This window comes from Phacochoerus africanus, chromosome 6 (genome assembly GCF_016906955.1).
Source record: "Phacochoerus africanus isolate WHEZ1 chromosome 6, ROS_Pafr_v1, whole genome shotgun sequence".
Classification (NCBI taxonomy): Eukaryota; Metazoa; Chordata; class Mammalia; order Artiodactyla; family Suidae; genus Phacochoerus; species Phacochoerus africanus.
Genome location: NC_062549.1, coordinates 90,109,119 through 90,181,207, shown reverse-complemented (window position 1 = coordinate 90,181,207; position 72,089 = coordinate 90,109,119). Strand labels below are relative to the sequence as shown.

The 72,089-nt window shown below is 41.9% G+C and overlaps 2 protein-coding genes and 1 pseudogene across 7 annotated transcripts in view; all 3 read right to left on the bottom strand.

Annotated features, from left to right (window-relative positions):
* LOC125129451 (SLAM family member 5-like) overlaps positions 1-730 on the bottom strand; it is a 32,702-nt gene extending 31,972 nt beyond the window's left edge. For 2 of the 6 annotated variants that reach the window (XR_007135478.1, XM_047784148.1), the window contains exon 1: positions 373-725. Coding sequence is in view for 3 of the 6 variants with exons in the window: in XM_047784148.1 (XP_047640104.1) it covers positions 373-418 (46 nt within the window). In the remaining 3 variants the exon portion in view is untranslated. Of the gene's footprint in view, positions 1-372 lie in introns of all 6 variants that reach the window. The other 4 variants (XR_007135476.1, XM_047784149.1, XR_007135477.1 and 1 more) reach the window with 3 other exon arrangements.
* Positions 731-21,295: 20,565 nt separating this feature from the next.
* Positions 21,296-22,672, bottom strand: LOC125128840 (elongation factor 1-alpha 1-like; annotated as a pseudogene).
* A 3,615-nt stretch (positions 22,673-26,287) lies between these two features.
* Positions 26,288-63,023, bottom strand: SLAMF1 (signaling lymphocytic activation molecule family member 1). Its single transcript, XM_047784147.1, has 7 exons — positions 62,556-63,023; positions 52,942-53,280; positions 50,236-50,520; positions 38,833-38,931; positions 34,772-34,845; positions 29,402-29,494; positions 26,288-26,974 (listed from the first exon to the last, which is right to left on the bottom strand). Exons 1-7 carry the CDS (start codon positions 62,752-62,754, stop codon positions 26,924-26,926), a joined length of 1,140 nt encoding a protein of 379 aa, XP_047640103.1. The 5' UTR covers positions 62,755-63,023; the 3' UTR covers positions 26,288-26,923.
* Positions 63,024-72,089: the final 9,066 nt, after the last annotated feature.

Sequence of the window (72,089 nt, the reverse complement as noted above, 5' to 3'; positions counted from 1 at the left end):
AAGGGTGTATCTCTGTTAAAATGTATAGAACACATTCTAATGCCAAAAAGAAACTGCTTTTAAGTTTTTCAAGGTTTTGGATTACCTATTTATTTGTTGGTTTTCTGGGCAGGTCTACTGTGTGCCGACTCTTCTGAGCAGTAGTGTTTATCTCAGACCTTTAGAGACTGAGTCCAGTCAAAATTCAGAAATATAAACTCTAAAGCCTGAGACATAGGTTTGAACCATAAGTCTTCCCAGGCAGCTGGATTCCTTTTGAGACCCAGGGTGTTTCTGTTAAGCCATCAAAAGGGCATTTCAATGTCTTCCTTAACAACAATTTCTAAAACTTCACAGAAAATTAAGAGGGGACCAGCAAGGGTCAGAACTCACGGGTTTGAAGGCAAAGAAGCAAGATCCATGTGTGGCGATGAGCCATCTTCTTCCAGGGTATAAGTTGCTGAAGATAAGTATAGCACTCTTCCAGCAGAAAACGTCTGTTTCAGTTCAATTTTCTTGTGGGTTTTAAACCCACGACGAAGAAAGGAAGTATGACTTAACTGGTGAAGGGTGCGTTAACTTATTCTTCCCTATTGCATAAAGTGCCCAGCATTAATTAATTATTCAACAAATATTTATTGAAAGCCTACTCGGTGCCAGGCACTCTTCTGGGCACAGGCGTTATAAAGAGTGACAAAGCAATTGATCTCCCTCCTTTCATGGAACTCATATTCTTGTTGGGGAGATCAGTAGTTCCAGGTAATGGGTGTGATGGGTGTTGCAAAAGAGAAAGTAAGGGGAACTGGGAGGGCAGTGTGGACATCTAACCCAGGCTAGGATGATGTGGGGAGGCTTTCTGAAAGAAATGACAACAGAACTGAGCCAGTCTGAAGTGTAGGTCTGCCTTATTAGGAGAAACGTGGTAGAGACTAGGGAATAGGAATAATGTGTTAACACTATAGAAGCTTAATAAGTGGTAGCAACTAATATTCAATAATTATAGTCATATGTAATAATAATTACATATAATTTTATTACATAATTATATATAGTTGTATAATTATTCATATTATGTAATATCATATTATGTATAGTAACATGATGCATATGATCAGATAATATATGGTTATTTATGTATATTTATATAAATTATGTATATAATATAATTAATATAGTTATATTATGTTTGAGCTAGATGTAACACAGAACTGTTCTATAATAGAGGCCCCCCCAATCCCTTTTTTTTTTTCTTTTAGGGCTGTACCTGTGGCATACGGAGGTTCCCAGCCTAGGGGTCGAATCGGAGCTGCAGCTGCCTATGCCACAGCCACAGCAACGCAAGATCCAAGACACATACGGAACCTATGCTTCAGCTCACTGTAATGCCAGATCCTTAACCCACTGAGCAAGGCCAGGGATTGAACCTGCAACCTCATGGATACAGGCTGGGTTTGTTAATGCTGAGTCACAATTAGAACTCACCCCCCCCCCAATCCTTCTTAGAAGAATAGCGAGGGCCTTGTGTGCAGTGTTGGGGAATGGGAATGGGAATAAATATTTGGGCCCAGATGCTAAGCTGTTAGAACTTGTACCAGCTGTTTGGGGGAGTGCTGGGAAAGCTGAGGACATAGGCCCTGGGACCTGGGGAAGCAGGACTGTGTGTAGCCTTTCCCACTGAGAGGCATACTCAGCCAACTAGTTCATTTCTAGGTAGCCTGGATTTCTGGAGTCATTCACTGAACAATCCTGCTCATTATTTTCTATATATGCTTATTCAATGTTGAAGATTTGAGTGCCTTTATGTAGATATAGTGAACCTGGAAGCTGAGACCAAAGGAGGATTAAAATAAAAATAAAAATTTCCAAAGTAATGATTTCTTTTCACAAGATTAAATGATATTTTCACATTTTTTAGCAAGCATATCTTTCTGAACTATGTACTTAATACATCTCCCAAACCACACATTTGTCTTGTCTTAGTAGTACAGAGAAGGAAGATAGAAGAAAGAATATCAAGTTGCCAAGAGCTGCTGAAAACCTGACTTTGTTCTTCTCTTTCTCTTCTTCATTCTCTGTAGGAATGTACCTTCTTCTCTTGCATTTAAAACTCTTACGAGACTGAGCAGGATCAAGATGGCAGAGGAGTAAGACATGGGGCTCACCTTCTCCCACAATTGCATTTGGAGTGGATAAGCAATGAGATCCTGCTGTATAGACTGGGAACTATATCTAGTCACTTGTGATGGAAAGTGATGGAGGATAATGTGAGGAAAAGAATATATATATATATATTCTGTATATATAAATATAAAGATATAAATATACAGAATATATATATATATATACATATGGGTCACTTTACTGTACAACAGAAATTGACAGAACATTGTAAATCAACTATAACAGAAAAAAATAAAAATCATAAAAAAACACAAAACCATCTATATGTAGAATCATTCACACGGAACATCTACTGAACACTGGCAGAAGATCTTAGACCTCTAAAAAGTGCAAGAAACCCTCTGCATAACTGGATAGAACAAAAGGAAAAAACAAGAGAAAGGAGAGAGAGAGAAAAGGAATTAGAATAGAACGAGCACTCCTGAACAGGAAGTGTAAAAGAGGAAAGGAATCTGCACCCTGGGAGACCACCTAACTGAGAAGATCAGCCCGGAGGGAGGGGGAACCTCAGAGCCTCCGAGAAAAGCCTAGCAGCTGGACTGAGGAGGGCAAAACAGAGAGAGAGAGCCGCATAGACTGTCAGTACCATTGTCTGGGACACCACATCCTGAGTGGGGACTGGGTGCTGAGACTCAGGCTTCAGAAAATAAGAAAAATATAAGCAGGAGTTCTTGCTCAACTGGATGGGCGCACCCTTGGGAGCACTGGGGATGCAGGTTCAATTCCTGGCATTAACAGTTGGTTAAGGATCTGGTGTTGCCACAGCTGAGGCTTGGGTTGTGACTGTGGCTTGAATCTGATCCCTGGCCTGGAATTCTATATGCCTTGGGGCGGCAAATGAAAAAATACACACACACACACACACACACACACACACACACATAAATGTAAGCAAAATGAAGAAGCACAAGAACCATTCCCGATGAAAAAAACAGGAGAATTCCTCTGAAGGAGCAAACAATGAAACATACTTTTGCAGTCTAACAGACTCCAAGCTCAAAAAGGAGGTAATGAAAATTTTGAAGGAAGTAAGAGCAGTATGAACAGTAATGCAGATTACTTTAGAAAGAAACTAGAGGAGTTCCGTCGTGGCGCAGTGGTTAACGAATCCAACTAGGAACCAGGAGGTTGCAGGTTCGATCCCTGGCCTTGCTCAGTGGGTTAAGGATCCGGCGTTGCTGTGAGCTGTGGTGTAGGTCGCAGAGGGGGCTCGGATCCCCCAATGCTGTGGCTCTGGTGTAGGCCGGCAGCTACGACTCTGATTGGATCCCCAGCCTGGGAACCTCCATATGCTGGGAGCGGCCCAAGAAATGGCAAAAAGACAAACAAAACAAAAAAACGAAAAAACGTGAAAGCAATACGAAAGAGCTATGGCATAATATAAAGCAGGCCAATTCTCAAGATGACAAAAGCTATTCAAACTGAAGCAGAAAGATCAAAAATATGAAATCTTTATGGATCTGACGAAAAGACCTTTGAAACTAGAAATAAATGGAAAGGAATACCTAGTGTTGTGTTGGAAGATTCAATATTGTTAAAATATCAGTTCTCTCCAGGTTGATCTATAAATTCAACCCAATCCCACTCAAATACCAGCAGGCTTTTTTTTTTTTTTTTTAACATTACAAGTCACTTGTTTTATTTAGTATACAGGTTTCTCCATGTACATGTAATAAAAAAAATCCCATAATTATATTAACAAATAAGAATTACAGACATGTAGACTCTGCAATAGCCTGGTTCTTCGTAATCACTCTGATGACTACCATACAATCCAAGAAAACCTGTGGCAAAAACTAAAGTTGAACAGTCCTTCAGTGAGCACAGCCATCCCTCCCCCAATCAAATTCAAGAGTTTACTGGAGTTCCCGTCGTGGCGCAGTGGTTAACGAATCCGACTAGGAACCATGAGGTTGCGGGTTCGATCCCTGCCCTTGCTCAGTGGGTTAAGGATCCGGCGTTGCCGTGAGCTGTGGTGTAGGTTGCAGACGCGGCTCGGATCCTGCGTTGCTGTGGCTCTGGCGTAGGTCGCTGGCTACAGCTCCGATTGGACCCCTAGCCTGGGAATCTGCATATGCCACGGGAGCGGCCCAAGAAATAGCAAAGACCGAAAAAAAAAAAAAAAAGAGTTTACTGAGCTATGGCGAATATAAAAGGGGTGCTTAGTAATTTTGAGAGTAGCAGTTATCAATGCTTCAGCTAATTTAGATAAAGCAGCTCATTCTCTACTGCTATCTTTACCGAATGTATCATGCAATATTAGAAGTTGGAGGAAAAAGAAGTTTCAAGCTCCTCCTATCCCCACTAAATAACGTGATTGCTGATGGGTGTAAGTTTCTTGAAAATGGTGAACATTATTTTTCTGTTTGATAGTGGAGAACGTGTAGAATTTTGTCCTTTGGCACAGAATCTGGCTTAGATGATTTGATAAAAGTTGAGGACTGGGCATGCGATGCAAGTTTTAAACGTGGTCCAGATGTGTCCTACTTGTTCTTTCCATGTATTGATAAAGACACAGCATTCCTTCTCTGGTGGGACTTGAGCTCAGCCAAAACTCAGATTGGGACTCGAACCCATGAGTTGGGACTTGAACCCACCTGCACCTCAGACTGGGACTTGAACCCAAGATCCCTGACTTGGGGGGGGGGGACTGAAACCCACTGTCTTTTAATTAAAACTGCTCACTGATATCAAGCTTTACTGAAGCTCAGTTTCTTTTGTCTCCTAGCAGAACGAATTCAGCAGGAGGCAAAGTGGCAGGCAGAAAGTGAGTTTATTAGTATACTATAATAATGTTGTGAGAGATACAAGCAGGCTGGCAAAGGAATAGCAGCCCAGAGAACAAAGAGTGCTACCCTTTTATAATCAAAGAAAAGATGGGGAGGGGAGAAGCCCACCTTCTTCCTCATTTTTGGGTAAATGTCAAAGCTTATAACATTAGTTCCTCCTTGGACCCTCCATGCTATTTAAATCATATGTATACTAGCAAAGGGGTGGTAAATTATACTCAAATACACTAATTCATCTCAGGTTTCTTTTACCTAGTTTCCTCCCCGTTACACCTATAATTCTGTCTGGGCTACATGCAGAAATGCTATTCTTCAAGGACTGTTAACCCCCTGACTTCGTATAACAATTTTCAGATCCCGTATCTATTGTCTTGTGTTCTAACGATCAGGGTTTGTGGCTTCAGTGTATCTGGCACTTAGATGCACCTGGTCTTCTTTCAAGGTAGTGTAGATTGTTGCTAGGTTACTGGATTCTTTTCTTGCAAAGTCTTAATGACAGTCTCAGACTCCCTCAAATTTCTTTTCTGTCTTTAATCCCCTAGTGGGTTTTTAAACTAACTGTTTAATTATCCTGCTCTGTCCCTATCAATAAGAAACAACAGCATCCCTCCTCTGTTTGTTTTACTCCCAGGGAAATCTGAAGAGTTTCATAGATTTTTTTTTTTTTCCACATCATAAAGAACATACAGGAGTTCCCATCATGGTGCACCGGTAAAAGAATCTGACTAGGAACTATGAGGTTGCGGGTTTGATCCCTGGTCTTGCGCAGTGGGTTAAAGATCTGGTGTTGCCGTGAGCTGTGGTGTAGGTCGCAGACATGGTTTGGATCCTGCATTGCTGTGGCTGTGGTGTAGGCTGGCAGCTGTAGCTCCTATTCAAGCCCTAGCCTGGGAAACTCCATGTGCCATATGTGAGTGTGGTCCTAAAAAGCAAAAGCAAAACAAAAACAAAAACAAAAACAAAACATACAACCAACATTAGATACTGAATTAATTTTTAAAAAAATTTTTGTTTTGTATTGGAATATAGTGGATTTATAATGTGTTAGTTTCAGGTGTACAGCAAACTGGATCAGTTATACATAGACACATATCCATTCTTTTTCAGATTCTTTTCCCATTTAGATTATTATAGAGTATTGAGTAGAGTTCCCTGTGCTATACAGTAGGTTCTTGTTGATTATATATTTTATATATAGTACTGTGTATATATTAATCCAAAACTCCTAATTTATTTCCCCCCCCCCCCCGACAAGACCTCTCCCCTTTGGTAACCATAAGTTTGTTTTTGAAGACTGAGTCTGTTTCTGTTTTATTTTATTTTATTTTATTTTAATTTTTGCCTTTTAGGGCCACACCTGCAGCATATGGAAGTTCCCAGGCTGGGGGTCTAATCAAAGCTGTAGCCTCCAGCCTACACCACAGCCACAGCCACATCAGATCGGAGCCGTGTTTGTGATCTACATCACAGCTCACAGCAATGCCAGAGCCTTAGCCCACTGAGTGAGGCCAGGGATCGAACCCGCAACCTCATGGTTACTAGTTGGATTAATTTCCACTGCCCCATAATGGGAACTCCCTGTTTCTGTTTTATAAATAAATTCTGTCTTATAAATAAGTTCATTTGTATCATTTTTTAGATTCCACATATAAGTGATATATGATTTTTTTTCTCTGACTTACTTCATTTAGTCTAAGAATCTCTAGGCCCATCCATGTTGCTGCAAATAGCATTATTTCATTCTTTTTAAAGGCTGAGTAATATTCCATGTTGTGTGTGTGTGTGTGTGTGTGTGTGTGTGTGTATCACATCTTCTTTATCCATTCCTCTGTCAATGAACATTAATGTTGCTTCCATGTCTTGGCTGACATAGATAGTGCTGCTATGCACATTGGATGCACATATCTTTTTAAAAAATGTTTAATGTTGGCTCAGGCCACATTAACTTCATTTTAAGCATGTTTCCTTTTTTAATTTTTAGAAATTTAAAATTTTTTATTTTTTTATTTTTTATTTTTATTGAAGTATAGTCATGTACAATGTTGTGATGGATCCTGACTTCTTAATGATTGACTTTGAGATAGGAAGTACCATTGCCTGCTCTAAGAATGCCCAAATATAGCTACTACACACACTTTAAAATATTTTCAAATATTTTTGTTATTTTTATTTTTCACAATCAAATCTTTAAAATTTTTGTTAGTAATTTTCATGATTCATTATGTCTCTTTTAATGTCTGATTCTTATTTTATTTTATTTTCGTTATTTTCTTTTATGGCAAAATTGCCTTACTGCCAATTAGTTGGCAGTGAAACTTCTTGTGATGAAATTGCTTGAGGCAAAAGAAAGAAAAGAAAGAGAAAAAAGAACAAAAATCCCCAAAAAGATAAGAAAAGAGAAAAAGAGCTCTAATTCATGTCTTATACAATTTTTTTAAAAAACCCACTCAAAATGGACCATGACATAAAGGTAAAACCTAAAATTATAAAACAACTAGAAGAATACATGAGAGAAAATATTTGTCAAATGTTTGTAATTTTGTGGTAGATGAAGGTTTTTTTAGACCCACCATCAAAATCATAATCCATACAAGAATAAATAGACAAATTAGGCCTCACAAAAATTAAGTACATCTGCTTTTCAAAAGATGCTGTTAGGAGAATGAAAAGAAAAGCCACAAATTGGGAGAAAATTTTTGCAAATTTTATAACTGATAGAGGACTAACATCCAGAATATACAGAGAGCTTTCAAAACTCAATAATAAGAAAACAAACAGTCCAATAAACAAATGGACAAAGGTTTAAGCAGACATTTCACCAAAGAAGATATAAATTGGACAACTAGGCAAATGAAAAGATGCTCAATATCATTAATCATTCAGGAAATCAAATTAAAACTGCAATGAGATGACTTTACACATTCTTTAAGATGGCTAAGATTAAAAAGACTCACTGTGATGGTTAATTTCATGTTATTTTAAGTTATTTTATCAACTTGACTGGGCCACAGGATGCACAGATATTTGGTTGCACATCATTTCTGTGTATTGTGAGGATGTTTCCAGAAGAGATTAGCACTTGAATTGGTAGGCTAGGGAGTTCCCATTGTGGCACTGCAGAAACAAATCCAACTAGTACCCATGAATATGTGGGTTTGATCTCTAGCCTTGCTCAGTGGGTTGGTGATCTGGCATCGCTGTGAGCTGTGGTATAGTTCGCAGACATGGCTCAGACCCCATGTTGCTGTGGCTGTGGACAGCTACAGCTCCAATTCGACCCCTAGCCTGGGAACTTCCATATGCCATGATTGCAGCCCTAAAAAGCAAAATAGTAGTAGTAGTAGTAGTAATAATAATAATAATAATAAAATGAATTGGTAGGCTGAGTAAAGGAGATTGCTCTCCCCAGTGTGGGTGGGTATCACCCAATCTGTTGAGGGCCTAAATGGAACAAAAAGGCAGAGGCAGGGTGGATCTCTCAGCAGAGACTGCTTGAGCTGAGACTGGTCTGCCCCTGGAGTAGGATTTACACCATCAGTGTTCTGGGTTCTTAGGCCTTTAGACTCGGACTGGAATTTACATCAGCAACTTTCCTGGTTCTCCAGCTTGCAGACAACAGACTGTGGGACTTTTCAGTTTCCATACTCATGTGAGTCAATTTCCTATAAATCTAAATCTAAACCTCATTCTAGTTATATAGATATGTATCCATTGATTCCCTTTCTCTGGAGAATCTTGACGAATACACTCACCGTAACAAATGTTGGCAAGGATATGGAGGAATGAGAACTTTTATACACAGCTGGTGTGTGTGGATGTAAAATGATGGCTATAAATTGAGTGCTCGTGTCCCCTAAAATTCATATGTTGAAACTTAACCCCCAGTGTGATGCTATTAGAGGGTGGAAGCTATAGAAAGTGATTTGAGGAGTTCCCTTGGTGGCGCTGTGGTTAAGAAATCTGACGAGGAACCACGAGGTTGCAGGTTTGATCCCTGGCCTTGCCCAGTGGGTTAAGGATCCGGCATTGCTGTGAGCTGTGGTGTAGGTCGCAGACGTGGCTCGGATCCCATGTTGCTGTGGCCCTGGCGTAGGCCGGTGGCTACAGCTCCAATTCGACCCCTAGCCTGGGAACCTCCATATGCCTAGGGAGCAGTCCTAGAAAAGACAAAAAGACAAAAATAAATAAATAAATAAATAAATAAATAAAAAATGATTTGATTCTGAGGCTAGAGCCCTCATGAAAGGGATTAGTGCCCTTATAAAAGAGGTCAGAGAGGTCTTCCTCCACCTCTCTTTTATGTGAGAACATGGCAAAAAGACAGCCATTTATGACACAGTAATCTTGCCCTCACCAGACACCGAATCTGTTGGCTCCTTGATCTTGGACTTCCCAGCTTCCAAAACTGTGAGATATAAATTTCTATTGCTTATAAGTGACTTTGTTTATGGTATTTTGTTATAACAGCCTGAATAGACTTAAGACAATGGTAAAATGAAGAGAACAGTGACAAGTTCTTAAAAAGTTACACTACATCTACCATAAAACTCAGCTATTTCACTTCTAGGTATTTACTAAAGAAAATGAAAATATATGTCTGTACAAAGACTTGTACATGAATGTTCATTACAATTTTATCTGTAATAGCCAAAAACTGGAAACAACCCAAATGTCTATCAATAGGTGAATGAATAAACAACTTGTTTATAGTCGGAATAGAATACTACTCAGCAGTAAAAAGAAATCAACCATTTGTACAAATGAAATATGACAACATAGATGAATCTTAGCATAATTATGCCAAGTGAAGGAAGTCAGATACAAAATATTCTGTAAGTTTCAGTTATAAAATTTTTTAGAAAATGCAAACCTTTTTATTCTCCTCCACGCAAAACTCTGCCTCTGCATTTCTATTTGGCATCTGTGGATAGAGGCCAAGTTTCAGCAACAAGAGCAGGGCTTTTTTTTTTTTTTTTCTCTAGGGCCGCTTCTCTTGGCATATGGAGGTTCCCAGGCTAGGAGTCGAATCAGAGCTGTAGCCACCAGCCTACGCCAGAGCCACAGCAACGCGGGATCCGAGCTGCGTCTGCGACCTACACCACAGCTCACGGTAACGTCAGATCCTTAGCCCACTGAGCAAGGCCAAGGATCGAACCCACAGCATCATGGTTCCTAGTCGGATTTGTTAACCACTGCGCCACCACGGGAACTCCAATGCAAACTTATCTATAGGGATAGAAAGCAGATCAGTGGACCTGCTTGTGGGGATGGGTATAGGACAGGTGAGTGGGATCACAAAGGGCACAAAAAATCTTTTGGCAGTGATAGATCGGTTCATTATCCTGAGCGTAGTGATTGGTTCATGATGTATACATGTGATAAAACATATATTCACATATTTAAGCAAAGAAGTTTTGGAGTCTCCTACAAACTGTTCCCTTGAGTATAGAGTCATTTGAGTATCTGAAACTCAATTCAGATTATTTTTAATTTTTGGTTTAAGTGTGCAGGGTTTTGTTTGTTTGTTTGTTTGCTTTTCAGGGCCATACCTGTGGCATATGGAAGTTCTCAGAAGTTCTCAGGCTAGGGATCGAATCCGAGTGGCAGTTGCCAGTCTACACCACAGCCACAACCACGCAGGATCTGACCTGTGTCGGCAACCTACACCTCATGGCATTTGCGCCAGATCCTTAACCCAGTGGGTGAGACCAGGGGTCTAACCTGAATCCTCATGGATATTGTCAGGTTTGTTACCACCAAGCCGCAATGGGAACTCCTAAATATACAGATTTGACTGAATATCCCCACGTGTCATGCTCTGAATATTGCTGTTAGATTTTCTAAGTGATTGGTTTCACCTCTCCTTGGGAAAAGGTAAATATTGCATCATTTAATTCCAAGTCCTCGAACTTAAATTGTCAAGACAGTGGGTGTCACCAAACCTCCAGCATAATTCCTAAATTTCATTTTCGGTGTGAGCTTTGGACAATAAACACATTGCAGTGTGTGCTTTGAATGAGAAAATGCATAATGATAAAATGTATATGCAATCTACTTAAAATATAGTGATTGTAAAACTTTAGGCACCTTATAACATAGCATTTACATTCATAAATCCAAAATTTCTTGAAATATGATTATAACTTGTCTGGAAGATGCTTATGTTTCTTTTCATTCCAATTAACTTGTCCAGTTAACATTCTAATGATGGTGTCTCTTGTCTCACTCACTGCAGTGTTTTCTTCTAATTTCTATCTGGTGGTACTACCTAGCAATATACCCACAAACTGGTTCACCACAAATCAGTTTTTCTACTGCCAAGTTCTCTCTTCCACCAATAAGTGATAATGCCTTAACAGACTGGGTTAAATCTTGAAACTAGTCTGTTCTATTATTGATACACATAACATTTTAAGAAACATACAAATCTATAGTCTTCTATCACTAATAAGAATTAATTAGTGTTGATAATTAATTAGTGTTGATAAAGCTACCTCCCAGCAAGATGAAATGTTAGCATTTATTTCTCTCAATCTCTTCATTTTGTGAAATAAACTAGAGTTTTATTTCGTTATTACTTAAAAAAATAGTTTCCTGTTTAAGACTCCTCTCCTAGCAATACGTATATAAACAATTTTATTGTCAACAGTTATTGATATTTACTATTATTGTTTTCTTTGTTCATCAGTATGTCTTGAGTTCCATAATTTCATCCCCTTTTTGGAAATCATTAATCTATTTTTAAATTGAAATATAGGTGATTTAAAACACCACACTAGGAGTTCCTGTCGGGGCTCACAGTAAGGAACCCAACTATTATCCATGAGGATGTGGATTCCATCCTGGCCCTGCTCAGTGGGTTAAGGATCTGGTGTTTCCATGAGCTGTAGTGTAGGTCACAGATGCGGCTTGGATCTGGTGTTGCTATGGCTGTGGTGTAAGCTGGCAGCTGCAGCTCTGATTCAACCCCTAACTCACACACACACACACACACACACACACACACACACACACACACGCACACACGCACACACACACACCCTTCATAGTAGTTTCAGGTGTAGACACAGTGATTCAATGTTTTTATGGATTACACTCTTTATTTATTTATTTTTTGGTCTTTTTAGGGCCACACCCATGGCACATGGATATTCTCAGTCTAGGGGTCGAACTGGAGCTGTAGCCACCGGCCTATGCCAGAGCCACAGCAACACAGGATCCGAGACGCGTCTGAAACCTACACCATAGCTCACAGCAATGCCAGATCCTTAACCCATTGACTGAGGCCAGGGATCAAACCTGCATCCTCATGGATCCCAGTCAGGTTTTGTTACCGCTGAGCCATGACAGGAACTCCTAGATTATACTCCTTTTAAAGTCACCTAAAATAATGGTTATATATCCTTGTGCTATACAATATATCCCTGTAGTCTGTCCACATTTGTACCTCTCAATCCCCTACTAGCATCCCACCACTTCCCACTTCCCTCTTCCCTGTGGTATCCACCAGTCTGTTCTCTATGCTTGTGAGTGTGTTTCTGTTTTGCTATATTCATTCATTCATTTTAATTTTTAGATTCTACATACAAATGATAACATTCAATATTTCTCTTTCTCTAGCTTATTTTACTAGCATAATACCCTCCAGGGTCACCCATCTTGTTGTATTAGCAAATTTTCATTCTTTTTTACAACTGAGTAGTAATCCATTGTATATATGTACCACATCCTCTTTATTCATTCTTCTGTTGATGGACACTTAGATTACTTCTCTATCTTGGCTATTGTAAATAGTTCTATTATGAACTTTGAAGTCAATGTTCATAATAGAACTATTTACAATAAGGAACTTTTCAAATTAGTGTCTTTGTTTTCTTTGGATATATACCCAGGAGTGAAATCCCTGGGTAATATGGTAGTTCTGTTTTTAATTTTTTTTGTGTGTGTGTCTTTTTGCCATTTCTTGGGCCGCTCCCTTGGCATATGGAGGTTCCCTGGCTAGGAGTCGAATTGGAGCTGTAGCTGCCAGCCTACGCCAGAGCCACAGCAACACGGGATCCAAGCCGCATCTGCGACCTACACCACAGCTCACGGCAACGCCGGATAGCTAACCCACTGAGCAAGGGCAGGGATCGAACCCTCAACCTCATGGTTCCTAGTCGGATTCGTTAGCCGCTGCGCCATGACGGGAACTCCTGTTTTTAATTTTTTGAGGAAGCTCCATACTGTTTTCCATAGTGGCTACACTGATTTATTGTCCCACCAGCAGTATACTAACATTCCCTTTCCTTCACATCCTTATCAGCATTAGTAATTTGTAGATTTTTTTGAATGACAGCCATTCTGACAGGGGTGAAGTGCTATCTCATTGTGGTTTCATTTGCATTTCTCAGATAATCAGTGACATGAGCATTTTTTTATATGCCTGTTGGCTATCTGTATATCTTCTTTGGAAAAATGTCTCTTCATGTTTTCTGCCATTTTAAAAATCAGATCTGTTTATTATTTAACCTATTTTTCATTTTCTTTTTTTAAAAATTAAAAATTTAAAAAAAATTTTTATTTCCCCAGTACAATTTTTTTCCTGCTGCATAGCATGGGGACCCAGTTACACATACATGTAAACATTCTATTTTCCTATTTTTTAATTTGAATCTATCTTTGTTATTTTAATCTGTTTTTAAAAGTGTTTGCCCTTGAGTAAATTTTAAAAAGTGTACTCAAGAAGTATATATTTTGTGTCCATAAATATTTATGGATGTCTTCATTTGCTCTCCTGTGTGAATAACTTAGCTGGCTATGGGCTCAGTTTTTGTTTGTTTGTTTGTTTTGTTTTGTTTTGTTTTGTTTTGTTTTTAAGCATTTAGAGTTGTGTACAAGAAAAGTGTGCTATTTTTATTCTTATTCTTTAATTTCTCTGTCTGGAAATATTTAGGATTTTGTCTTTATTTTTGAATTTCTAGATTTTATCAGGAGGTGTCCAGGTGTGTTTTATTTATATAGTCCTGTCCAGCATCTGGTTGTATTTTCAATCTGATGTTTCAGCAAAAGGAAATTTTCTTCTGTTTCCTTGATTATTACTTCTTTTCTGTTCTCTCTACTTTTTATTCCTGAAATTCCTATTAAAATACCTGAAGCTATCCTCCACCTGGATGAATTAATATCTCTTTGTCTTTTTGTTATACTCTGAAAGAATTCCTTATAGACATCTTATGGAATGTCTTCCAAACAGGGCTTTCAGCCATGTCCATACTCTTCAGGTTTTTGCTTGAATTTTAAACTTTGGTAATATGCTTTAATATCCAAGAGTCTTTTATTAGCCTTCAGTAGCTCAGTTGTAAAATAAGGACAAGCCATGATAGTACTTTAAGTTTGTTTTGAGAATTCAATGAGAATGCTGTGAACACGTAACAAAGTACTTGGCACATTTTAAGCTTTCAATGAATGTTAGTTCTTAATATTGTCATCATGAAGAAATGAACAATAAATAGCATATCATTTGAACAACATTAGTTATCAGGAAACTGTCCACCAGAGAGCAACTGATAGTAAAATATCTGGCACTGATAACAGTAAAAAAAAAAATAAGACATATTTATCATTTACTGAGTGCTGAGTGTTTTTCTGGGACTATGTCAAACACCTCTATATGAGAAATCGTTGAAGGAACTGGGGTTGACTAGCCTGGAAAAGAGAAAATATGGTGAGGGGGATGAAGTTAAGGCAGCAAGTGAAAGAGTGTAGTAACCATGGCCAGATATTTGGAACACTGTTTTTTGGATGATGGTGCCAAGGCATCTTCATAAGGCAAGACTAGTCACCAAGGATCTTGTTCTAGGACCGTTGACTTCAGTTCAACATGAGAATTCTCCTCTTAGCAAGTATAATTACCCTGCAACAGACAGAAGCATTTGAGCCAAGACTGGATCAAGCTGTGGTAAGCAGATGTTATTGTGGAAATGTGTCATTTTGTAATTGAATCTTGAATGTCTCCAAGAAAAATTTTTAAAATTCTGTGTTTCATTCTTATGAAATCCTCCCAGCTATCTAGTATTTGGGGCCATGAACCCAGAGGTTGTTTATCTAATAGATATTGTTTTTCTGACTGGCTTAAAAACATATCAACAGCTTGTGGGTAACCTAACAGGATAAATATCAGTGGAGGGGAGTGATAAATTCTGCAGCAATTTTGATATTCTCAGCATGCAAGCTGAAACTGGAGAAATAATAACTTTTTATATAAAGATATGGAAATGTACATTGGGGTAATGAAATGCAAAATGCTTGTGTTTAACAGCTAGTCAGAGAGAGCCTGAAAAGCTAAAGCTTACTAGCACTATCTCCGGTTATTTGGAGAAAAAAAACGTAAGGAGAGCAGTAAGTCCCCCTCTACCCAAATGCTCAGAGTCCATTATTAGCATCTAATCCATATCTTCAGTGCATAGGGAGAGGTTTAATTTTTAAATAAAACTCATTTTTTCTTCTCTCTTCTCTTATTCTTTATCTCCTCTATTTTTTTCAAAAAATATTTCAAGAGGGAGTTCCCATTGTAGCTCAATGGTAATGAGACTGATTAGTATCCATGAGCATGCAGGTTTGATCTCTGGCCTTGGTCAGTGAGTTAAGAATCTGGCATTACTGTGAGCTGTGGTGTAGGTTGCAGATGCAGCTCAGGTCCCACACTGCTGTCCCTGTGGCAAGGGTCAGCAGCTGCAGCTCCAATTTGACTCCTAGCTGGGGAACTTCCATATGCCACAGGTGTGGCCCTAGAAATAAAAAAAAATATTTTAAGAGAAGGTAAGAGGATTAGCTTAAAACAATAAAACCAATGTTATTTACAGGGAGAACTCCAGTGAGCTGCCTAGCAAAGTGAGGGACTAAGGGAGAAGCTGCTGATGTTGTTAGCTACACAGAATGGTCCTGAGAGCTTCCTGGTAACAGGAAGGGCTGTGGTAGTTGCTTCCACCCCCCTGCTCCAAGAACAGACCCATAAACCATGAACCACTGCCACGTCCCTCATGGACCCCATCCTTAGCAACCACCTGGCTCCAGGAGAGGTAGTGTGATACTGCTGTTCCCATCATGTACTGAGTACATGTGAGCCTCCATCACTCCCAAGAACTCTAGGACTTGGCATCAGCTGCTGCATCTACACACCTGCTATCAAGGGGACCACGAACATAGACAGTTAGACAATATGGAATGACAAAGAAATAGCTTTCAGACAAAGGACAAGATAAAAACACACAAAAACAACTAAAAGAAGAAGAGATAGGGAATCTATCTGAAAATGTATTCAGGGTGATGATAGTAAAGATAATGCAATATATTGGAAAAAGAATGGAGTTACATATAAAGAAGTTATAAGAAATATTTAACAAAAAGAAGATTTAAAGAACAAGCAAACTAAGAGGAATAGCATGATATCTGAAATGACAAATATGCTAGAATGAATCAGTAACAAGATAAAAGAGGCAGAAGAACAAGTAAGTGAGGTGGAAGACAAAGTGTTGGAAATCACTGCCACAGAAAATAATAAAGAAAAAAAGAATGAAAAGAATTGAAGAGCACCTAAGAGACCTCTGGAACAACATTAAAATTACCAACTTTCACATCATAGGGGTCCAAGAAAGGCAAAGAGAGAGATAGAGAAAGTGCCAGAGAAAATATTTGAAGACATTATAGCTGAAAATTGTCCTAATATGGGAAAAGAAACACTGACTCATGTTGAGGAAGCATAGAGAATCTCATATAGGATAAACCCAAGGAGAAACACAGTGAGATTCATACTAATCAAACTGACAAAAATTAAATAAAAATAAAAATATTAAAAGCCAAAAGAGGAGTTCCCATCATGGCTCAGTGGTTAACGAATCCAACTGGGAACCATGAGGTTGCAGGTTCAATCCCTGGCCTCACTCAGTGGGTTAAGGATCCAGCGTTGCCATGAGCTGTGGTGTAGGTTGCAGATGTGGCTTGGATTCCCCCATTGCTGTGGCTCTGGTGTAGGCTGGTGGCTACAGCTCCAATTCAACCCCTAGCCTGGGAACCTCCATATGCCATGGGTGTGGCCCTAGAAAAGACAAAAAAAAAAAGCCAGAAGAGAAAAGCAACAAATAATATACAATGGGACCCCCATAAGGATAATATCTGATTCTTCAGCAAAAACCCTACAAGCTAGAAGGAGTGGCAAGATATATTTAAGGTGATGAAGGGGAGTAACTTAGAACCAGGAATATTCTAGTCAGCAAAGCTCTCATTCAGGTACAATGGAGAAATCAGAATCTTTGCAAATAAGCAAAAGCTAAAAGAACTCAGTACCACCAAACCACCTTTACAACAAATGCTGAAGCACCAAAGACAGTCATCAAATCATAAAAGAAGAGAACAAAAAAGGGAAGAAAAAAGTCCAACATCAACAAATCCAAAACAATTAAGAAAATGACAATAAGTACACATATATCAATAATTACTTGGAGTATACATGGATGAAATGCTCCAACCAAAACACATAGACTGGCTGGGTGGATATGAAAATAAGACCCATATATATATGCTGTTTACAAGATCCCTACTTCAGATCGAGGGACACATACAGACTGAAGATGCGGGGATGGAAGAAGATATTCAATGCAAATGGAAATCAAAAGAAAGTTGGAATAGCAGTACTCATATCAGACAAAGTGGACTTTAAAATAAAGATTGGCTTACTCTATTCATGAACTAAATATTGAGCTTAGTTTAGGTTGGAGGAGGGAGGGACATTTGTTTGGTTCAGGAGTACATAGGAGAGTGGGGAGCTAGACTGACATCTTCTAAAAGGAGAGTGAAATACTTCATGGTCCTGCCAAGATTTTGAAGAAGTGTGGGTTGGAGTTTGAAGAGCAAGATCTACTACTGTCTTTCATATCTGAGGTGATAGATACCTGACAGTCCCTTGAGAAAAGACCCATGAGAACCACAGCAAAGAACAGGGTAAAGCAGAAATAGATTAAATCTTGTTAAAATTGAAACCCAGCCCAACCAAGCTAATTCTAGGATTTTACTGAGGTGATCAGCCTCTTACCCTATTTGTCTAACAGAAGAAAAGGGAACCCTTTCTGATGAAAGATACCATAATTTAAAGCTTCTTTATTTCTTTTACTTATAATTTATAGTATTACATTTAAAAAATGCCAGGCAGACAAAAAGATGATTGATAATCAAGATAGAAAATAGACATTAGAAGCAGATCTATAGATACAGATTAAAGATTTTGAAACAACTGTTATTAATATTCTGAAGAAAATAGAGGAAAGGATTTCACAGTAGATGAAAAGATAATTTCATTTCTCATTTCTTGCTTTCTCATTCAGAGAACCTGAATCTATGAAAAAATGAATTGGACATACTAAACCTATTAGATGATGATACAGAAGAATATATTTATAACCTTAAGAGTGAGGAAACTTTTTAAACCAAGGCATAAAAAATATAAGTAATAGAGTGAAAAATTTATGACTACATCAAATTAAGTTTTATATTTAGTGAAATATACAATCAATACACAGTATTAAAAGGAGGTGTATGTAACCAACTAAAACCTAATGTCCCAAATACATAGGAAAACCCTGCATATTATCCAGAATAGAATAGAATATCTAGTGGGAAAATTAGTCAATAATATGCATAGGCAATTCATAAAAATGGAAAGTAGAACAGCAAACAAGCATATGGAGGGTTGCAGTATCCCTCATTAAGTGTGAGAGAAGTGAAAATTAAAACTACTACATCACATACTTGATTGAAAAAAACTTAGATGATATCAAGTGCTATTGAAGAAGGGGGAAAGGAGGAACTCTAGTGTACTGTCAGTGGGAGTATAAGTTTTGCAGAATAATTGAATACATCTAGAGAGTTGAGTATTTGCATAATTTATTACCCAGGAATTCTACCCCAGGTACTGCCCAGAGAATTATTTACATGGGTGGCAAAAGAGATATAAAATGACAAATATAAGGTTGTTCATCATAGTATTGTTTGGAAAAACTCAATGTTTATCAATAAGGAAATGGGTAGATGAAATGTAGCATGTCTGTAGGATATAATAGTATACAATATTCAAAAAAACTAAGCTAAAGCTACATGTTTCAACTTGGAAATGTCCAAAAATCACAATATTGAGCAACAAAACCAAAACGAAACTGAAAACAGAAAGAAATGTCTACATATGTAACTTCAAAACAGTTCTAGAGATCCATATATACTTGTAAACACGCACTTAAATAATGAACACATTTGACAGATTCTATCCAGGGACAGGGAGGTGGGAAGCAGAAAGAGAACAGGGATGGGGTATGAAGGGGAAAATACAATATTAAAATGAGATAAAAGAGGCCTAGTACATGGACCAGTGATGATTATATACAATTAAATGAGGAATATGCAAATTGTATTCATCCATTTCTGTGGACCTGAGTCCAATTAAAAACCAAAATAGCTGCAGAAGATACTGGAAGATAACAGTTTCACTCTTGTCTGCATTGGTATACTTTACATCTAAAGCAGAGTTCAATCTTGAGCAGCACATTTTAAGAAGCATGGACAAACCCATCTATGTCTAGAGGAGAGCAGTCAGGACAGTGGGAGGGGCATGTAAGGGGCAGGTGTCATGCAATAGATAATTGAAAAAAGGAGACTTAGACACCATAGACTATTAGGAGTAGGAGATTTTAATTTCCATTGTTACTTAAAACTTTTAAACTAATTATTTAAACAAACTTAATCCCCTCTCTCCCGAAGTCTGAGTTTTGTGCACCTCTGTGTGCTTGCTGAACAACCCTCACCCTCTCTGTCATTCTGGTTTCCCAGCCACTGCCCCAGTGTAATTGTTAACTGCATCGCCTTTTACTTTCAGGTTGTCCCAGTAGATCATGTGGTTTTCTACCTATCATAGTATTTTAATTGCCTTGTTCTTTGTATCTCCTCCTGGGTGACAACCTCTAACACTTAGTAGGAACTTATTAACAATTTGTCGAATGAGTGAAGCATTGAGTAGAATTAAGAGTCTTCTGTGAAATCAACGTATTGTAGTTAACTTTGATTAGAGTCTGCTATCAACCCACATTGGCCCTCCTTATCTCTAAGGGGAAGGGTCAGTTTTCCCTCCAGCCTGTAAGTGCTGTGAACTGATGAGAATACAGCCACAGTTTCAGCAAGTCTGGGACAGAGTCCACATCCTTTCAGTGCAAGCGAAGTTGTTGGGGATGCTGGGGTGCAGGTAGGGGAAATATATTGCTACACCTCCCTCTAGTGGCTGTTGTGGGGAACACTTCACAAAATCCTTTCAGATTATAATTATTAGCCTCTAAGTTGGTGGTTCTAGAGATCTTCATCCAGAGTTCATTTGTGTTTGAGGTAGGTTTTGGGCATCAGTATTTCTTTAAAAGGTACCCAGGGAGCTCTAATATTTAGATAACCTTGGCAAAATTGGCAGATGTGGGCCATGCTTAAGTGACTAGGTGGCCACTTTCCAAATACGGTTTTTTTCCTCATTAAACTTTTTTAAATGGGTCTCAAAATTCTGTGACAGACTCTTTTTTTGGGAGGGGGCCCACATCTGCGTCATATGGAGGTTCCTAGGCTAGGGGTTGAATCAGAGCTACAGCTGCTGGCCTACGCCACAGCCACTGCAATGCCAGATCTGAGCTGTGTCTGTGACCTACACCACAGCTCAGGGCATCCCCGGATCCTTAACCCACTGAAAGAGGCCAGGGATCGAACCCAAAACATCATGGTTCCTAGTTGGATTCATTTCCCCTGCGCTATGACAGAAACTCCTCTGTGACAGATTTTTGGTTAAGTTGTTTCCATTAAAAAGTACTGATTTTAAAAACTAAAAACTGCCACACACAAAAAAATGGTCCACAAAATCTTCTGAAGTTTTTACAATGCATTGTTATCATTAGCCAGTCTTTTACTATTAAACTTTTTTTTTGTCTTTTTGTTGTTGTTGTTGTTGTTGCTATTTCTTGGGCCGCTCCCGCGGCATATGGAGGTTCCCAGGCTAGGGGTTGAATCGGAGCTGTAGCCACCGGCCTACGCCAGAGCCACAGCAACGCTGGATCTGGATCCGAGCCGCGTCTGCAACCTACACCACAGCTCACAGCAACGCTGGATCGTTAACCCACTGAGCAAGGGCAGGGACCGAACCTGCAACCTCATGGTTCCTAGTCGCATTCGTTAACCACTGCGCCACGACGGGAACTCCTTACTATTAAACTTAAATGGCCAATTGAGACAAATATTTCTGAGACATTTCTTCTACCACTAATTAAGCCTGGGGTGGCAGATATTGGCGATAACATTCATTTAGCCTTCTGAGCTTTCTGAGCAGACTTGTTGTCCTTGCCAGCTCCAGCTGCCTTCTTGTCCACTGCTTTGATGACACCTACAGCAACTGTCTGTCTCATGTCACAAACAGCAAAACCGCCCAGAGGAGGATAGTCAGAGAAGCTCTCAACATACATAAGCTTGTCAAGAACCATATCAATGATGGCAACATCACCAGATTTCAAAACTCAGGGGCATCTCCTGGCTTTTTCCCAGAATGACGATTGATCTCCTTCAGTTCAGCAAACTTGCAGGCAGTGTGAGCTGTGTGGCAATCCAGCACAGGTGCATATCCAGCACTGATTTGGTCAGGATGGTTCAAGATAATCACTTATAAAGACAGCTGTTTCCATTAGGTCATTTTTGCTGTCACCAGCCACATTGCCACAAGGAACATCTTTGACAGACAAGTTCTTGCCATCGAAGCCCATGTTGTCCCCAAGAAAGTCTTGACTCAAAGCTTCATGGAGCAGTTCAACAAACTTTATTTCAGTTGTGACATTGACTGGAGCAAAGGTGACCACCATGTCAGGTTTGGGAACACCAGTCTCCACTCAACCCAAAAGGACAGTACAAATATCACCAATTTTGTAGACATCCTGGAGGGATAGATGCAAGGGCTTGTCAATTGGCCGAATTGGTGGCAGGATGCAATTCAGAGCTTCAAGCAGCGTGGTTCCACTGGCTTTGTCATCTTTACAGGTGACTTTCCATCCCTTGAACAAGGCACGTTAGCACTTGGCTCCAGCATGTTGTCACCATTCTAGCCAGAAATGGGCACAAATACTACTGTATTAGGTTACAGCCAATTTTCTTAATGTAGGTGCTGACTTCCTTAACAATCTCCTCGTACCTCTTCTGGCTGTAGGGTGGCTCAGTGGAATCCATTTTGTTAACACCAGCAATGAGTTGTTTCACACCCAGGGTGTAGGCCAGAAGAGCATGCTCACAGATCTGCCTGTTCTTGGAAATACTGGCTTTGAATTCACCAACACCAGCAGCAACAATCAGGACAGCACAGTCAGCCTGGGAAGTGCCTGTAATCATGTCTTTAATAAAGTCTCTGTGTCCTAGAGCATCGACGATGGTCACGTAGAACTTGCTGTTCTTGAATTTCCACAGAGAGACGTTAAAGGTAATACCACACTCGTGTTCAGCCTTCAGTTTGTCCAAGACCCAGGCGTACTTGAAGGAGCCCTTCCCCTCGAGGATTCCCCTTGGCAGGCTGTTTTTCGAATGGTTCTTTGGTCGATCCCACAGCATCTGTAGATCAGATGACCGGTAGTGGTAGACTCGCCTGAATCGGTGTGTCCAGTGATGATAGTGTTGGTGTGAAGCTTCTCCTTTCCCATTTTTGCTTAGGTTTTAGCGATGGTTTTCATGACACCTATGTCCTATAGGCACACCCATTGCAAAAAAAAAAAAAAAAAAAAAAAGGCAAAAAGCCAAAATACGATTTTTGATAGGTCTACTTCTGGTACACAGATGTATAGCTAGTCTCTGGAAAAATCACTGAAGGGCCCATATGTTTATCAGTGGTCCTTAATCAGTGGAAAGATTTTGCCCAGCAAGGAATATCTGGCAATGTCAAGAAGGATTCTTGATTGTCATGACCAGGGATATGGGATGTGCTACTGGCATCTAGTGGGCATAATCTGGAGATGCTCCTAAACATTATGAATGCCCTCCGGTCAAACAGTTATCTGGACCAAAATGTCAACAGTGCCGCAGCTGAGAAACCCAGTCTAGATTTTCTGCACAAGAGAAATTGGGAGAAATTCAGGGAAGGCAATTACTCTAGCAGTGATGAAAATTATACAATCCTTTAAAAACAGTTATCTTCTCCATGTGGAGCATGGCACCTGACTTGGGTGAAAAGGGCACAGAGCTTGCCCGACCCCTAGGAAAAGAACAACCTGGCAGCTCATCTAAAATCAAATCAGCCACCATCTGTGCTTCACAACCACAGCTCTAGCGGTCAAGTAGTATATAAAGGCAAGTGTCTTCCCATAGTGCTATGTTATAAACCCTCCAACTGACACAAAGGCAAAAGCGAAATTTCCTGGATGAGATGTCTGTATTTTTCTTCATTTCCAGGTAGACACAAACTCTTGAGTAAGAGAAGTAACTTACTGTAATCAGTGGTTTCTCAATCAGCATGTGGACTCTACCAATCACATCCTACTTGTGTGACAAGAGGTTCAAGGCCACACCCAGCCTGTATTTTGGAACCCAGTCCCTTAAAACTGAGAATGGGTCAGTTCCTCCTGAATTCTCCAGAATTCAGATATATGTAGTCAAAAGAAAACATTAAAGACGACACATGGGGAAATCAGACTCTGAAGTATCAGTTTTATTTTTTAAGCCTGAGGAAAAAGAAAGTTCCAGCTCACTCACAGTGCCTTAAGGGAAAAGTGGAGAGTGATTAGAGAATAATCTGGGGTTCTCTGCTGTCCCCCTGAACCCAGGGCCTCGCGAGGCAGGGCATACATCAGATGTCATTTGAAGGATGATTCAAGGGGCTCCAAGACACAGCCATGCTCTCAGTCAAGTCTGGAGCCTTGGTCAGGGAATTTTGAGTAGATAGCCTATTCTTTCCCCCTTTGTTTGTGCGCTTGCATCAAGTAGAATTCAGCCACTGGAAAAACCCAATTGTTGGGAACTGAGCTGCTAAAACAATCTGAGTTACAGTAAAGGACTGATTGCTCATAACCCCAGGGTTTACAAATCCTGGTTAGTAGCTCCTTGGTTTTTGAGTGTAGATGGCTAACGAGCCTTAAGAGAATACAAGAGTGATGCAGCGGATATTGTGTGTGTGTGTGTGTGTGTGTGTGTGTGTGTGTGTGTGTGTGTGTGTGTCTGCACCCGCACGTTCCTGCCCAGTATTGAATCCCACTAGTGGTGTTTGGGGAATTCCCTGACTCATGAGAAACAGACCCCTCCAACCATTATGAAAATGGAAAATGCCAGATATTCAATCCCAGCCTCCCTTGGAGGTAGGACATGGACGTGTGACCTAGGATTGACCACCTGGTCCCAGAGACTGATTTAGAAACTAGAGATGAAAAGATGAAGAGTGGATCCTGGAGAAATCACTTTGGTGCAGGCATACAAGAGCAGTTTGGAGTTTCCAGGTCCAGCTGAAGCAGGGAGGGAGCTGTAGAGTGTGAGTGCAGCGCTGGGACGACAACGGCAGCACAGCTGGTGCCCAGCATCGTCATTCCTGGGCTGATTTGTGATCTGGGCTGTGGTCCTAGCCTTTTCCTGCTCATTTTCAAACCACTGTTTTACAGAGTGTGCTAGCAGTTATTTGAACCAACTAATATCTTTTCAGTTGATTCCTTTTTCTGCATAAAAAAATCCAGAGTCAGTTTCTGTTCATTGCAAATGAGCATATTATTGGAATTTGTTCCAGGAAATGGGATGCATTGAACAACAGAAATAAATATGAATTGATTGAATAGAAGGAGTAGGGTACAAGGCTGTAAGGGCCTCAGAGTTTTGGGCTGGAAAGTTGGTGAACCTTGTTATACAGTTGTAAGATAGTCGGTGATTTCTTCCTTCTTTCCTTTCCTTTTCCTTCCCTCCCTCCCTCCTTTCCTCCTTTCTTCCTTCTTTCCTTCCCCTTCCTTCTTTACTTCTTTCTGTTTTCTTTCTTCTCCTTTAGTCTTTTCTTTCTGTTCGTTCTTCTTTCTTCTTTCTTTCTTTCCTTTTCTTTCTGTCCTTTCTCTCTCTCTCATCTCCTCTCTCTCTCCTCCTCGTCCTTCCTTCCTTCCTTCCTTACCTTCCTTCCGTCCTTCCTTTCCTTCTTCCTCCTCCTTTCTTTTCTTTCTTTCTTTCTTTCTTTCTTTCTTTCTTTCTTTCTTTCTTTCTCTCTTTCTCTCTTTCTTTCTTTCTCTCTTTCTTTCTTTCTCTCTTTCTTTCCTGTGTCTTCTTTAGGGCTGCACTTGTGGCATATGTAAGTTCCCAGACTAGGGATTCAAATCAGAGCTGTAGCTGCCGGCCTACACCACAGCCACAGCAACACCGGATCCTTCACCCACTGAGTGAGGCCAGGGATCAAATCTGTGTCCTCATGGAAACTAGTTGGATTAATTACCACTGAGCCATGATGGTAACTCCAGACAGTTGGTGATTTCTTAAAGTGTTCGCTAAGGTCATACAAGACCCTATCAGACAGAAGATGTGCTTCAATAGAAGAAGAGCTGCTCTGAAAGCAGAGAAGAGAAGGAAAGTAGGACTTTACCAGACGAGACTCTTTCTGTCTGTAGCCAACAATTTAAGTTATTAAACATTCGATTACTTGAAGCTGTTGAGCCAAAATATGTCAATTTTCTATTTCAGGATAAATTTAGTGGTAAGGGGAGGTATGCAAAGATAAAGAAGTGCCTGGTACAGACCTTAAAGACATAGGCCACGGATGTAAAATGAGCTCAGGATCTCTTTGGAGAGTCTTTTTTTTTTTTTGTCTTTTTGCTATTTCTTGGGCTGCTCCCGCGGCATATGGAGGTTCCCAGGCTAGGGGTCTAATCGGAGCTGTAGCCGCCGGCCTACGCCAGAGCCACAGCAATGCGGGATCCGAGCCTCGTCTGCAACCTACACCACAGCTCACGGCAACGCCAGATCGTTAACCCACTGAGCAAGGGCAGGGACCGAACCCGCAACCTCATGGTTCCTAGTCGGATTCGTTAACCACTGCGCCATGACGGGAACTCCTCTTTGGAGAGTCTTAACTGAGGCTGCAGGTTTGTTCTTCAATGGAGTAAATAGATAACCAGAAATTAAAATCATTTTGGGAAATGAAAAATCACTCCGGGACAAGTTTTCATTATCCCAAGATCCTTTGTCACAGCATCACCGGACACTGGCCACTTTTCTTTAAATCTGAATGCCGCTTACACGGAACTATCCTTTTAAGAATCTCAGATTTGTTTCATTCCATTCGTCAAAGCTCAGAGATCTCAAAGTCATATTTTTCAGTTTATTGACTCTTTAGTTTCCTGGTTTTACAAATAAAATACTCTATTAGCTTCTTTTATAGAATAATGTCAGAGTGTTTTACATACAATGAGGAATTCCCCCTTCATTACCTGTCCAGAGAGAGAAACTGAGGCACAGAGCCTCGATCAAGTCTGCATGGTGATCGGGAGCAGCTGCCCGACCGGGTACAGGCAGCCAGAGTAAGCTGTCCCAGACTTTGTGACAGGTAGTCAGCTGTCTGAGATAGGTGCTAGATGTCCTGTCCTGGCTTTCTGCCTTTGGCTTTTATTATCCAATCGCAGCAAAGAGCAAGGCCTCTGAAGTTCTGTACTAGCTGGACCCATATTATCCATTTCGTCTGCTGCACTACTGAGATGGAAAGCTAGACCAAGTAGCTCTCTGTTCTGAGCCTGTGTCCCTTGCAGAGCAGGCTAAGTGCTTGAGAAACCTCCCTTCCTTATCCATGTCACAGATGGATGTGGAAGACACATCAGCAGGGAGTTGATCCGAGAAGAGTACAGATGTGTAGCTGTCACAAGAAACTTGTGACCTGGGGCCAAGATCGGTGTTTATCTTGGCTCCTCCCTATTCCTTCAGAAAGTCCCTTCACTGGGTCTGTGGTGTCAGCTCTCCGGAAGAGTCACGCTGGCATAGACTGTGATGGAGCTTGATTCCTGGGGGCAAAACAGAAAGAGTCTGTGAGTGGAAGGACCAGCACTAGGTTCACAGGCTACACATAGAAACAGTGATGCTTAGGAAAGGGAAAGGGTCTCAAGAATCACATAGCATAGGAACTTGCTCAGGGTCTGTCCCAGCTGGGGGTTGTTGGAGGCAACTCTCAGGTCCCCAGACTGCCTGCTTGCCCACAGGATGGGCTGCAGCTCCCTTCAAGCATACACATGCCTTCGGGGAGACTGGGAGACCTGGCCCAGTTATCTGAGACCCCCGCTCAGTTTAGGGAAGCCAAGAGAGTTCTAAATTACAGGGCTTTAAAAAAAGGGTTAGTGAGACCCAAAGGGAGAAGAAAGAAGGGGTTCAGGTAGGAGAGGGGAATGGAGAGGAGATGAAGATTGTGGATGAAAATCTGTTGTAGGGAGAGGAGATTCAAGAGTCAGAGAAAGAGACAGGAATAGGGGAATTTAGGTTTTGCTATAAAATATGAAATACACAGAGTGTTGTGTTTCTTCCCCAAGAAAACATCATTATAAATAATGATTGTTTTAAAATTACTCTTTATTAATTTATTTATTTATTAGGGCTGCACCTGCAGCATATGGAAGTTCCCAGGCTAGGTGTTGAACGGGAGCTGCAGATGCCAGTCTACACCAAAGCCACAGCAATACTGGATCTGAGCTGTGTCTGCAACCTACACCACAGCTCACAGCAATGCCAGATCCTTCACCCACTGAGCGAGGCCAGGAATCAATCCCACATCCTCATGAATACTAGTTGGGTTTGTTACTGCTGAGCCACAATGGGAACTCCTACTTTAAATTTTTTTAAAAAGATCATTTATCTTTTATTAAAGTGTAGTTGATTTATGATGTTGTGCCAATTTCTGCTGTACAGTAAAGTGACCCAGTCATTCATATATCTATATATTCTTTTTCTCATGCTATCTTCCATCATGTTCTATCCCAAGAAACTGGATATAGCTCCCTGTGCTATAGAGTAGGCCCTCATTTGCATCTACATTAATTTTTAAAGCTTTTAAAGTCAGATGTGTGTTTTTACTTTTCTTTGGATGGGAGAGTGGTCTGTGAATAGACCTCAGGATGAAGACAGAACATCTCCCCAGGCCTGGCTGGGTACGTGCAAGGTAGGAGCTTTGAGGAAGATAAATAAAGGCAGGCATTTCTGTGGCCTTTTCCTCCTCCACTGTCTCCTAAAATGCTTTTAATTAATTAATTAATTAATTAATTTTTAGAGCCCCACCCACAGGATATGGAAGTTCCCAGGCTAGGGGTCAAATTGGAGCTGCAGCTGCCCACCTATACCACAGCCGCATCCACAACCTACACCACAGCTCACAGCAATGTGGGTTCCTTAACCCACTGAGCAAGGCCAGGGATCAAACCCATGTCTTCATGTATCTTAGTCGGGTTTGTTAATGTTGAGCCACAACAGGAACTCCTAAAATCCTTTTTATCAGAGCCCAACTGGAGCCAAGATTCCAGCCCAGAATTTACTTTGTTTATTTAGTAAAAGCAAAAAGTCCTGTCAAGTAAACTTTAGTCCATGCTGATCTTGCCAAAGGGGAGAACAGAGGAGGCTCCTTTTGGGCTGTACATCGTCCTCTCTTCTAGGCTTTACTCCCAGGCAGAGCTCCACTCCTAAATGCTCTGATTAAATGGGGTCGAAAGGATACTAAGCATGAGCATTTTGATTCTGTTATGCAGATGGACTGAGAACTCCTAGACTCAAGATGCCATTCCCAAACCTAAATACGCGTCAGGTTCACATGAAGGATGTTGTTTTTTAATTTTTTAATTTTATTTTTTAATATTTTTTGTCTTTAAAAAAATTTTTTTTGGGGGGCCACTCCAGTGGCACATGGAGGTTCCCAGGCTAGGGGTCTAATCAGAGCAATCGCCGCCAGCATACACCAGAGCCACAGCAACGTCAGATCCAAACCGCATCTGCAACCTACACCACAGCTCATAGCAACACCCGATCCTTAACCCACTGAGTGAGGCCAGGGATCGAACCTGTGTCCTCATGGATGCTAGTTGGGTTTGCTAACCACTGGGCCATGACAAGAACTCCTGGATGTTGTTTTTTTAATGTGTAGATGCCTGGTTACTCACCATAGACATTCTGATGGAACAGAATCCTAGATGGAAGCCCCCAGGAATCTTAATTTTTTTAACAAATATGCCAGTTCATCCTGATGTAGTCTTTGGACAATGCTCAGAGAAACAGTGGTGAGCAGAGAACGAGCTGGGACCCATGTGAGCAGCCAGATGCTTCTTGCTAACTCCTTGCTCGGGTCTGCCTTCTCTGTTTTAGAACTCTGTTCCACATCAGCTCTAGACAGTTTCTACCTCCCCACCTCCACCGGTAACCGCTCTATAGAGAGGAGACACAGAAAGATGCCTCACCTGGACGGGCTCTGGGATGGGCTCTGTGGCAGCAACATAAATGGTGGTGCAGGGGTCCTGAGCTGGCAGGGGGTCAGGTTTCTTCTGAAAAGACTACAAGGAGAGCAAAGAAAGCAGGAGATTAGCTGAGCAGAGAGTGATTTCCCATCCAACTCTCCCTATGGAGAAGCCCAGAATCAAGAAGCTTTGAGTTAGAAAGCTCCTTGGAGTCACTTGGTCCAGCCTCCTTCCAAGGTGAAAATTCACCCCTGAATTCCCTGGAGCCCAATTCTCTGGGCTTTGCATAGACTCCCCAAGTGTCATCTTGGAACACACAGCCTTGAGAGAAGGGCTGACTCATCATTATCACTTCCTAGATGTTTTAAAGGTCTTCCTCAGAGTGAACTGAACACGGGCAGCCACAGGGAATGGGATTTTTATAGTGTTTTAGTCTCACTCATATCACCCCAAACCTGCAGAGGTCCTGCTGTGTCTGACTCTAACATGGTTTTGCATCATTTCTCTTTCCTGCCCCAATATTGAACTTAATAATAACCACACATGAGCAAGTGGGTTAAAGTTTACCCAGTTCTTCACATACATCTTCTCATTTGTATCAAAACCACTCTATATGTTAAATACTGTTACTCCCATTCTACACAGGAAGAGGCTGAAGCCCAGAAAGATTTAGTACTTTCCTAATGTGCATATGCAAGAAGTATCAAAGCCAGCATTTTAACTTAAATTGCATATTCATCCCATCCTACTATTCTTCTTTGCTTACCCTAACTTATATGACTTCTCCTTTAACCTCAATTCTTCAGGTACTTAAAGTATGATTCACATGTTACAGCACTTAACTCTATACTGTATTTAAAACACTCCAATATACTTTCACGTCTCCAAACAGACCCTCCATTTCTTGAGATAATAGCCTACGTATATTTTTTTGCATTCCTCACAAAACAGTGCTGGGCACATTAGAAACCTTCAGTCGATGTTTCCTGGGGTTACATAGCATGAATTAAAATCCACAGTACCAGGAAGAAGTCAATGTAGGGCAAGTTGAGACCATATCCCTCTAAAGTGAAGTCCCTGGAAAGTGTCGTCCTTCCAACACACATGGGGGCACTGGTGTAGGATAATGCTACTCTCTGCTTTCCCTGGACACAGAGCAAGACTTAAAACTGAAGCACACACCCCCCATTTTTAAAGGTTTTGTTGAAGTATAGTTGATTTACAATGCTTTGCCAATTCCTGTTGTACAGTAAAGTGACCCAGTCATATTTATATATGTGTGTATATATGTACACACACACATTCCCTTTCTTATATTATCTTCCATCATGGTCTATCCCAAGAGACTAGATATAGTTCCCTGTGCTATACAGTAGGACCTTATTGCCTATCCATTCTAAATATAATAGTTTGCTAACCCCAAACTCCCAGGGCCCCCACTCCCTTGGCAACCACAAGTTTGTGAGTCTGTTTCTGTTTTATAGACAGGTTCATTTGTGCCGTATTTTAGATTCCACATATAAGTCATATCATATGGCATTTGTCTTTCTCTTTCTGACTTCCTTCACTTAGTATGAGAATCTCTAGTTACATCCATGTTGCTGTGAATGGCATTATTTTGTTATCTTTTAATGGCTGAGTAGTGTTCCACTGTGTGTGTGTGTGTGTATGTGTGTGTGTAGCACATGGATTTTTAATGGGAGGGAACTTGAAATCTTGTCATCTGACGGGAGAGGTAAAGAATTAGAAAAGATTACTAGAGGAAAGAAGACTGAAGGTGGGACATGATTTTTTCTTCATATATTTGATGGATTGCCATGTAGGAGAGGAATTAGATTTGTTCTGCAGACTCCTTCAGCTTTAAACCAAGGTTGAAATTTTTAGGGAAATATTTTGGTTCAATATAATGAAGGTCTTTCTAATAGCAAGAGGTGCTCAGATGTGGGATGAATTGCCTTGAGAGACAGGGAATTCCCCATTACTGCAAGTGTTTGCGGTAGAGCGGAGCTTCTCATATTTTAATGTGCATGTGAATTACCCAGGGATCTTGTCAGAGGGCTAGTTCTATTTCAGAAGATCTGGGACAGAGCCTGAGATTTTACATTTCTAATTAGGTCCCAGGTAATGCTGATGTTACTTGTTCACACACTATAATTTTTTAGTAAAAACAAGATAGCCAGCACTTTGGAGGTAATGTTGCAGAAGATAATTTAGGCAGTAATTGGGTGAAATTAAAGAAGATCTAAATAAAGGAAAGGATATATCATTTTGTGAGTTGAAAGACTCAATATTATAAATATATGTGGTCTCCTCAAATTGATCAATGCAGTTCTAATTAAAATTACAGCAAGATTTTAAGGAGGATCTTGACAAACTGAATCTAAAATATATGTGAAAATGTAAAGGACTAAAAATGGCCAAAAACTAGAAGAAGAACAAGTGAAAAGACTCATTTTACCAGCTAACAAACTTGTAATAAATCTATAATCACAGATTTGTAGAGACAGTATGGTACTGGTGCAAGTGTAAATAGACCAATGGAGCACAACAGAGAACTTCAAAATAGATCCACACATGTACAGACCCTCGACTTATGATGAAAAGTGGCATTGCAGTGGGGCAAGGACAATCTATTAAATACAGTCAATAGGATGTCCATATGTAAAAAAACAAAACATGACCCATCTCACACCACACTCAAAAAAATCATTTTTAGGTACATAACAGATATAAATGTAAAAGAGAAACTACACAATTTTTAAAAGATGATGAAAGAATATCTTCATACCTGAAGTAGGGAAAGATTTCTCAAACAGAACACAGAAAGTGCTATCTACAAAAGAAGACATTACTAAATTCTTCTATGCAAAAATGGAGAACTTTTCTTTATCCAAAGGTATCTCCGAGAAATTGCAGTGGAAAGCCACAGGATAGGTGAAAGTATTTGCTAACAAATAACTGCCAAAAAGTGAAAAATACTTAAAGATCTTACAATAATCTCCCCCAAACAGACTGAAAATCAAAAGAAAATGGGCAAGAGATTTAAGAGGCATTTTAAGAAGGAGGATATTAATGTGGCCAATAAACATATGAAAAGTTGTTCAACTTCCTTACTAATTAGAGGAATGCAAAAAAAAAAAAAAACTATAAAAAGACACATCTAACAGAACGACCAAAATTTAAAAGACCCATGATATCAAGTTTTGATTAGAATGTGTAATGACTGAAACTCTTATAAGTAGTTGTAGAAAAGTACGTTGGTACACCCTCTTTGAAAATCACTTTGGCCTTATCTAATTGATTTGAAGATATGAATAGTCTATGATTCAGCAAGTCTACCTCCAGGCATATGCCTGACAAATATGTGCACATATCTACCAATAAGTTCACATACAAATGTTCATAGCTGTAGTTTTCATAATAGTCTCAAACTGGAAGTAACCCAAATGTCCATTAATAGTCAACTGCATAAATAAACTCTAGTATATGCATACATTGATATTCCATAAAGCTATGAAAATAAATGCATTATATATAACCACAAAGACATGCATGAATCTTATAAAGGTAATACTGAGCAAAAGAAACCAGACACAGGAGGAAAAATACTCTAGGATTCCATTTTTATCAAGTTTGATAGAGAGAGAGAGTGAGGGGAGAGGGAGGGAGAGAGGAATGAAACTATCTTTTCAGAAGTCAGGCTGGGAAATCCTTGGGGAGGAGAGAGAATAGACTAATTGGGAGAGGCATAAAGAGGTCTTCAGGGGTGCAGACAATGTCCTGTTCCTTAAACTGGAGAGTAGTTTTTATAGTTCTAGAGGACTCAATACTGAAAGACATAACTTCTCCTCATATAGATCTATAGATTCAATGCAATCCAATTAGGATTTTTTTCTTTTTGTAATACTTGAGAAGCTGAAGCTAAAATACATAAGAAAGTACAAAGGGACAAGAATAGCTAAAAACTCTTGAAGAAAAACAAGAAGGGGAGACTTACTTTACTAGATGTCGAGATGGGATAATTCAATGACCTGTCATTTATACACCGTGCACTTTTTGGTATGGGTGTTCTTTACAGGAGCAATAGAGCTGTTAGCAGCATGGGATAGAATAGATTGGGAAGGCACCATGGTAAAGTTGAGCCTGATTACCTAACTGTGTAAATGTAAAGGAGGTTGCTCCTGGGACTCGCATATATTTAACAGAGTTTAGTTCTCAACTACGGTCATGGCCTGTGTAATAAACCCTCCAGGCCACTAGGGGACAGCAGAAAGAAGAGCTTTGTTCACGAGTTTATCTCTGGTTATCAGAAATGCATTTACTGTTATACGATGCTATTTTCCTAGGTGCTAATCAAAACTGCCTTTACCGCCACATCCTTTACTCAAGAATTTACCTTCCCTACACCCTGAATGGCCAGATTCTGGCCTATACATCACCTAGAATTGCCTTCATGTCTGAAAAACTAAAATATTTTCATATCTAACCATAATTCTTTTAGCCTCCCTCTTACTTCTAATATATCTGCTCCTCAACTTCATCATGACTCTAGTTGGTTTTCTTTCTTTTAGGGCTGTACCCGCAGCATATGGAAGTTCCCAGGCTGTTCTCACAGCCACAGCAATGTGAGATCCCAGTTGATTTCTTCAACTTATACCACGGTGTGTGGCAATGCTGGATCCTTAACCCACTGAACGAGGCCAGGGATTGAACCTGCACTCTCAGGGACACTGGTTAGGTTTTTAACCTGCTGAGCCACAGTGGGAACTCAGTTTTTTTATCCTTCTCTTTTGTCTTAGTCTAACCATCACTCCATTGCAGGTTTGCTTTCTTTCATTGCCAGCCTATATACCATCTCCCGTCTCTTTAATCACTCTTTAGACAGAATCCTCAAGATCCCCCTTCCTGTCTCTTTAGTGTTTGCCAACTCCCAAGCTTAGATCAGACCAATTCCTAAACTATGTTATATAATAGCCTTTCTCAGCCTTTCCCTCTCTCCTCAAGCCTGCACCCTCTTCCCTAAAGAGGGAGAGAGTTTGATAACATAGAACCATAGACTCCTAGAATGCCAGAGCTGGAAGGAGTCATAAATCACGTGTTTCTAGCTTCTTCATTTTTTTCCTATGAAGAAACAGATGGTCAGAAAATTACCCAGTGTTTCTCATTATTTCAAGTAATAAATAGTCCCATCTGTCACTGAAGTTTGATGTCCTTTTACAGAGCCCTTGATCTTGACTTCTGCTTTCCTAATTTCCTCTGCTCCAGAACCCATGTAGAACCAAGAATGTCAGACATGCAGAATGAACTGACTGGCCAGGGACTCCATGGGAAACATGACAGATACACCCCAGACAAAGAAAGTACAGAACTTACACCTGGTTTCTGGACTTGGGCATAGATAGTAAGGCTTTTTGCTTCCATTGCTGGCTGGTAATTGTTGGCTTTACCTGGGGAAAAGAAACCACAGTAGTTATCTCCCTCTGGTCTCCAACGTGAAATCTCTGCTCAGATTTGTCTGGTCTTTACCCTGTACTGCATACCCACCTCCTCCAGGACTACCACAGGAACAAGCCCTGAATCCCCCTGCACATTTGTCATATGACATTAGGTTGGTGAACTTGATCTTTCTGAGCTGATTTCCCTATCTGTAAAACGGGATGGAAATACCTGCCTCACAGGGATGTTGTGATGATTATATGAACTATTACTTGTAAAGTGCTTAAAACAGTGCCTGGCACATAGTATTGTGACTACTCTATTAGACAGTGCAGTTCTGGACACTTGCTCTACATATACAGATATTTTCATATGCAAATGAGGTCTTTCCATTCACACTTCTCTCTAACATGACTTTTTCACTTATGATATGTGAGGACATTTTCCACGCTAGTGCAGTAGATTTATCTCATTCCTTCTAATGTTTCATGGTATTCTTCATGTGCATCACACAACAGTGAGAAGAATAGAGGGAAAGGAACAGAAGGAAGCAGGGAGGCCTGTTTTGGGACTATTACAAAGTGCGGAGAGAGGTAAGGGAGGCTTGGCCCAGAGGAAATCACACAAAGAACTTAGGGTAGGCTAATTATAACACCACATAATTTAACCACTTAAAATGTGCTCCATGATAGTGTGATCTTTGGGGAAGAAATAATGGGCAGCCACCACAGAAGCTCAAAGAATTCAAAGAAGCCAATGTGGAGTTCCTGTCTTGGCTCAGAGGAAACGAATCTGACTGGCATCCATGAGGACGCAGACTCAGTCCCTGGCCTCACTCAGTGAGTTGGGGATCTGGTATTGACGTGAGCTGTGGTGTAAGTCACAGACATGGCTCGGATCCTGTGTTGTTGCGGCTGTGGTGTAGGCCTCAGCTGTGGCTCTGATTTAACCCCTAACCTGGAAACTCCATAGGCCATAGGTGCAGCAAGAAGAAAAAAAAAAAAAAGAAGAAGAAGAAGCCAATGTGTGATTTTTCCTGTAGACATGGAGTGCCTGCCTGGTCTTGGTAAGGCTGACAACTGGCTGAGGAAAGAGAGAGAGAGTCTGTGTACGTGTGTGTATAGAATGGAAGATAGGGATTGGGGTGGTGAGAGGAGCAAACAGAGGGGTTGCAGATGAAATTCTATGAAATGTATCCTTTTGGTTCAAATCCATGAGTATTTACACAGTTAGAAGCATCTGCCTAGCACTGTCTTAGGTGGTGTAGGGAACAAATACTGTAGAGAACAGACCTCAGTCCTTAAGGACTTTCAGTCTTTCAGGTCAGCTCAAGTTGAAAATTACAACTGAAGGGACAGTCTGAAACGGTCAGGCAAATAGAAAAATTAAGGCTGAACATTGCTTCTCAAAAAAACTGCTGGATCAAGATGATCTAGTCTCATACTTTTTTTTTTTCCCTCAGTGCAAGAATAGATGTTCAGGAGACAGCTCAACTCAGCTTGAGTCTGTGAGGCCTCAGGATCTAATGAAAAAGTCTTGGCCTTAGAACTGGGGCATCTACCTTAGCTGTGTAGTGTTAGACATCACATGTCATCTCAATGGGTCTCTTCTTTTGCCATAACTGTAAAACCAAAGCGAGGCCTGTCTAATGTCCTTTTCAGCTGTCATCTGGGTCATAAAGTTGTCTTATGTTACCTTAACTCCAAGTGCTTACATTTGCCACAGAGCCTATTCCCAGATCCTTCCAGTGCTGCCCTCTGCTGGCAGTAGGACTTAAATATTGATGTTTTAACTTTCCTACATGAAGAGATTTGTCTTTCTGTGTATACATGCATGTATATATGTATCTATCCATCTATTTATCTATCTATCATCCACCACCTATCCACGAGAGCCACTGTGTTCGGTGTTTTCTGTGTGTTGACTCATGGATCCCCACAACAATACCATGAAGCACATAATATCCCCACTTTGCAGAGGAGAAGTTAAATTGTTTGTTTGGTCACAGAGCTTGTTAGTGGCAAAGTTTCCATTTGAATGTAAGTTCATCTAATGCTGAAGTCGAAATTGCTAGAGTCCATTTGAAAACCTTCAGAGACAGGCTGCATTCTGGAGATGATACCATTAGAAGAATCTCTTGAGCAAAGTCTTGCAGAGGATACGGCAATTAAGTACAGGTTTTGCCCACAGGTTCGAGGCTGGGTTTTGTGTGTTCTTGGTTTACAAGGAATACATGGCGATTAGATCAGGATGGGCATACGTGTTGGGAAAAGTGGTAGGGAATTGTGGCGGATTGGGGAGCACTAGTCCCTTCAGCGACAACCACGTGATGAGCAGAATGTAGATAAGGAAAGAGTGTGGGTTAGGATCCAAGGACCTTCACCAGCAGGGTTAATGCAGGTATGTTAATCTCAGTTTTCTATCACTGGTTCTTCACTGCTTCCTTATAGTTCAAATGTGGTTGCCCTGCCCCCATCCCCATAGGCTCTCTTCATGATTTCTGTCTAAATAGCTCCACCCCCATCTCCTCCCCAGCTACCTCTTAGGTGGAGGAAATGAGACAAAGTAGGCGGCTTGCTGTGATCTAGATTTTCTTATATAAGCAAAACCAACATCAGAGTGCTGAGGTAAGGGCTTTTCCAAGGAGGTTATAGGTGGAGAACACTGATCTACTTGAGAATGAGATCGGGCATCAGGTTGCTGGTGCGAGGATCACGTTCCACCCTCTCGGTGAGAAGACCAGCCCAGGGGGTCTGTCCTGATCAGGGAGCAAGACCTTCTGGTTCTAGTGTGGGTGGATGGTGGAGAGTGTGGCTGAGAGGACATCGCCCTGAGATACTGAATCATAGGACAACTTGGAGGAGAGGCCAGGAGATACTGACTCTAGGCATTTAAACTGCCAGGGAGTAATTGGATCTTAATGGTTTCAGTCTACCCTGGGCGACTTTCCATAACTATTTAGTCTGGCTTTAAGTCACCTTATGGCTTGCACACTTTTCCAAGGCGAGTCAGAATTTGTGCTAAAATCTTAGTAAAGCAAGTTCCCTCTGCTCTCCTCTGATGACTCGTGGGCCTTCCTGGAAGAAGACACCCTAGTAGTTGGAACATCCAGTTACAGTCCTAATTAACTTACTAACCAGTAAGTGACCTTGCAGGAGTCACTTAGCCTCTCCGTGCCTTGGTTACCCCATTGCTAAGTGACACAAAACACCTACACCCTTCCTTCCTCAGAAAGATAGCATAAGGACAAAAAGAAATTTATAGAAAGATTTCAATCCTTGGGTAATAAAAACATCTTATTATAATTGTCCTTTTCATTGGTCATAGTTATAACTTTTCTTTTTTGTTTGTTTTTTTTGTTCATTTGTTTTTTGCCTTTTCTAGAGCTGCACCTGCAGCATATGGAGGTTCCTAGGCTAGGGGTCCAATCGGAGCTGTGGCCACTGGCCTACACCACAGCCTCAGCAACATGGGATCTGAGCTGCATCTGCTACCTACACCACAGCTCACGGCAACGCCGGATCCTTAACCCACTGAGCAAGGCCAGGGACTGAACCCACAACCTCATGGTTCCTAGTCAGATTTGTTAACCACTGAGCCACAACAGGAACTCCAGTTATAACTTTTCTTGAACAAGATCCAAGAGTCTTCTGAATTCTGCTCCTAGTGAATATTTTAGGGTTCTTATCTGGACCCCTTCAGCATCTAATCTAATTCTGCTGCAGCATTAGTCATATGAATTTAAATTATCTGTGTAATATCTCCCCTGTTAGCTACCTATGGCTCATCTCTCTTTTTATCCCCTTAGCCTCGTATGGGGGATAAAGCAAGACACGTAGAATTAGACTGAATTGAGCAAGGTCCCAGGATATGTTTATCTAGTGTTTTTGCAAAGGCGCTCCCTGCAGAAAACCAGTGTTGAGAGCAAGTGCTCAGGGTGAGAGGTCCCCTGCTTACCACAGAGTCTGATAAGGATCTCTTTATTGTCAGACACCTACCTCTTCTTCTCAACAGGAGTATTACCACTTGGAGAATCATGATGACACCGATGATGCCCCCTAAGAGCAGCCCAACATACAGTCCCCATTGTCTTGATTCTGAAAAGAAAAATAAAATAAATAAATAAATAAATAAATAAATAAATAAATAAATAAAACAGTCAAAGGGCAAACTCCAAAGTGCTGTGAGCTCAAAAAGCCTCCCACGCACAAGTGGGGAGACCTAGCCTCGTGTTTTCTACCTACGTTCTTTCTCGAGGAGACGTTTGTTCTCATGGTTTTAAAGATCAGTTTTAGACCACTGAAGAGTTCCAGATCTGTTTTCTTATCCCGATTTCTCTCACTGTATTTGACTTTCATACTCTTAATTTCTGTCAAGATTCTTGAATGTAACCACTATATTCTCACTTCACCGTCGACATTTTACTACATGACTAAAAGTAAACTTATCTTTGTTTTTTTCTAAATCAACTTCTCGGCCCAGAGTCTCTGTTTTTAAGTCTCTCACGTGTGCTATATTCATTTTGGTGAAAGGAACATGGTGGCTCCACAGGCTGTCTTCCTACTCCCAACACCATTCTCATGAGATGCTGGGGGCGGGGAAGGGGGGGGTAGAAAGATCTACTTTTGTGTTTTAAAAAATAGACATAATAGTGCTATTATTGCCCTTCCATGCAAATAGCTGTATTGAGCCCACTGGACCTGAACTGAAAGAAAAGCATCTCGTTTTCCTCTGAATCATTCCTGTGTTTAATATTAGCACTAATATTACTGACACCCAGAGATCCACTTTTCATTGCTTTTTCCCTTTTGCCCGCTTTACCAAAGCCTTCTGAACCAGCAGCAGCTCTTTGGAAAACAGTGGTTGAGACCTCTTGCCCTAGTAAATAAGACAGTTGGCTCGTGTCTTAAGTAAATAAGACATTTAGCTCATGTACAGATAATTATTGAGCATTTATAATGGGCCAGGCATTTTTTAAATGCATCTTGTTCATTAATGTATTTAATCTATGAGGTAGATACTCTTATTATTACCCTCATTTTTGTGGATAAGGTAGCAGGCACAGAGAGCCTCAAGAATCAGAGGTTGTTCTAGGAGTAGAAACATGGCTGAGTACTGAAGACAGACTTTTGGAGAATCAGGGGGTCTTGTGGGCTTGGGAGTAAGTTATACCAGAGTAATGAACAGTGAGGCCAACCTGAAACACTAGAGTTCTAAAGTATTGGCATTCATGTTCTACATAGAATAATGTCAGGACTTAACATTAGTGCATAAGAGTAACTTATAAGGATGATTGTGGAATCAGTCTGCTTGTTGTTGAACCTATGATGGGTTTGTTGGGAAGAAATTGAAAGGAAGGAATAGGCAGGTGACAAAGGAACAGGAGCAATTCTGATGTTTATGGAGTTGCCCAAAGATACAGACTGAAATCTCAACACATGGATAAAAGGCATCCCACCAAGATCCAAGTGGGGCTTTAGCCAGATAGATAACCAACATTCGTCTCCTAGGTTTGAAAAGATCTTTTGCTTTCTAAGTCTTTCACACATCAAGCCATCCCAGGAAATCTAACGGAACTGGTTTTTGTAAACATCTCGATGACAGAGTCTCTTTCCAAAATTAAACATATTTTAACTCTGCCAGATACAAACTATAGCAGAGAGACATATGACCCGATCAAAGAGCTAGGGGGCAAGCAGAGTCATATGACTCCTGAATTTATATAAGGTGTGAAATCTGAGCACAAATCGATACTGAGGCTGGAGTTGCCCTCTACCCTGAATGACCATTCTGAATGGCTTATGGTTGCTGAGAACCCTCTTTGCAGGTGTGTGTATATAATGGTGAGAGAATGATTATTGAGGGTTTATGGTTTTTTTCATTTGTAAAAGTTTGATTGAAGTATAGTTGATTTACAATGCTGTGATAATTTCTGCTGTGCAATAAAGTGATTAAGTTATACACATACACACATAATTTTTTCGGTTTTTTTTTGGGGGGGGGTCACACCTTTGGTATATAGAAGTTCCCAGGTTAGGGGTTGAATCAGAACTGTAGCTGTCGGCCTACGCCACAGCCACAGCCACAGCAACGTGGGATCTGAGCTGTGTCTGTGACCTATACCACAGCTCACGGCAACGCAGGATTTTAACCCACTGAGCGAGGCCAGGGATAGAACCCAGTCCTCGTGGATTCTAGTCGGGTTCAATACCACTGATCCACGATGGCCACTCCACATCCATTCTTTTTAAGACCCTTTTCCCATATAGATTATTACAGAATATTGGGTAGAGTTCTCTGTGCTATACAGCAGGCCCCTGTTGGCCAGTCATTACATATACCTTACTGTGCATGTGCCAATCCCAAACACCCTCTCTACCACCAGTCCATCCCTCTCTACTACCTCTCCTCTTCGGCAACCATAAGTTGGTTTTCAAAGTCTGTAAGTCTGTTTCTATTCTGCAAATAAGTTCATTTGTATGTTTTTTTAGATTCCACATGAAAGTGATATCATATGATGTTTGTCTATCACAAACTTCACTTGCATGATAATCTCTAGGTCCATCCATGTTGCTTCAACTGGCAGTATTTCATTCGTTTTTAAGGCTGTTATTTATATGTACCATGCAGGGTTACCAACACCAGAAACTCATCGAGAAACCTTTCAAATCCTGAGATAAAGAAGCAGAGCCAGCAGTCTAAGTACCACCCTGTTTCATCAGCCCATGTAACTGACCCAGCAAATTGTCACAGCGGCACTTATATTTTGAGACCATTTCCTCTTTTTTCTTCGTGTATTTTGAGACCTTCTAAAACAACAGTTAATTTAAGAACAAACCCTGCAACCATTTATGTCAACTTGAAAGGTAATGGTTCTCTCGAAATTTATTTGAGATAAAAATAAAATAAAGCCAACAAGGTGGAGCCCCTAAAACTAGAAAAATCACAAGAGAAATAAATAAAAACAAAACTGGAAAATAGCAGGTGACATAATTGTATCAGTAACACCTGCCAAGTGAACCTTTTTCCTGCGCCCTGGTGCCTGTTGGTGACAGATCAGTTGCCCACCTATGCACATAAACTAAAGTGATAGGGACATATCACTGAGGCCGGGAGGACGTAACACCAGCCCTCTCTTTTCAGGGTCAGAGAATGATGAAAGCTCTCTGCTCCCCTCATTCTATGACGTTCGTGAACAGCTTCTGCCAATCCGGCTTGGTCTGAGAGGAAACCGGGCCATAGTCCTGAAAGATATTTCATAAGCCCTTATTTTTCTCCTAGCTTTTAAAAGTAATATGAAACTAGTGAAGGATTTAAGTTAAAGGATCATAGACTTTTTTAACTTTAAGGGAACTATATGGTGCTAATTTTATGTTGAGGAAACTGAGACACAGGAAAGTATACCTAGAGTCACAGAAGGAGATGATGGGTGAGCTGGGTGAGATGAGACCTGCAGACTTTAGAGTTTGTGTTTCAGCCTGTGGAGGTGAGCCCCACCCCACCCCACTCCCAAGGAAAGCAGCAAAAGGCTGGGATACCTGGAAGACCTCATGAATCCAAAGTGCTTTGAGGTGCCAGCTCCTCCCTTCACCATCCTCCATCAGCACCTGTCATGTGCAGTCCTCCACTCTCCCTCCTGCTGTACCTTCCATGGTACCCCTCTGCCAGTCCAGCCCTGACTCCAGGGGCAATCTTCTTCTGTGTAACTTTTCCTGGCCATTTTAGCTCCCATTCTTCCCTCTCCCATAGACTCTGAAGCACCTTGGTTTATGTCCTACATCTTAGAATTCTCTTTGCTGTGGAGGTTATTGCTGTGAGGGCATTTGGAGCCAGACAGATGGATTGAAATTCTGGGTCTGTGACCTCAGAAAGGCTGCCCATACCCTCTGGGGCCCTGATTTCCTCCTCTGTGAATTGAGCATAAAAATATTCAGTTGAAAGAGCTATTCTGATGAACCATTGCAATAATGTATGGAAAGTGGTTGGAGCAATGCCTGGCACCCAGCATGTTGTAAATAAATGTCGACTCCACTCGTTTCAATTCCCCAACGAGCTGCTGGGTTCTTAAGAGGCCAGAGACCACCTCTTTACTTTTTGCAGCTCTCTTAGTACTTGGCACATAATAGGTAAATTATTGCTGGTTGATTGGAAGGACAAGAAGATTTTTTTTTTTTTTTTTTGGTCACACCTGCAGCATATGGAAGTTTCCAGCCTAGGGGTTGAACTGAAGCTGCAGCTATGACCTAGGGAGCAGCTTGTGGCAACACCAGATCCTTAACCCACTGAGCAAGGCCAGTGATGGAACCCGCATCCTCATGGAGACAACATTGAGTCTTTAACCTGCTGTGCCACACTAGGAACTCTGAGATAGGTTTGATCTCAAGTCCAGAAGAGTCCTTCCTCTGGTGTTAAGGGATGCTTAAGCAGCATCATGTCATTTGCTTATGATTTAGTTTTCCTATCTGTCTGGCAAGTCCAAGTATTTCTATCTTTTGGGTGCTCTTATTCAGTTATGATCTGTACATGGAAACTAAATGTCAAGGACTTGAAGCCTTCAGAAATTCAGATAAATATGGACAAAATGCTACTTTCACAGCTTGTTGGGTTCAAGCTGTCCATAATTTCTGTAATTTCTGGGGATAACTTCCATATGATCCTCTAAATGTTTGCTCCTGCAGCTCACGTGTTCTAGTCTGGGCTGTCCTGGGTGCAAGAGTCAGTGCCTTCATCAGTTTCCACACACATACACAAAGAAACAAAACAAAAACAAAAAACCTACACTAAGAATTCTATGGGTTCGGGAGTTCCTGTCGTGGCACAGAAGAAACGAATCCGACTAGGAACCATGAGGTTGCGGGATCGATCCCTGGCCTCGCTCAGTGGGTCAAGGATCCGGTGTTGCCATGAGCTGTGGTGTAGGTCACAGATGTGGCACGTATATGTCGTTGCTGTGGCTGTGGTGTAGGCCGGCAGCTATAGCTCCAATTGGACCCCTAGCCTGGGAACCTCCATGTGCTGCAGGTGTGGCCCTAAAAGACAACAACAACAAAAAAAGAATTTTATGGGTTCGAATCCTATACTATGGATGTGAGAGGTCACAGGGAGCCAATTCCATCATGAACCAGGTTTCCTATCACCTGACAGATTCATACCCTCTCTTTCTCTTCCCATAATATCTGCCCAAGCAACATCTCCTTCTGTTATAATACAGAAATATATCATCATAGCTGTATTTTTTGGGGGAGGGGTCTCACCTTCAGCTCACTAGCATTTATAAAGCTACCATCCTAAACAAACTCTGTGCCCCTCCAAAGAGAAATTCTAGCAGTGGTTTCTTTCATATGCTTGTGTTTTTCTACTTAGTAAGGTAAAGGAGTCCTATATAGATTGTAAACTCCTTGAGGGTCGTCCTGTACCTCATGCTTCATATGCATATTCCCCTTTCCTTGTGATCCAGTGTAGGGCGGGGGGGGAGGGGGGTCCTCAATATTCATGTGATGGGCCAAGTTAAATTAAATGAGAGGCCACAGAATGAGGCTGGGAAAAGACTGTCCTGTACCTTTTGGTTAAGGATGATCAGAGCACTAACAATAAGAAGGTCTGAGGAGAAACGCAGGGTCACCTTCTGTGGGGCCCAAGGCAGGATTAGACCAGAATGAGCAATGACCTACTTGGCATGAGATGTGAAGTAACAAAATGGAACCAGGAAGGAGGTGTGCATCTGTGCTCTCAGCACCATCTGTGTTCCCATTTTCAAACCACCACTTCCTGTGGCAGAAACTCCAGCTCTCCCTCATTTTGCTCAGTCATGTAGTGAGGCCCCTCGGGATGGTGATGCTCAGAACTCAGGTCAGCGTTGTTGTGGGGTCCACAGGCCCCCTTCTTCCTCCACAAAGAAACCCTATCTGAACATTCTTAAACAGGATCTTTGGGACTTTTCTTCCCCTGGAGCCTCGTAGAGGTAGCTGAGCAGGCTGGTGGAGAACTTCAGTGCCATTTATGAAGAGTTCTTTGCATGCGTCTCCACCCTTTGGTCTTCTCTTCGATTGGCTGTGGTTTAAAGCTGATAACCTGGCATGTGGCCACGCCTCCAAGGAAAATGCTGAAGGGCCTTTTTTATCTCTGAAAGTCTGCTGCCACAGAAACACAAAAGCCTCTCTCTCTCAAGTCCCCAAACCTTTATTCTTTAAGGGAGATGAAGAAAATAAAAAGAATCTGAGCAACAAATATAGTTCACCCCAGGAGATACTGAGATGCTAATGTAACGGTCTGAGAGTGCCAGATCGCTTTCCTGCCTTTCAAGTGGTTCTGTCGGCAAGGCTGCTTGCATGGAGAACATCAAATTGAAGAAATAAGCCATCTTCAAGAGATGCCTTTATGTTGTTGGCGGTTTCCTCTCAGCATTGGGGGAAGTGTGTTAGAAAACCATACACTAATTTGAGATCTGGGACCCCAAGTAAAAATTATTACAGAGCTCACAGCTTCCATAAAGATTCCTTACACCTACCTCCCTGTCCCACTCAGCCTTGTGTTGCAGAAGCTACTAGGTGTGCCCCCAGTGCCATTTTCATCATTCCACGACAATGCAAGTCTTGTCCAGTCACCTGGCTCCCCAGCTAAGGATGATATTTCTCAGCTTCCTGTGTTGCAGGTGTGGCCATGTGACAAGGCTCTGGTCCATAAGAGGGGCCCAGATCCCATCCTTCCACCATGGTTGTTGTGCTTGCTGGACTGGGAGTACCGGGGAGAGAGAGACCTGCCTTGTACATGGGACAGCTAGGTGACTGTAACAATGGGAGCTCCCTTTTGATGAAATGGCCTTGTTAGAAAGGGGGAGCCCCCGGAACTCACCGGCTGGTGTCAGATTTTCCTTCCACTGAGTTAACCCAGACTTGCTGAGGCAACTTTTTGCTAATCAACTGAAAGGGGTCCTCTTTTCAAGATGAACTTCCAGGGGCATTCCCTTTGAGCTCAGTTATTTAAGGTTGAGTATTACTCATTCTTGCACAGACATAACAATTTTAGAATATGGTCATGAAGGACGGCAGCAAATCACATGCTGTCCAGTGTAAATCCATATCAACATATTCTGCAAGATCTAGGAGAATGCTTCGTAGCCCTCTTGGATTTGGACTTTGCAGTAAAGATGCTTTAGAACAATAGTGTTTCTTTAGAACAAAGGTGTTTCTTACTTTAAGACACTGACATAGCAATTGGAATAAAGACGACCATATGAGGGAGAGCCTGGCAATTGTTAGAAAAAAAAAAAACAAACATTTTGAGGAACAAATACGTTCTCAAGCAGTTTAAGTTCTGATGAGAAACAGTGCTGACACCACATCCCATTTGCTCTCTTCCCATCATCACCACTTAGAGTTAATGAAAGTCTTAAAATCACTGTCCTCATTGTAGATGGCAAAGCAACAGCTAATAAACTCTCATACCCCATCACTTCATCCCAAGGCTGGGGTTTTCCTTGAATGGAGTCTCTGTTGAAGGAACAGCTATTGCTTTGGCTCGGGTCTCATCATCTCTTGAATGGGTGACTGCAATAATGGGCCCTCTCCAGAATTAGTTTCTCTTTCTTCTGCCTCTTCCCCACCCCAGTCTGTTCTCCATGTCACTGAATTTTCTCTCTGAAATGCAAAGCTGATGGTGTTACTCCTCGATCTAAAACTATCTATTAGTTCCCATCAGGATACCACAAGACTGTAGACACAATTATATCTGCCTTTCCCTCTGCCTGGAATGTCTTTAGTTTATCTGCTTGGGTAATACATTTCTATTTATTCTTCAAAACCTAATTTATGTCACATCCTCATGACGCTCTTTCTGATTTCCCGAGACAGTGTCAGTCATTCCCGTCTCTTGGTTCCCTTGCACATACAAAGTATTTGCACTTATTACACTATTCAACCTAGGATAACTAGTTACATAGAGAACTATCTCCTTCCTTAAGGGCAAGGACTGTATCTTTTTTGTCTTTGTGTACTCAGCACTTAGCAAATGCTGGGACATGGTAAAACCCCAATAAATGTTTTATCGAACTGAGCACAGTGTCTTAAAAAAATGAGTAATATTCATTTGAAAACGCAAATCAGCAAACTAATAAAACTTTGTTTTCCGTATTTAGGCAATCTGGTATACTGCGAATGGCATGCCACAAACGAGCTGTGTGATTTGGTTCTGACAGGCTGTGGTTCCCCATCCCTGGAGGCAGGGGAGGGGATCTCTACTTGTGTTATGGGTTGAATGTGTTTCCCCAAAAATTCATATGTTGAAGTCCTTAGAATGTGACCTTATTTGGAGACTGGGTCTTTACAGTGGTAATTGAGTTAAAATGAGGTCATTAGGGTGGTGTTAGGGGCTGAATTTTATCTCTTCTCAAATTTATGTCACGGCCCTAGCTCCCAGTACCTGTATTTGGAGCTAGGGTCTTAAAAGATGTGATTAAGTTAAAATGAGGTCCTCAGGATGGGTCTGAATCTAATCTTACTGGTATGTTTATAAGAAGAAATCTGGGTGTTCCCACCGTGGCTCAGTGGAAACGAATCTGACTAGCATCCATGAGGACGCAGGTTCGATCCCTGATGTCACTCAATGGGTTAAGGAACCGGCATTGCTGTGATCTGTGGTGTAGGTGGCAGACAAGGCTCAGATCTGGCATTGCTGTGGCTGTGGTGTAGGCCAGTGGCTACAGCTCTGATTGGACCCCTAGCCTGGGAATCTCCATATGCCGCAGGTGCAGTCCTACAAAGACAAAAAAAAAAAAAAAAAGAAGAAGAAGAGGAGGAAATCTGGACACACGAGGAGACACCAGGCATGAGCATTCACAGAAGAAAGACCATGTGAAGACCCAGCCAGAAGGTGGTCATCTACAAGCCATGGCAGAGGTCTCAGAAAAAAAAACCCCAACCCTGCCAACACTTTGACCTTGGATTTCCAGGCTCCAGAATTGTGAGACAATACATTTGGGTCATGGAAGCAGCTCAGTTTGTGGCTCTTTCTTACAATACACTAGCAAGGGAATATACCTGGTGACCCTTTATTAGCATTTCTCATGAATGGACATACCAACTGAATCGTAAGATATTTACTCTGGAAAGTACTTCACTAGTTCACCCTTTTCATTTCACCCATAATGCAACAGAGCCCCAAGAAAGTGCCATGGCTGTTGAGAAGTTATCTTAATGCCTGAGCTGTGGTCCTGTCAGGGCTTTCCCATGGTTCCACATTTCTGCTGCTTCTGTCTCACCACCCCTCATAAAAAGTCTGCTCCATACCCAGGAAATCAGGTCCCCCTAGTGCATACTTTGTCCTCAAAGTGCCTTGAATGGGTCAGAGGATCTTCACATGTTTCTTAAGAATGTCCTGAGCTAGGTACCTCTAGCAGAAGCTTTATGGCCATGACTTTACAATGCACTAGATAAGTTTTTCTTAAACCATATTAAACAACAGGAAAAGAATTCTCCCTCTTTTTTGACATGGATCCGGATAAAACCTTTCATTCCCTATCTTTACTCTGAGGGGGTTGCTATGAACAGAGAGGGCTGTTCGGGGATGAAGGCTATTACTTCCTCAGCCCCAAGGGAGAAAACACTTATTTTAATTTTGACTTGTAAGGCATTTAAAGCGTATCACCTCTTCTACTAGTATCTGTGAGGACTTCAGGATCAGACAGGTCAGCTCTGCCACTTGCTCTTTGTGTAACCTTTCCCTACCTCTATGTCCTCATCTGTAAAGTGGGAACACTTAGACCATTTGGCTGCTGTGAGGATTAAATAAGATGCCACATAACTGGTATAGAGTAATTAATTAAGGCCTTTCAGCTGTTGTTATTTTAGATAAAGAATCTAAGTCTTAGGTTAAGGGCTTATCTTTATAAGTAAAAAGATTCACACTGGATCTAGGACCTCTGGGGTTTACATTCTGTAAACTCTAAACTATGCAAGACTGCTTTCTTGATCCCACCAGCATGCTCTGAATGACTGTGGGCAGGGAGAGAGATCTGAACTGGGAGACAGCCTCTGAATGTGACTTGTGTGCAAGGTAGCAAACAGCCAGACACATGGGGCAGGTGGACAGGTGGCCGACTCTGCCCTGAAAGGCTGGGGAGGCAACATGCAGTGTGTTAGGCTCACCAAAGAACTCTCAGACACAGACTGCAGGCCAGGTGGGCCTTGCCAGTCATCCATCTGGGGAGTCTCTGACTGGAGGTGCTATGCTGAAAGACATGATCTGGCTGAATTTCCCTGTCCTCCACCCCACCACCACCTGCTAGTCCCTGGTCATCTAGAAAAGCTCTCCACATATACACCAAAGCTACAGTGGGCAGGAGTCTCCTTGGAATGATTTCTGTTTCCCCCAGTGGATGCAGAGAGAAGAATGACAGGATATAGATAATGCCTTGCAGGACCAGCGACGTAGTTCTTTTGTCTCTGAACCTACCCGAGGCATGGGCACAAGATCTATTAGTGAAAAGGCTCAGTGGTTTATTCTGTTTCTAATCTCAAGGGGTTAGATGGGCTTACTTAATCAGCTCTTCTTTGGATAACAGAATCTTGATACTTTATCTTTCTTGAGGAAGAGCAGTTGGAAGATCTAGGTTTAGGTGCTGACTCTACCACTAATAAGCTGAAGAAACTTGAGGAGGATACTTACATGCTATGAGCTTCAAGTTCCTCATTTGTAAAATGAGGATGATGACAACACTTATCCGATAGAGCGATTGTAAAGATCAAAAGAGGTCACTCAGTTGAAAGTGCTTTGCCCATAATAAAGTGCTATGTGACATCTTCCCAGACTGCGCAGTCGAGATCTCAGTCAGAGTTAACTCTCCTAGCCATCTGACCTGCCACAGAAGTCAGAGTACATTTCATAAAATATGGCCCTTTTTAATATCCTGTTCTTCACATCGAGCATATGTTTCGTGTCGTAACTTTATAACTCATGGCTAGAGAGCAGAGGTCATGTATCATATCTAGTCCCAATTTTCTGCAGCGGAGAAGATTGATAAATACATATCGATGCTGTAGAACTATCCTATTATTAGTGGGGCATGGACCTGGGAGTTAAGACCTGCTCCTGCACTCCCTCACCCGGACACCCTTGCGGTTGGCACCAAGGCAGGAGGGGAGAGAAAGGATCGCCACTTGAGTCCTGGGCTCTGGGCTCTGGCTCCATCATTTCTCATTGGTTTTCTCAATTGTGAACTGAACATCATGTCACCCTGGTCATTATGAGCAGTGGGAACTCACTGAATGCACATGGGAAGCTTTTACAAACTATAGAGAAAAACATCAAGGTGATGGCCATGGCTATGGAAGCAGAGCAGTTGGTCCAGGTGGGGACTGATCTCATATCGTTTAATGTGACATGAGAGCCACCACCAGGGCACTCACCTGAGGAACTGGGGCTACATCTGTCCCACGGGATGAAGGTCTGAGAGCGGTTGCTGATGGGGTTGTTTGCAGTGCAGATGTAGACATTGTCAGCATGCTGAGGGCCAAGGGTGAGATAGAGGAGGTGGGAGCAGTTGGCAGGGCTTGGCGGGATGACACCCCCCTCCTGGCTCCAGCTGTAAGTCACATGGTCCCCTTTCTCCACCATACAGGCCAGCATCAGGCTGCAGTTCCCATTCTCCTGCGTGGAGTTCAACACCTTAATTTCCGGCGTGGAGACCTGCTCTGTCAGGAGGGGGAGAGAGGAAGCCATCACTGAAATGAAGCCTCTGGAATGCTGACTTCACCTTTTCGCTAGAAGAAAATGCAGCCTAATGGCATTTTTCCCTCCCTGGGGGTCTGCTAATAAAGTGTGATTTATTTCTAGTGGAGACCACTACTTCACACCATCTCTCTCCCTACCCCCAGCCCATATTCCTTTCCAGGACCAACTTGGGATAAAGTAGAGAATAAAAAATTGTCTTTCAGTCCCCATCTACCAATACTGTAAGCTCCCCCCATCCCCTGTTCTTTCTGATCTAGGTTGCTCTCCTGTATTCTCTCTGTGGTGTTTGCTGTCAGCTAATTCCCCTTGGGTAATTGTCTTCGGCTAAAGGATTACTTCCTAGACCTAAAAGAATAGTGGTGGAGTTTCATCTGTGTGTGTGTTTGTGTGTGTGTGTATGTGTTTGTAGAAAGTGCTTTAGGGACTCTGATGAGCCACAAACCTCATCAACTTAAGGTAAAAGGGAAAGTCTTATTTATTTAGTAACCACTATAGGACAGGCATAAGGCTACAATTTCACACTCATCACATTCTTTAATCTTTTCAATGTAATTTCCCAAAAATTATGATAGATGAAGAACCTGAGTCCCAGAGATGTGGAGTGTCTTATGTAATGTCACTCAACTTCTAAGCAACTGTGCCGAGACCTGAACCTAGGTGGTGTAACTCTAAAAATCTTTCTTTTTTTTTTTTGACTTTTAGGGCTGCACCTGTGGCATACGAAAATTCCCAGGATGGCGGTCAAATTGGAGCTATAGCTGCAGGCCCACACCACAGCCACAGCAATTTGGGATCCGAGTCACTTCTGTGACCTACACCATAGCTCACAGAAATGCTGGATCTTAACCCACTGAGCAAGGCCAGGGGACAAACCCACGTCCTCATGGATACTAGTTGGATTCGTTTCTGCTGCGTCACAATGGGAATTCCAGCCTTTTTTTTTTTAATTGAGAAGAGTACCATGGTTGTAGAGCCCATATTTTCCAAGTTAAGAATTTGATCATAAAATATGAGAAGATGTGACAGTGACCTGTTTCAGAAAATGCATGTCTAGTCTTGCTTGTGGCAACCTTGCTCTGGGCACTCTATCGGAGTGACCAGGACTTGCTGATACATGATAGAGGGCTGTGGGAACTCTGCATACGCTGGAGGAGAGGGAATGCTAGTGCTAGGGGAAGGGCGGGGAGGGTACTGCTATCTCTCCTGTAGGTGCCTGAGGATTTCAAAGAAACACTGGGTGTGTGGGGCTCCCCATTCCATCTTCAGAGATAAGGAAATCACTGTGGGGGAAGCAGGACAGCCCACATGGCTACTAAGATCCCTAGAAATTCAAAGGAGCCTCTGGACATAAGAGACAAACTCTGGGTGCATTCAAGAGGGGCTGGCAGTTAAAGAGGCTCAAAAAAAAAAAAAAAAAAACCAGCACTGGCCTTGAATTCAGATGGATCTTCATTCTAGTTTAAGTTTAAGTTCTGCAACTGAACAATGTTATAAACAGAGGCTTTGTTTAAGCGAGAAAGATGTGCCTCATACAGGAGAGAGACGCCGCCGTCCTCGTGTGGAAGGCAGGGCTTGGTGAATGGTGTGTGGGCTGGGTTTCAGCTCTCCTTTCAGGACCCTCTCTGCTGTGAACCACATATGCAGATGTGAATAGGCACGTGCAAACCACTTATCTCTAGACTTCAGAGTCTTTATCTGTGGAGGACAGATTGGGCTTGCTCAGTGGTATTCAAACTTTTTAAAAATTGGGGGAAAACTTCCTCTTTTTTCAAGCAAAATCATATTTGTAAATTGAGACCCTTGGGGCACCAGGCCCTCTAGCCTACAGGCAGCTGGGCTCCTTTCCTTTGGGAAACGGGGGTACAGGTAACTAATGCTAATCAGCTATCAGTATTGTATAATTTTCTTTTTCTTTCTTTCTTTTCCTTTTTTTCTTTTTTGTTTTTTGCTCTTTTTAGAGCTGCACCTGCGGCATATGGAAGTTACCAAGTTAGGGATCAAATTGGAGCTACAGCTGCCGGCCTACGCCACAGCCACAGCCATGCCAGATCTGAGCCATGTCTGCGACCTACACCACAGCTCACAGCAAGGCCAGATCCCTGACCCCCTGAGTGAGGCCAGGGATCAAACCCGCAACCTCATGCTTCCTAGTCAGATTCGTTTCCTCTGCGCCATGACAGGAACTCCACTACTGCATAATTTGGATGAGAAAAAACTTGTGAACATCTAAAACTTCCTCCTGAAGCAGCTTTTAGCCCTGGACTTGATCTTCCAAGTTGCTTCCAACTCTGAATACCCTTTGCTTCTGGGAGAGGCCTAAGTTTTCAGGCAAGGAACTATCTTGTTCCTCTGGTGTAGACTGGGGAAGCCACCGTTATTACCATAGAGCTTCAGCTGCAGGCAAAATTGCTGGACAGAAACGTTTTCCTCCAGGCTCAAAAAGTACCAGCCCTCATCCTCTTTCTTGCTTTCCAAGATACTCAGGCTCATGTTTTCCAGGTGAAACGCATAGCCATCCTCCAGATAGCGTGGAGAACTCCCTTCTGGCAGATCGAGAGACACTATTTTCTTCTTGATGTTGTGGACGGGTGATTCTGCCATTGAGACCAGAATGTGGATGCTCTTGTTCATGCTCTTTCTTATCCCCTCGGATGTCAGGGGCAGTAGCACGCTGCTTCCCAGCCGCCCAAGGACCTTTGGGCAATTCATCGAACCCTCACCTGTGAAAGGCAGGAGAAGAAAGACCCTTATTGTGGAAGCCTTTGAGACCCACCTCCTGTGTGTGCATCAGGAATAAGAGACTGGAGGATCTCCTCTTCCTGTTGGGCTCCCTGGGGGTTGCCACCTCCTTAGTTTATGAGGATCGCAATATATTCTCAATATTTCAAAAATCCCAATGGAAATCTTTTTTTTTGGTCTTTTTTTGTTTTTTGAGGGCTGCACCTGCAGCATGTGGAGGTTTCCAGGCTAGGGGTCGAATCGGAGCTGCAGCCACCGGCCTTCGCCAGAGCCACATCAACGTGGGATCCGAGCCGCGTCTGCAACCTACTCCACAGCTCACGGCAATGCCAGATCCTTAACCCACTGAGCAAGGCCAGTGTTCGAACCTGCAACCTCATGGTTCCTAGTCGGATTCGTTAACCACTGAGCCACAACGGGAACTCCCCAGTGGAAATCTTAAAATTACTTATGACAGAGCTGTCTAGACAAACTAGGACACTGTGTTTCTTTGGTCTAGGAGGAAATCCTATCAACTCAGATTTATGGTTATGGTACCTAAGGCACAGAGAAGTTAAATGACTTCCCTAATTAATTCCTCGGCCAGACTTTTCACAGCCATTGGATATATAGCATGAAGGATGGAGAGTAACTGAAAGGGAGTCTCAGCTTGGATGCCCAGGAGACCAAGGTTAGAGAAGCATCATTTCATGATGAGGAGGGAAGAGAAAAGTCTGGGGGATGAGAAGTCAGGGAGGAGGTAAGCCTGATGTTCAAACTGTAGAATGCTAACTCTCCAAAAAACTTTTAAGATATTTAATTGTCCAGGGTGAGAAATTATTTTATTTCTCCTTTTCAAAAAGCTGAGCCAACAGCAACCAAAAAAACCTCAAACCTGCGAGGGATCCTACTGCTGACTGTTTAACACCTCCTCTCTCCTCAAATATACAACCTCAGTGGTCTTCTCATTTCACTGATAATGGAGAAGAAACAAGAGAGAACTTCCATTTGTTTCCACAACCAAGTCAACCAACATCCTTGGATGGATGGCCTATGCTCCTGGGTAAGGCTATCCAGGATAAGTGCTTCCTTATGGAGCACTCACCTACTTCAAGGCTTTGCTTCTACAATTGCCCTCACCCTTGCATCAACAACTTTGTTTTTGTTATGGCATGTTGTTGGTTATTTCCATTAACACACAGAGTATCCACATGTAATTTTCCTCATTTTAAAAACCCCTCACCTGATCCCATGTTCATTCCCAGCCACCTCCCCATTTCTCTATTTTCCTTTATCCCAAAGTCCTTTAATGTGTGTTTATACTTTTGGTCCCCATTTTCTGATCCATTTTTTTTCTTGTACCCACTCCTAACAGACATTCTTCCCTACTATTCATTGGACTTGTCAAGGTCACTGTATACTCCATGATATTAAGTCAATTCTCTAGCTTCATCTTGCTTTCTCAGGAGCACTGGACATAGTTCATCATCCCTCCTTTGAAACACTGTCTTCATTTGACCCAAAGAACAACACACTGTCTTGGTTTTCTTCTTATCACACTGGCTGCCCCTTCTCAGTGGCCTTGACTGGAAATGTCTGCTTTTGAAGATCTCTAAATACTGGAGCATGTCAGGACTCAGGACTTGGACCTCTTCTCCTCTTTCCCAGCCACACTTAACTAGGTGCATAGTTGGACATGTTTCTGGAATGCTTATAGAGATACATCTCCCACCCAAACCCCTCACTCGACTCCAAACTGCCTACATAGGTTGGTATTTGTAGATCTATGGGCATCTCCTCAGACTTAGCAAATGAACTCTTAATTCTATAGCCTCTTCCTCAAACAACATTGCCATTCTCCCAAATTCTCAGGCCAAAACATTGGAATCATTCTGAACTCTCTCTCTCATACTCCACTGTCTATCAGCAAATCCTGTTGGCTCTACCTTCAAAGCATATCTGGCATCTGAGGAATTCAAACCTCCTTCATTTCTACCACCATCATCATAGGCCTGAGCCAGCCATTGTCTTCCAATTAATCTCCCTGTACCCATACAGTGGAGAGAGCAATATTTTAAAACTGTCTCTCCTGCTTTTAATCTTCCAGACCTTTCTAAGCACCCATAGAATAAAGTCCGCAGTCCTGTTATGGCTTCAAAGACTCTGAGTAACTCAGTCCCTGGTATCCCTCCAACTCCACCTCCTGCCCTTTCTCTGCTCATTGCACTATGGCCACATGGCTCCGGCTGTTCCATAATTCATCCAGAACATTCCCATCTCAGAGCTTTTGCATTTGCTGCTCTCTGTCTTTCATCTCTTCTGTTACACATCTAAAGAGCTCATTCTCTCATTTTATTTCAGATTTCTGCTCAAAAAAAAATCATCTTTTCTGAGAGACCTGCTCTGACCGTCCTATTTAGGGTAAAATCTCCCTTCTTTTTTTTCTTTTTTTGTCTTTTTTGGACCACACCTGAGGCATATGGAAGTTTCCAGACTAGGGATCAAATCAGAGCCTTAGCTGCTTGCTTACATCACAGTTGCAACAACACCAGATCCAAGGCATGTCTGTGGATTACACCATAGCTCAGGGCAACACTGGATCCTTAACACACTAAGCTAGGCTAGGGATCGATCCCAGGTCCTCATGGATACTAGTCAGGTTTGTTACCGCTGAGCCACAATGGGAACTCCACCTATCCCATCTTGCTTGTCACTGTCTGAGGTTATACTGTATATTTGTTTGTTTGTTTGTTTGTTTGTATTTCTCATCCACTAGAAGGCCAACTCCTTAAGAGGAAGAATTTCATTTTGTATACTGTTTTGTCCCTAGGACCTACAATAGTGGTTGGCCCTTAGTAGGCTTTAAATAAATATCTGTTCGGTTTATGAAAGCTGAAAGCCATGTAACCTGACTAAAAGCTCTCTTATTTATCTTTGCCCAGTATGGGACTGACATAAGCCAATGTTTGTAAAAGAAGGAGACCATGACTCAGAGAGAGCTCAGATTGTTCTAGTTGATAAGAAAGCCAGAAGAGTGCAATAAAACTGTATGCTTAAGTAATGTAGCCTCCTATAAAAGGTGTAATTAACTTGTGGTTGAGATGGGTTGCTGGAAATTCAGGCAAATTGACTGAGATATTCTCAACACCAAAATGCAAAGATAAAGTGGAGAGCATGTTAGAATTTGTAAAGGGCCCAACTGAGAACAGACTAGAGAGTCAGAAGTTGGGAAAAAAGAAAAGCAGGATTTGAGTGGTTGACCCTTACAATTATTAACAAATAGTGAGAAAGAAAATTAGACATATTTGTTCTTTTACCTTTTTTTTTTTTTTTTTTTTTGCTATTTAGGGCCGTATCCATAACATGTGGAGATCCCCAGACTAGGAGTTGAATTGGATTTGTAGCTGCTGGCTTCTACCACAGCCACAGCAACGCAGGATCCAAGCTGTGTCTGCCACCTACACCAGAGCTCACGGCAATACCAGATCCCTGACCCACTGATTGAGGCCAGGGATCGAACCTGTATCCTCATGGATGCCAGTCAGATTGGTTTCCACTGAGCCACTCCAGGAACTCCCATTTGTTCTTTTACATATTGCTAATATATCAGCTCTTGAAACAGAGTGCTCCCCCCCCCCCCCCCGCCGGTTGCTTAATTGATTAGACAAGGAATGTTGCTCAGGGTGCTTGTGTTGCTGTTGCAAAGATAAAGTGGAGAGCATGTTGGAATTTATTCCAGCCACACTCATGGTTGTCTGATTGTCCAGATTTATAATGGTAATGTGGTAAGTACAGTACCCAAGAGAGCAATCTCTTGGGTACTGAACTTAAACTTCAACCAATAAAGGGATGGGACCAAAAATCAGAACCATTCATGCAAGTAGAAATGTCATGTGCTACAAGGGCCACCTGAAAGGGGGTACGAAATTCATATAGATAAGCATATATGCATTTTCTGGGAGCATGGCCATAAATGTCATCTCTCAATGGAGTCTGGGCTTCAACTCAAGGTTGAGAATTATCATTATACTGTTGATTTTTTAGACCAATTTTGATGTGGAGAAAAAAGAAATGGAATTTGTATCCATTCACAGACCATAAGCCTCCCCCCACCTAACCCAACAGACTCTTTCTTTAGCTTTTTGAATTTCTTTCTTTTTTTTCTTTTTTCTTTTTTTGCGATTTCTTGGGCCGCTCCAGCAGCATATGGAGGTTCCCAGGCTAGGGGTCTAATTTGAGCTGTAGCCTCTGGCCTACACCACAGCCACGGCAACGCCGGATCCTTAACCCACTGAGCAAAGCCAGGGATCGAACCCGAAACCTCATGGTTCCTAGTTGGATTTGTTAACCACTGAGCCACAACAGGAACTCCTTCAATTTCTTAAAAATTGTTTTAAATTAAACTGTAGTGGATTTACAATGATGTGCCTATTTCTGCTGTACAGCAAAGTGACTCAAACTCATTGAAATATTCTTTTTTATATTCTTTTCCATCATGTCCCTCCCAGGAGGTTCGATAGAGTTCCCTGTGCTATACAGCAGGACCTTGTTGTTTATCCATTATAAATATAACAGTTTGCATCTACTAACCCCAAACCCAGTCCGTCCCTTTTCCTCCCCGCTCCCCCTTGGCAACCACAAGTTCCCAACAGACTCTTTACACCATGATTGTTTTCAGAACTTGGAATTGGTAAAGAGTCAGGGGAAGAGAGGATATACAATGGGGCAGGCAGTAGCCAAAAAAAAAAAAAAAAATCAAAGAGAAAAAAGAAAGAAAGAAAGAAAAGTGGAGGGGAAAGAGGAAAAGGGCAGATGAGAAGAACAGGCTGAGTGGTTTAGGAAGACTCGATCATGGAGAATGGAATTAAGACTTCATAAGGAAGAGACCCTCACATAACACAACCCACATAAAGAATGATGATATAACAAGTGCGTATGAGTGGCCGGGTTTGCAGGGGGTATGTGAAGTCATCACCATCTAAGCAAGGGTGGAAAAATAAGTGGGGACTATAAAGTAGTTGGTAAAACCCTTCAAGTAGAGGCACGAGTCCTGAAACATCCGATTGCCTGATGAGTGTTTTCCAGTGGGTCTGTGATTCAGTCAGCCCCTGTTTACTAAGAGAGTCTGGAGGAAACATTGGTAGCTACTAACACCAACTCATTTTCCTTCCAGGGTAATTCTACTTAGAAAGTAGAGTGATTCACCAGGGCCCATGGATATTTTCCTGAAATCAGTAGCCATTAGCCAACCCTTTCACAAGGTGGGATTCTACCTAATGATAACTCTTTTTTTTTCTTCTTCTTTTTTTTTGGCACAGCCCTGACACTTTCACATGTGCTTAGAACATCTTGCTAAAGCATGTCTTTCAGGTCTGACTTAAAGGGCTCACAGTTCTTAAGGGAAAAGCTAAGCTTACAAAGAAAAGATGAATATGTCTAAGTCTCCTTTTTAAACTGAAGTCCTACCAGCTGTCCTCCTAGTCCCATTCCTTGACGCCACTGGGTCTTTCTAGCTCAGAATCTTTGCACTCACTGTTCACCAGCCTGAAAGCCTGTTACTGTCCTTTGTTTGCCCGGCTAACTCCTTCTGTTCTTCAGGCCTCTGCTTTTGATCCTTGGCTTAGATTTGGTTTCCCCACCATGTGCTTCCAGTGTACTTTGCACCTCTCCTTTCATACCGCTCATCGCACTTTTAACTCTGGTTCAGTGTTTGTCATCCTTACTCAATTATAAGTTTGCAAGAGTAGGGACTGTGTCTGTTTTGTTCACCACTGTAATCACCAGGTAATACCTGCCTGGGACACAGAAGCAACTCAATAAATCCTTGTTCCCCAAGAGAATAAAAAAAAAAAAAAACAAACTGAACGAGATGAATGAATGAATGAATGAGTGAATGAAAAAAATGACAACATAGAGTCTAATTTCTCCTCTTTACAAAATTAGAATATACTGCTATAATCTTTATAACATCCTGAGGAGGTATTTATGTAGGGAAATGATGGGGACCCTTCTCTCCACCCACCTGGTGAGGAGATGGAAGTGCCTTAGCAAGGAAACCTAACTTTCAGGTACAAAAGGCCACTTATCATTCCCTCTGAATATTCACAGCACTTTACTTCTGCATCTGTGCCTTCATCTAGAATATGCTTTTCAAGTCCTATAAAAATCCAATGTGAGGAGTTCCCACTGTGGCATAGTGGGTTAAGAATCTGACAGTAGTGGTTTGGGTTGCTGCAGAGGTGAGGGTCCTTGGATTCAGTCCCTGGCCCAGGAACTTCTATATGCCATGGGTGTAGCCATTAAAAAAAAAATCCAGTTTACTAGATGTATGTATTTGGAAGGGCATGCAAAAAACTGGTAACACTAGGGTGGGGTATGGAAGGGAGATTTGTCCTTTGTCTATGCCCTTTTATATTGTTGAAGTTTTATAGACATATATGTGATACTTTTCCAAGAAACAAACTATCTTACAAAAAAATTAAATGAAAACTTACATGAGGAAAGAGGTTTCTGCTCACTTTCCAAATTCCAGATCAAATACTTTTAAATGTCTTCGACTTTCCTCTATGATTTCATCAGCCTCTCTTATCTTTTGAAAATTCCTATACTTCATTTCAAATCAATTAAACTCAACTCATATGCTTCAATTATAGATAGCATAGTCTAATTTTTACCATGGGACCTGGATGCAACTTTTAACATTCCCTTCCTCCCTAAACATAATCTTATCCACTTTCACGGATTGAGGCCTCCGCAGTCAGGCTGTGTGACTACAGAGAGATTGCTAAACTATTCTGTGCCTCTTTCCTCTTTTACAAAATTGTAACGGTAACAATAACAACACATATCTCTTAGGGTTGTTAAGAGAATAACATAAGTAATACATGTACGCTTACAGCAATATCTGGTAAATAGGAAGGATGTTGTACATATGCACATATTATTGTTCATTCAACAAACATTTGTGGAAGGGCCCTCATATACAAGATACTGCATCAGGTTCTGGGCAGAGGTTATGGTTGTTTATTTTACTTTCCCCACACCTCACATCATGTGTCCTTGATAGATAGTTGTGAATGGGATTGTTCAAAGTTAATCTGGGGTGAAAACCTAATAGTTCTGAGGTTCTGATTTCTAGCCCAGCACTGGAGACAATGAAGGGGATGGCATTATATCACAGTATTAAAGCTTTTGAGAAATAAAGGTGCCTAGAGCTACAACTTGGGATAGAATTGGGCCAGTGAACACATGAGGTTGGGCTAAGTTGAAAACCCCTGCATTTGTCCTTCTCCTCTCCCTCCATGTGTGTGAAGGAGGTAGGGAGGACCTGAAAGGAGGAATAAAAATCCCACTGGAGTAGAGTCATCAGTTGCCTCTGATGTACCACTCTGGTGGGGGATGTTGATAACAGAGGAGGCTATCCATGTGTGGGGGTAGTGGGAAATTTCTGTATCTTCCCCTCAGTTTTGCTGCAAACCCAAAGTGTTCTAAAAAAATGAAGTCTATTAAAAAATATCATTGGGGGAAATGGAAAATTCACATTATTGGGGGAAAGGACATGTGGACTTTTTGATTTTTACAATTCTGACTGGGCACTGGAAGTTGAGCTAAGTTGAGATAGGAAGGAGAGGGGTACTGATTTTACAAGAATTGGGCTTCTTGGTTGGGTAGCTCTGTCATGGCTGACCTGTCCCACTTGCAAAGCATTTCCGTTTGGGTTTTATTGGGGTTTCACTAAAGGGTATGTATTTAAAAATAAAAACACTAAAATTTTTGTACCTATTTCAGAGAAGACGAACGCAAGGAAGGGAGCCACTGCTGATTGGGTGAACACGCCCCATAGGGATGGGCTGTTTCACACTAATGAGTGACCTCCAAAGCCATCAGAGCAGCAGCTGTCACCAGAACTGGAGATGCCATGGGCCAGGCTGGCCAGGAGGCCAGCAAGTACCGAGATAGAAAAGTCCAGCTCATCATTCAAACCCATCACTTTAAGAAGTATCCCCACAATGGTGGAGCCACAAATGGGGTGCACCCAGGAACAATTGACTCCCCCCCTGTGATGGCTTTAAGTGGTTCCATTTGGCTTACTGAGTCCTGAACTCAGTTTTTCCTCTTTAGACCCCAGGCGGTAAAAGGGCCAGGGGCCTGCCTGATTCCAAGGAAAAGCGGGGCCAAAGAGGGGCTATTCATCTAGGAATCTGGCCAAAGATAGAGCCAAGTGCAGCTCCTCTGACAACCCTAGCATATCTCTGGGCTTTGCCTGGAAAAGTCCGTAATGGATTTGCAGTCTCAAAAACCCCAAGAACAAAACATCCAGAGCCTCAGGATTTTCCCCCTTCCCTAATGCCACTTCCATGCCAGGCTTCCTCCCACAGTCTAAACAGAATCCCAAAGCATTTAAGCAGAGAGGAGATCCTCGCCTCCCTCCACAGTGAGCCCATAGTCCACTCCTCACTTGGCCTTTTCCTTCTTAAACACATTTTTCTGAGCTCCGTTACTACTAAACAGAGAATACCAGCTTGCCTTTGGAGGACAAGCCAGAAAGACAGGAGAAGGGCCTGGCTCCACATGCTTTGTTGTGTGTCTGGCCCTACACTGGAGTTGCCGTGATCCTGAGGGTTCCCAATTTTCATTTCTTACTTACCGTAACAAGCCCCAGGCTCCAAAAATCCTGACTTCTCCCCCTCTTGCTGCTTTGGAACCTTTTCCAGGAAAGTAGCCACCAGTATGACCACACTGTGGCCACTATCTATTCTCAACCAGTGCCTGGGGTTTTCACTTCTACCCTCTCTTCCCACTAACAGCTCTTTCTTGTACTTGGGCCATGTTTTGGTTTGTGCACTTGTGTGTGTAAGGATCTCCTTCCGGGACAGGGGAGTAGGAGCAGTCTCCCAGACCTCCATCCCTCCAGCTTAGTTCCTTAGCCTGGTCTTTGCCAGAGGTATCCCCATGCAAAACCAACCCACTGGCAGGACTTTGACTGGAGCCTCTCCCCCCCAGAAAAGCTGGTCCATAACGGGACTGGTGCCTTTGGTTTAGAGCTCCTGGTCTCCTTGGAAACTAGAACTGTTGGGGCTGAGCCTCAGAACCTGGGAGCCCAGTAACTCACAATGTTCCTTCCTCTTTGAAAGAAGCAGACGGAACTCAGAGCCTCTGAGGAAGAGGGAGCCATATCACAGCCCCCCTCCGCCCACCCCTGTGTCCCTTTTCCGTCCACGGGGCTAGCTGAATCCTGACAGGTAATCGTGGGACCCAGAGACAGATGAACACTCACCCGTTGTGCAGCTCAGCTCAAAGGCCAGGGACAGAAGCAGCAGGACGTTCAAGGAGAAGAGCCTCCTCTTGGGATCCATCAGCCAGTGAGGAGAGGGAGGGAGGGCAGCCTGGTGAGGAGCTGGCAGCTGCTCACAGACGCCACAGCAGAGTGAGCTCCGTGTCAGGCAAGTGCTGCCTCTACTGTCTAGTTTATGCATCAGGAACCAGCAGTCTTCCTGTCTCACAGGGACTTTTTCTGCCTGTGCCTCGAAGATTGCTCATCTCTTTTCAGGCCTTAAGTCACTCAGCTGTTCCCAAGAAGTCAAAGTCAGGTGCTTAGACTATAAGAGCCGGGAAGGGAGCAGTGTAGTCATCTTGGCCAATCCCCAGGTTTTTGGGCAGAAACGTGCTCCCCTCCTCCCTTTCTTAGCTGTCTCCCAGAAAGGAAAGGGGGTGTCAAACCTCTCTGGGTGGTTATGTCTGGGAACTCTTCTTTGAGTACAAAAAAAAAAAAGATGTGGTTTTGTCAGGCCACACCAAATCTGGATGGGTTAGTTCAAAGCTGAACTTGGATGACTGAACTTTAATGAGCTGATGGACCCTCTCACTTCTGATTTGTTTCATAATTCCAAAGAACACCTCTCCATGAAGTCAGCTCCTTGTGCCAAAGCCACAGAGAGATGGGGTGGGCAAGGGTGTGTCCACTGGCAGACCTAATTTCCCTGTTGAGTATAATGTGGTAGGATTTAGTGAGCCCTGTGCCATGTTTGGAGGGGCTGCCTTTAGTTTTAGAGCTTGTAACTAATTTTTTGCTGAGGAGGAGGGTCTAGAATTGACAGGAGGATAATGTGCTTTTCTATAGGTTGTTATAAAACATGAAACATAGGAAAGAGGCTATTACTGGCTCACAGGGGACTCGGAAAGGCCAGGCCAGTGTTTTTAAAGTCCACTTTGGAGTTTCTGTTGTGGCTCAGCTGGTTAAGAACCAGACTAATATCCAGAGGATGCAAGTTCAATCCTTTGCCTCATACAGTGGGTTAGAGGATCCAGAATTGCCATGAGCTGCAATATAGGTCGCAGATGTGGCTTGGATCCGGTGTTGCTGTGACTGTGGTGTAGGCCAGCAGCTGCAGCTCCAATTTGACCCCAGAAAAACTTCCATGTGCTGCAGGTGCAGCCCCCCACCCCCAAAAAAGGCGCCAGCTCCTGTTACCCTTATCCTTTTAGGGAGACCCATTGGAAAGTACCTTGACCTGTTCAACTGGACTTTACTTTTCTTTCCTTCTTTCTTTTTTTTTTAGGGCCACACCCACGGCATAAGGAGGTTCCCAGGCTAGGGGTCTAATCTGAGCTGTAGCCGCTGACCTATGCCACAGTCACAGCAAAGCCAGATCCAAGCCACATCTGTGACCTACACCACAGCTAATGGCAATGCCGGATCCTTAACCCACTGGGGCAAGGCCAGGGATCGAAACTTTGTCCTCATGGATGCAAGTCAGATTCGTTTCTGCTGAGCCACGATGGGAACTCCTGAACACAATCTTTATTTCTCATCCTTTCCCCTCCCTCCTTCACGCACACACTCAACACCCAACCATCCTCCCCACAACACTACCAGTGGAGTGTGTGGAGCTGGCTTGTACCAACTCATGAAAGCCAGCTATGAAAATTTCAGGAATTTGTGAGCTGGTTGGTTGATAAACATTACCATTATTAAAAACTGAATTACAGGAGTTCCTGTCGTGACTCAGTGGTTATCGAATCCGACTAGGAACCATGAGGTTGCAAGTTTGATCCCTGGCCTTGCTCAGTGGGTTAAGGATCCAGCGTTGCCATGAGCTGTGGTGTAGGTTGCAGATGCGGCTCGGATCCCGCATTGCTGTGGCTCTGGTGTGGGCCGGTGGCTATGATTCAATCCCTAGCCTGGGAACCTCCCTATGCTGCAGGAGTGGCCTAAGAAATGGTAAAAAGACAAAAACAAAAACAAAAACAAAAAAAACTGAATTACATAAACTTACAATTAAATAAATTATATCAAAAACTAAGGGAATAAAAACTCAAAACTCTTTACTTCTTAATTATCTTACATTTTACTCTTCTTTATGCTCTTGAGGGCATTTATGTCTATTGTATCTCTGTGGTGGAAATAGTCTTCCAGGTTATATGTGCTGCTACACTTCTCTTCCCAGCTCTACATTCTGTGGCATAATGTTGGTAGCTTGAAATCAGCCAGGGTGAGAGTACATATACTATGAAAATTGGAAAATGATATAAATCAGTTTTGATTTATTGTTTTAGAATGTTTAGATATAAGAAAGTGATAGAGAAAAAGTAATGATGCAGATTAAACTTAAAAGTGTGTCATGACTGTAGCCTTTACATTGTGAAATACATTTAAAAAAAATGAGGAAACGTGTTTCCAGTATTCAAACACTATCATCTTATTCAGCAAAAACTCACTACTGTCACCAATGAGCTAGTGAAGTCACAATATATGTCTTTGCTGTTTCACATTCATTTAAGTTAAAAACAATTGACTGCAGGCAAAAGAGAGAGTGAAGTTAAATATTTAAAGTGTTGAGAAAAACACATCAACTGATAATTTTCTGTATCCTGTGAAATTACCCTTCAAGAGGGAAGGGGAAATAAAGACTTTCTCAGACAAATAGAAATGGAGAGACTATGTTGCTAGGAGTTCTGACTTGTAAGAAATGTTGAAAGAAGTTCTTTAGAAGGAAAATAATAAAGGTCAGAATCTCAGATCTACCCAGGAAGAGCATCAGAGAAGGAATAAATAAAGGTAAAAATAGAAGCTTTTCTTAATTTATCTAACAGATGACATCATTCAAAATATTAACAATAATTATATAAAATTATAACTATATTGCTATTATTATATTTCACTTATATAAAAGTGAAAGGAATGACAGTGATGATACAAGGGACAAGAGGAAGGAATTAAGATTATCTTGCTGCTATAAGGTACTCACACTACCCATGAAGTGGCATAATGTTGTTTGAAAGTGTGCTTGGATTAGTTGTAAATATATATTGCAAAATTTAGGACAACCACTTGAAGTTTAAAAAAAAAAGTATAACTGATATATTAAGAAAGAAAAGAAAATAGAATTATATGAAAACTCAATTAAAACTACAAAAGGCAGAAAAAGAGTGGAAGGCAATAAGAGCAAAAAAACAAGGTCAACAAATAGAAAATTGTAACAAATGTGGTAGATAGGAATCCAGTGGTATCGATAATCACTCAGAATGTCGATGGTCTAAATTAATCAATTAAATGACAGTAAGTGTTGGAATGCCTCAGAAAATAAGGTCTAACTATATGTTGTCTACAAGAAGCCCACTTTTATTTATTTGTTTGTTTGTTTGTTTGTTTTGCTTTTTAGGGCTGCACCTGGGCATATGGAAGTTCCCAGGATAGGGGTTGAATCAGAGCTAGAGCTGCCGTCCTACACCACAGCCATAGCAACACAAGATTGGAGCCACATCTATGAACTACACCACAACTCAAGGCAATGCTGGATCCATAACCCACTGAGCAAGGCCAAGGATCGAATCTGCAACCTCATGGTTAATAGTTGGATTTGTTTCCTCTGAGCCATTACAGGAACTCCTAAGAAACCCACTTTAAGTATAAATACATATATAAATTAAAAGTAAATGAATGGAGAAAGAGAAAACAGACTAACACTAATCAAAAGAAAGCAGAAATAGGAAGCTTCCATTGTGGCTCAATAGGTTAGAACATAACATAGTCCTTGAGGATGCAGGTTTGGTCCTCAGCCTTGCTCAGTGGGTTAAGGATCCAGCATTCCCACAAGCTGTGGTGTAGATCGCAGATATGGCTCAGATCCCACATTGCTGTGTAGGCTGGCAGCTGCAGCTCCAATTCAACCCTTAGCTGGGGAACTTCCATATGCCGCAGGTGTGGCCACAAAAAGAGAAAAAAGAAAGAAAGCAGAAATAGCTATATTAATTTCAGACAGAGCAGACATCAAAGCATGGAAAGTTATCAAGATGAAGAGGGATGTTACATAATGACAAAGGGATCAATTCTCTAAGAAGACATATCTTAACATGTATGTGCCTAATAATAGAGCTTCAAATATGTGAGGCAAAAACTGTTAGAACTACGAGGAGGAATAGTTAAATCCACTGTCATATTTGCAGACTTCAATACCTGTCTATAAGAAATAGAGAGATCCAATAGGCAGAAAATCAGTAAGGACATCACTAAACACAACACCGCCACCAATCAACTGTGCATAATGGACATCTATAGACTACATCATCCAACAAGAGCAGAATACACATTCTTCTCAAGTTCACATGGACTGTTCACCAAGATAGACCTTCTTTGCCATGAAGCACACCTTAACAGATTTAAAATAATAGAAGTTATACAATGTCTGCTCTCAGATCAGAATGGACTTAAACTAGAAATCAACAGGAAAAACTGGAAAACTTCAATGTATGTGGATATTAGTATACAATTCTAGATAACATAGGTCAAAGAGGAAATCTCGAGACATTTTTAAATATTTTGAACAAAATGAAAATGAAAATACTACTTATTGAAATGTGTAGGAAAGAGAAAAAAGTTGTGCTTAGAAGGAAATTTATGGTACTGAATGTATGTATTAGAGAAGAGGAAAGGATTAAAATCGATAATTTAAGCTTCTGCTTCATGAAACTGAAAGAAGAGCGTATTAAATCCAAAGCAAGGAGAAGAAAAGAAATGATAAAATTAGAGCCGAAAGAAATGAAGCTAAAAACAGGAAATCAGTAGAGAAAATGAATGAAACCAAAAGTTGGTTCTTTGAAAAGATCAGCAAAATTTACAAACCTCTAGCCAAGCTAAATAAGGGAAAAAAAGAGGACCCAAGCTATTAATATTAGAAATAAGGAGTTCTTGCAGCGACTCAGTGGGTTAAGAACCCGATGTAGTCTCTATGATGATGTGGGTTTGATCCTCAACAGAAAAAACTGGAAAACCCCACTCAGTGGGTTAAAGATCCAGGTTGCCACAAGCTATGGCATAGGTTGCAGATGCAGCTTGGATCTGGTGTTGCTGTGGCTATGGCATGGACCAGCAGCTTACAGCTCCTATTCGACCTCTATACTGGGAACTTTCATATGCTGCAGGTGCAGCCATAAAAAGAAAAAAAAGAAAAGAAACAAAAGAGGGGACTTCACTATCAACCCCATGAACATTAAAAGGATAATAAAAAAATGCTGTGAACATCTCTATGCCCACAAATTTGATAGCCTAGATTGAAATGGACCAATTCCTTGAAAGGCACAATCTGCCAAAACTCATGCAAGATGAAAAAGTCTGAATTGTGACTAGGCTTATATCTATTAAATAAATTGAATAGATAATTAATAACCATTCAAAGCAGAAAGTATCAGTTCCAGGTTGACTTACTGGTGAATTCTACCAAATATTTAATGGAAGAAATCCTATCCATTCTGTACTCTTTCAGAAGATAGAAGTAGAGGGAATTCTTCCAAACTCATTATTTTCTGTATTCTAATTTACTTTCATACCAAAACCAAACAAAGACATTACAAGAAACCCCACACACCAATAACTCTCATGAGCATAGATACAAAAATCCTCAACAAAATATTAGCAAATCAAATCCAGTAATGTACAAAAAGAATTATAAACTACAACAAAGTAGAATTTATCCTAGATATGCAAGACTGGCTTAACATTTGAAAATCAATTAATCATTCACACCAACAAGCTAAAGAAGAATCACATTGATGGATGCAGAAAAAGCATTGGACAAAATTGGATAGTTTTTCATGATAAAAATTCTCAACCACCTAGAGATAGGGAGGGACTCCTGAACTTGATAAAGAATATCTACAAAATCCTAAAGCTAAGCCATCAAGTTTGTAGTAATCTGTTACAGCAGCCACAGGAAATTAATACAGGACCTGAGGGGCAAGGTGACTAACTTGAGGTTTGCAGTTATTGTACCTGGTACACCAAGCTGCTTCATCAGACTTTGGTGGACTCAAAGCAAAAGATACACAGGTGACAATGCCTTGAATTTGGAAATGCTTTTTCAAAAGCCTTCACGTTCACTGCTTTCTTTGATCTTCACAATGGCCCTATGAAGGAGGCAGAGCTGGTGGTGGTATAAGGCAGAGGCCAAACTTGAAAATCCTGATTCTGAGTCAAGACCTCTTTCTCTTTCCCTGGAGTGTACTCATTATCCCCATGGATATTCAAGAGAGTAGGAGAAGGGAAAGTCCACTAACTGAACTCCTTAGGTGTCTGAATTTCCATGTACATTATTCTATTAATCTTTGCGACAGTAAAAAAGCAGGCATAATTATCACTATTTTACAAATGGAGGCACAGAGCTGCTAAATGGCTTGTCTGATTGCTCAGAGCCAAAAAATGGAAGGATTGCTTTCAATCCTAATCTGACTCCAGAGTTTGTGCTCTAACTACTCACTATACCACTTCCATTATATTGGGCAAGAACCTCAGACAATTAAGTTCACATTGATCCATAACCTCTTATCTGTGGAATATTCCATCTGGCACAGAGGAAGGCATTGGCAACAGGAGCATCCTGGGTGAGCACTGTTTTCTGCCTCACACATTTATCACCTGTGACAAAGCACCTCATTCTTCCCTTTGGCTTTATGGAACCCCACCCTGAGCGTGAGAAGGACCATGTGTCTGTGGGAAACAGCCCTCCCCAAACAATCTCAGGTGGGCTGCACAATGAAGTCATCTCCTATTCTTAAGCAGAAGAGAGCAAATATTCCCCTGAGACTTGCTTCTCTCTCTCCTGACACTTTACAGCTAGGGGTGGCAAAGTGACCTGCTTGAAGGTGCCTGGGTCTGGGCTGCCCTTGAGCATCCTGGCTTCCCAGCCAATGACTGTTCTCATCATGGTCTCTGACCAGAGTTCCCTATAACATGAGCCAGCCCCACAGGGAAGGGTCACGGAGAAATAGTCCAGACCACCTGGCCACTTGGAGCCCATGGGAGTACATTTATCTGGATAAGTGAAAAACAAAAAACAAAAAACAAAAAAACAAAAACCCCACAGAAAACAAAATGAAAGTTCAAAATTCCCCCAAACTCTGAAACATCTCCTAGGAGACCTGATTGTAGAGTCTAAAACTGGCCTGGGGAAAGCACTGGAAAAAACACCCTGGGGTCAGCCCTGCTGGGTGAGAGAGGAAGCCCACAGGGACAGGTGTCTGCTATGGAGGGTGAGCAGACCAGCGTACCAAACAGCCCTGTCGTGGGCTGGGGATGTAGGCGTTGAAAGGAGACGGGAGAGAAAATAAGACTCTGAGGTAGCTCTAGCTCAGGTTTTATCCAGTGTATTTACCCTGAGTATTCAGAAAGTCACCTTCCTGAGCAGATACATGTGCCCAAGTTCAAGGAGGGGAGCTTGGAACATTGCCTGGTATGGCCTGTGATGATGCCCACTGGCCTGGCCTTCTGCCCTTACCCAATCTTGGGTACTTCAAGGCCTTTACCAGGTTTCCCACATCAGGGCCTCCTCCAGGGTTCAGACCCAGCACAAAGCACTGGAGTCCAGAGGCTGGGAAGAGATTCGTGAGAATCTGTAATCTGAGGATTTTCCCTGAATCCTTGTCATTTTCACTGATGCTCCTGCCATCCTTCCAGACCCCACAGCCAATGTGTGGGTATCGTTCCTCTTCTGGGGCCTTCCTAGGACTGACCTTGAAATCCTCATGTCCCTGTTGTTTCCATAGCTCTTTTAGAAGCATTCTTGGTAGAGTTAGGGGTACTTTTTAATGTCCCTCAAATTACCCTATATGGCAGGCGTAGTAGTTCGCTAGCTAGCTTTCTACTGGCATAAGCTGCTAGAGAGAAGCAAACGCCCTTGCCATTCCACACCTTCAAGGAAGGAACAGGGTTTAGGAACCAGTTACAGAAGCTGTTGAATCACCAGCCTCAGACATTTTCTGTGCACCAAAAACTGCCTGCCAAAACTTTGATCTACCTTCTTAGACGAAAGTGGTAAATATGACAATTATGAGCAAAGTCCCTTAGAAACCCTGAATAACCATTGTTTTCCCTCTATACAAAGCTCAAACTAAGGCCTCATCTTTGGCCATTTCTAGAAGGTTCTTCGGTACCTCCGCTGAGCCCTCTTCCGCAAAAGCTGGCAGGGAGGAGAATCCTCCTTTCTCTCTGAATTGTTCCAGTCCCTAACCAATGGTGGCTTCCCTGGGAGACAGAGGCAGCTGGGGAATGAGTGCTGCATGCTCCATGACATCATTCAATAATCCTCAGAGATGCTCATGGGCCAGGTATGCAGCCTAGAACAGGGATTCCTGTGCTGTCATGCCAACAAAGGGGGCTGACTCGAAGTGAGTCCAGAGAAGAGGGAGAAGCTAAGATACTTGAACAGTTTGGAAAACTGAGCTATAAATTAGAAAGCTTCAGTGAAGAACTCTAGCTGGGATCACTGAAAAGAGTGATGAATGGTGGGGACAGCCCCAGATGAGGCGTGTGGAGGAAGTCCAGTAAGCTTCCTCTTCTCCATCCATTGGCCTGTCCCAACAGTAACCCTGAGAAAACCATCCCACTGGGCTAAAATGCAATGATTAAAAACATCATTTAATGATGTAATCATACACGGACTAACGCATTTCATTACCAACCACTCAAATGACTTTGTCAAATAACATTCCTAGTTAAGAGAGAGATATTTAGGGAATGGAATTTTTTCTTTTCTTTCTTTCTTTCTTTCTTTCTTTCTTTCTTTCTTTCTTTCTTTCTTTCTTTCTTTCTTTCTTTCTTTCTTTCTTTTTTAAGGGCTGCACCCCCGACAAATGGAAGTTCCCAGGCTAAGGGTCGAATTGGAGTTACAGCTGCTGGCCTACACCACAGCCACAGCAACTCCACATCCCCGACCCACTGAGCAAGGCCAGAGATCTAACCCGCATCCTCATGGATACTAGTTGGATTCATTTCTGCTGTGCCACAATGGGAACTCTGAATTTTTCAATATTAGTGTCCTGTCTCCTCTTTTAAAAATCGCAAATGTAATACAGCATTAAAGACAAATTTTCAAATCAAGTAAAATCTTTCATAGTTTTATAACCTTGTCACAACTGTTTTCAAGTCTGCAAATCTCCTCTACATCATTGGTTTCTTATCCTTTTTTTTTTTTTCGGGGCCCCACCTGCAGCATATGGAAGTTCCCAGGCTAGGGTCTGAATCAGAGCTGCAGCTGCCAGCCTACACCATAGCCAAAGCAAGGCCACATCCAAGCTGCATTTGTGACCTGCACCACAGCTCGCAGCAATGCTGGATCCTTAACTCACCGAGTTAGACCAAGGATCAAACCTGTGCTCTCTTGCATACTAGTCAGGTTCATTACCACTGAGCCACAAAGGGGAATCCTCTACATCTTTGTTTATAAGGTGCTGGGGTAACTGGTTCAGAACTCTGGCTCTGAGATCAGACCTGGGTTTAAGTCCCCAGTCTGTTATTCATAAACCACATGGGTTTGGCAGG

What these genes read in the sequence shown, in the direction of transcription:
- SLAMF1 (XM_047784147.1), bottom strand. Translation starts at nt 62,754, where the DNA reads ATGCATAAACTAGACAGTAGAGGCAGCACTTGCCTGACACGGAGCTCA. An exon ending in TGAGCTGAGCTGCACAACGG is followed by an intron (nt 53,281 to 62,555) that starts GTGAGTGTTCAT and finishes TGCCTTTCACAG; the next exon opens with GTGAGGGTTCGATGAATTGC. An exon ending in ATGTAGCCCCAGTTCCTCAG is followed by an intron (nt 38,932 to 50,235) that starts GTGAGTGCCCTG and finishes TTTTCTTTTCAG; the next exon opens with AATCAAGACAATGGGGACTG.